Below are 72,089 nucleotides of genomic sequence, written 5' to 3'. Positions count from 1 at the left end.
TGACACAAAATATAAAAGTGATTACATGTAATGTGAATGGTTTGCTGAATCCGCATAAAAGTTGTGCATTTTTTAAGTTGGTTAACATCCCTCACCCCTGAAATCTTATTTCCACAAAAAACGCATTTCAGGACTGATACCCCCAAGATATCCCTACCCAAGAAATATTAGGTGGCATATTTCTCATCTGCTAATATAGCGGTTTGAGGGGTCGGGATTTTTCTGTCAAACACAATGGACTGGCAGGTTAAGGAATTCTTGCGAGATGGGAAAGGCAGATGGCTATTGGTGAAGGTAAAGTTTGAGGTAACTGTGTTCAATTTAGTTAATTACTACGGCCCCATAGATGATGGAATCCCAGCACTTGAGCAAATGTATGAAATAGCAGTGAATATAGAAGTTATATTGATTATGGGTGATGATTTTATTTACATTCAGAATCTGACACTCGATACCTTGAATAAAACAAAACGACAACTTAAGCCTAAAACTGCAAAGTTGATAAAAAGTATGACAATAGATTTTGCCTTAACAGATCCTTTGAGGCAATGGCACCCTAGCTTTTCCCAATTTACCTGTTACTCTTCGAGATACAGAATGGCATCCCAATTGGATTTTTGTTAGTAGACTATTAGCCAATGGTAAAACAGAGATATTGGCCAACTCTTTTTCTGATCACTCTGTGGTTTCTTTTACGTTAGTGTTAGGGATGAACCTGAAAAAAGAAATCAAGGTGGCTTGTTTAATAAGTCATTATTAGAAGATAGCACCTGGCTCACAGAAACTAGAATTTTTATCAGGGAGTTTTTCCAGTTTATTGCAAATACTGCCCCAATCTTTATGATTTGGGAGGCATTTAAGGCCACTTTCAGAGAGCAGAGATATCCTATGTCTAGGTTAATTATCGGAGTTACAGACTGCTGTTGAGAAAGCCAGACAAGATGCAAATTTAACAGCGACAGCGGAGTATACTATTAAGGTACAACAGTAGGAATTATTAAAAGCTAAGGAGCAATAGAAGTAATTTTTTTGTTTGAGGAGATTTCGGGAATTAAGGCATACCAACAAAAGCTTTAAGAAGGGAGCCAGCATACTGGTAGATTTCTGGCCTGGACTACAAAATGTCAGAAAGCTGCACAAATAATAAGTCATGTTAAAAATCCATCAACTGGTCAATTAGAGGAAGATAAACAGGAGATCTCAGGGGTTGTTCTCTCTCATTTAAGTTTTTTTACACAGAACAGGAGAGTCGAAATTGATATCTTGCTTTGAATCACTGGAGCTGCTATAGATATTTCGGAAGCCTATTGAGATGCTTAAAAGCTCCATAGAAATCTCAGAAACTCTGACAGTATTAAAAAGTATGTCAAACACCAAGGCCATTGGCTCAGATGGGATCCTGGTAGAAGTAAATAAGACATTTCAAGAAGAACTACTTCCTTTTTTTAACCAAGCGGTTTAATCAAATGTAGGACAGGATAGATATCCCCCAAAAGTTTTAAAGAGTCAGTGCTGGTAGTCTTCCTTAAAAAGTATATAGATCCTCGCAATCCTAATTCCTATCGCCCAATTGGTTTGTTAAATACAGATTATAAATTGTTTATAAAATTTGGGCAAGGAGAATTGCTCCATGTGCCCAACAGGAGGTTCATACAGATCAAAATGGCTTCCTTCCAGGATGGCTAATGGCCACTAATACATATTTTCTAATGCAAGCGATTGATTATTTTTTTGCTAATAAGATCAGAGGGGTAATTTTGATGATGGATGCCAAAAAGGCTTTTGATTTGGTAGATTGGCCCAATTTTTCATTTTGGATAAGTTTGATTTTCCACCTCAGCTGATACATATGCTAAAAGAATGATATAGTCAGGTGGAAGCCAAAATTATTATTAATGGAGCAGAAGCCGGGAGGGTAAATATTAATCGCGGAACTCGACAGGGATGTCCGTTATCCCCAATTTTGTTTTCCTAGTTTATTGAACACCTAGTTGCAAAAATTTGTAACAATTTACTGATTTTGCCTACCATGGAGGGAATGACAAAAATCAAGTTATATGCAGACTATATAATTTTATATCTCAAAGCTGGTGTTTCTAATATACTGAATACACTGGACAAAATTCAGAAATTTACGCAGGTAGCGGTATATAAAGTGAACCAAGCAAAAACAGAAATCCTCACCTTTAATTTGGAGTTCTCCGAGATTCCGGTCTGCCTACAACACTAATCATCACATCCAATTAGATATCTCAGTATCTTGTCACAAATGATTATGGTAAACTATTTTCATTGAATTATACTGTTACGCTTGCAAAAGTGAAAACATTACGAAATAAATGGACTCTGCTGCATCTATCACTGATAGGACGGATTTCAATGGTTAAAATGTCAGTGCTTCCATTGTTTTTGTTCTTTTAGTAATCTTCCCTTAAAAATTCCCAGTATGTATTTTAAAGAATTGGACTAAATTATCCGGAGGTTTGTATGGAATAATAAGCAGCCCCGGGTTAAGCTAGCCACACTACAACTAGATGTAGCACGGGAAGATTGGCACTCCCACATTTTGCAACACACTACCAGGCATCTCTGATCAACCTGTTATCACAACTAGTAGAGGAAAGCTCAGTTTTGGATAAAACTTTTTTAATACATATGCTGAAGGAAAGTCCCATAAGACTCACAACTTTTTCACGGTTAGCAGAGCTCCCCAAAAGGACCAGATATAAGGTGATACTGGCATTAGCAGCAAGAACTCAGCTCTTTTATAAATTGCAAAATATTCCAGCATACCATGCTTATACTCTTATTCAAGATTGGGCAGTAGGAGGTTTAATGTTGCCTAAAGGACTCTACCAATTATGGCAAGAATTAGGTTTTGTTCAGCTTGGGAATTTTTATAATTATGATACATTAATTACATGGAAAATAGTATGATTACAATCTCGCAATCTGAACACTGCTTTATCTATGAGTTTTTTTCAGGTGACAAATTATCTCAAAAACAATTATACCACGCTGAGCGAGGCTGCACGTCAAATCACCAGGCAGATGTTGAATAAAATAGTGGGTGTAGATTTTGGTAGTGGTTATTACATCAGAAAGCTCATAGTGAAGAGATTATTATGAAAGAGCTTCAGAAAATTAACTTTGAGACAGGGTGTACATTTAATAAGAAAGAGTAACTGCAGCTCAGTGAGATGTCAAACAAAGCACTGTGAGGTGCTAATTTTAAAAGAATAAATTTTCCATCTAGATGGTTGGCATATTACACCCCACTGAGATTGCATAAGATGTTTCCAATGAATCAGAACCAATGTTTTAGATGTAATAAACAGGATCAAGGGGGGTGGGTACACATATTTTATGAGTGTAGTAATCTACAGCAATTTTGAAAGGATGTTTTTATCATGATTTCTCACTCCTTATCTTTAACATTTGCCCCATCTTCTATGTTGATTTTATGTAGTTCATCAGGGGAGGTCAAATGTTTAACGAAATATCAGCAGTTGCAAGGTCACATGTCTTGCAAAATTGGAAAACAAATAAACAACCTAGTATAGACCATTGGGTTAATACAATGTGCAGGACTTACAGATTTGAGGAGGCCTATCCAAAATGTATAGGAGCTATTGTGAGATTTAGGGCTATCTGGAAACATTTCTCCACTCATTTTATGACTGAGTAAAGTATATTCCAAGTGCACTGTGTTTTTAGGGATTTATTCTTTGCACTTCACTAAAATATTTGCTGCTAGTTGCACATGCACTTTAAATAGTTTTTAATATCTATATGCTAGTCAGATGTTGCCATTGTAAAGGTTTTAGAATGTTAACTGCGCATCAATAGATTCTAATGAATATATGTATTGGTTTTCCTGGGGAACTACCAGGAGGAAGCAAAAGCCTATTCAATTACATGAATATGGTTTAGCGTGGGGTAGTGCTGAATATATTTCATATTTACTGTCTTATTCTCACTCTTCTCGAAATGGCTTTTTATCAACTGTACCATAATTGATGATAACCCTGATCTTTTCATGCAATATTATATAATGTATTTATGCTGCTTTCTATTTGATATCGGCTAATTTAATCTTTGTTATCCATCCTGTAATGTCCGGTTCCTTTTGCTTGTATTCCTGCTCTAATAAAAAAGAATGTTTTAAAGGAATGATGGGCTAATCCTAAATCGTAATTGGACAACTTGGGTATGCATGGGATCTGGATTTGAATTATTATTATTGGTAAGCTTATAGAGCGCAATGGTTACTCCAACTGGAGTGTCCCCGGGCTAGGACAAACTGAACCCCAACAGCCCTCCCCAGCTGCCACCAACGCAGATATCCAAACTAGATGGAACCCGACCACTACATTCCTCTCTGGGGAGAACGGAAAAGCCATGTGTTTAATTTCTTCCGGAACACAGACTCCGACTCAGTTGTCCTAAGATCCACTGGAAGCTCATTCCAGACCTTAGCTGCCAGGAAGCCAAAAGATCTTCCGCCCAGCCACGCCTTACTCACCCTGGAATGTATGAGAAAACGCTTTTAGAGCTATACAGGGACTTTGAAAAGTGCCTAGATGCTACATACAATCCATGAGAAACCAGACAAATATATATTATCGACCAAACAGGTGTTTAGGTGTTTGTGAAAGGAAGTGTTATTTGTTAATTTGTAAAGCTCCGTAGAAATTCTGATCCAGAGCTTAGCAGTGAGGTAAGAAAGAGATCATCCACCTAGACAAACTTGAAAAATAGAGGGAATTGTCAGTTAGATGCTGAGACTTTTAAAGTGTTTTCTTTGAGTCACTGAAAGCCACTGCAGATTAAGGACACAGCAAAGAACATAGGGGCAGATGTATCATCTGTTTAATTTGTCGCAAACGCTGCGATTCGCAAAAAAGCAGCGTTTGCTACAAAAAAATCGGCAAATGCGATGTATGATGAAAATGGCATTGCAAAATTAAGGAATTGCAAAATTTGCGATTCCTTAATTTTGCGCAAGCATTTAAGGAATAGCAAAAAGCAATTTCTTAAATGCTATGTAAGAAGCAATCAAGTTTTGCGATTTCTTTCACAAATGCACTTTTTGGCATTTGTAAAAGTGCCATGTGGCGCTCATACATGCCCTTATAGCTGTATGTGCGCCATATGCGCACACATGTAAATTTAAGGGGTGCAGCAGGGTGTCCTTATGACACCCTTGCACCCTTGAAATTATTCTCAATTTGCGATTCTCAAAATGCAAATCACAAATTGAGAATAACTTCCCATTCATTCCTATGGGCCTCCTGGCCCATAGAAATGAATGGGAAAATATTCCTTAATTGCGATTAGCAATTTGCTTATCGCAATTAAGGAATATTAAGAAATTGCAAAAAAATTGAGATTTTCTACATACATACCATTTTTTAATTCTCAATTAGCGATTCTCAAAAAATCGCTATTTGAGAATCGCAAACATGGATGTTGATACATCTGCCCCAAAGTCACTGTAAGTTAGATCAAAAGTGAGCCTAGCTGAAATGTTCAAGATCATTTGAAATTGGGAAATCAGCTTTCATATCTGCCTTTTAAACAAGAGCTTGTTGTTCAACAGTAGTCTGAGAATGTGGGCTACTGCAGAAAGAACTGAACTGGTGGAGCACACAATGAGTTTAGCCACCACCTGTCAAACGAAAGGAAGGAGCTACCACCCAGGACCAGAACCATTGTATTATGACTGCTGAGTTTGAAAGAATAATATTCCATCCAGTGAGTGAAAGCTGCAAGGAAATTACAGAACTGCCCCTGGGTAAAGGCTATGTCTGCATCCAGCCTTCCTCTAAGATGGGTTTCATCAGCACAGCAACAAGCAAGAATACAAAAGATCAGATGACAGAAGTGAAAAATGAGGTATAGATGTTGAAAAGAGTGGTACTTAAAACAAAAAGCAATTCAAGACCCACACAAGAAGGCCTTGAAAGCCGATTGGTGGGGGAGAGTGGACAACATTTGTGCTTACCTTTAGGGAAGAGTTCATCTAAGGAAGGGCACTTCCTCACATTCCCTCCTCCACCAAGCAAAGCAGCAGTGTGGGCTAGTAGGCAGTGCTGAAAGCGGAAGAAAGAGCCAGGAATAATAGAACCATGTAAACCCTCCAGTAACTCAGAGTCTTATGCAGACCCCCAGCCGGGATGACAAAGCTGGACAGCAGGTTGTGCTTGGTGTGCATGCCTACCTGAGCACAGTTTCAGATTTACATTATAGTCAAGATGCAGAGAAAATTCTGAATTGACAGCACTTTCTGAACTCTTAAATGAAAGGGGAGCACTGATTTGCAATAATAGTAAGGCTAGAGGGGCTCCTGTTAGCTTTCGTTAGAAGACGGAGCTACATTCTTGAATTAGGAAGAACTAACAATGGCAGCAGCGGTCGTGGCCACAATGGCAATGGAAATGGACACGTAATCCAGAGCTCCAACACCACAGGCCCTGTGGGCACAATTACCCTGGTATTTCATAGCCCCCAGGGGGATAGCCCGCTAGTTGCAGTGGTAGACAGACGGGGGTACGCAGAACTCAGAATACATGAGGATGCTCTCTGTCCATGGCGTGAGGTGGACAGAAAGGAAAGATGGCCCTTTCACGCATCAAGATGGTTGTGCCTGGCTTGGTGGTGGACTAATACAGGAGAACAGGCTCATGAGGCCTCGACCTGGGAGAAGAGCCAAGAGGTCACCTGGCATCCCACGTGCAGACAGGCAAGCACCAGCACAGACAAGGTATCCCCGATGAGAGAAGGGATTCCAGTTGTCTGACCAAGCAGATGGATTTGAGTGAGCCTTTCCTTGGTTGTCGCCAAGTCAGTATACGGAGATACCGAAGCACCCCATGTGGGGGGAAGAATAACTGAAACTGGGCCTGGATGGCCAGAGTGGCATGGTCTTGCTAGGAGGAGGGATTCTGGTGGCCCCAACAAGTTGACCCAGCCTGATCTGAGGGAGCAGTGCGCTCCAAAGGAGGGCGAGGTATGAGTGAGTGACCCACTTCTGGTTCAAATGCCAGAGGCACCACACCATAAGCGAGGAAAGACAGGGGAAGGACTCTCCAGACCCTCCCACACACCTCTACAAATTTTTCTTAGTCAGTGGACAGCTTTGGGTCAGCGTTCAGTCTGCTGGAGGTCTAAGGTAAACGTCATTAGACTGGGGTGACCATCCATTCCCCCCATGAGAGGTGAGGTGCCACTGACCTATATACATAGGGAAGTGTGGGGTGAAGAGAGACAATGGGCCAGAAAGCTAGATTAAATTGGTGAGTGGCAGATTGGGACCATTTTGCAACCTAAACACATCCCACATGGTAAAAGCTGCTTCTTTTAAGGAATTTTGGCTGGTTTAAATAAATACTTTTATAGCTATACCGTAGGACAACTATTTGCATAATTGCCCCTGAGCGTGAATCTGGCATCTCTCTCAGTATTTATTTATTTTTTAAGTTTTATACAGCATGGGAAAGGTCCAACAGGCTCAGCTCAATTATCGCGTATCTGATCAGTATCAGCAGTAAAAACGCAATGTGATACATAATCTACTATGTAATATTATAAAAGGATAATAAATGCAAAATAATATAGAGGCAGCTATTAAAGGTGAGGTGAAGATGAGTGGACAGTGAACTATAGCAGATTCAAAACATCGTCAAACACAGTACCCATTTATGCAAATCAAAGTAAAGAACGAAACGACTTTCATAATCGGAAATGAAATTGTAGTGTCATAGATCGGTATTTTACTAATGTCAAGGGAAAGGAGTTCACACCCTAGATGCACTTGAGGAAAGAGTTGTATAGTTGCAAGTGCAGAGGTTTTTTTTCTTCTTAAATCCTGGGGGCAGATTTATGAAGGACTTGCGCCGCCGGTGCGTCACTTTTTCCCATGTTAAAAATGACGCACCGGCGGCGCAAGGCCTTCATAAATCTGCCCCTTGTGTTTCAATGAAAAGGTTGTCTCTATGCTGAAGGGATTCCTGTCCTCCATACCTTGTCAATTTTTGGATGGTGCCTGAAAATCAGCCAAAATGAAGCTTAATTTACAACGCAAGCTTATCTATGATGGTCGTCACTTCAAAGAGGAGGCACTTCAAATAGATCAGAAATGGTGAAATGAGGCTTGTCTTTTTTGTGCCTTTGGCTAGCATGGTAGTAACATCAAAGGATGCTTAAATGGAGTCTAGCTGCAGTTTGGGAATACCTGTGGGCAGGCTGTTGCCAAAGTCTTGTCTTGACCAAATAAGGGATTAGATAACTAGGTTAATTCTGCTTTGGGTTCAAAGGTTTGAACCAACACTGAGGTCTAAATTGAAACTGTGTTCTGTTCTCTTTGTGTTAATATGGGCATCATCTTTTAAGCTTTTGCTCCTAACAAAATCATTGGAATTAGTGATGCAGTTATTAAAAGGTTACTGTTTAATACTGTAAGTGAGGTAAGTCATGTTTGAGTCGGCATAGGGAAGTTTGATGTGGACAGAACTCAGCTTTAAGCTGGCTAAGCTTTAGATGGTGATGTGATATCCAGACTAATGTCCTTATGAATTTTGACCATTAATTCAACATTAAGAGAGGATAATTTCAGGTAAAGATGGGAGTGAGCTACATAGAAATGATACTAAATGTTAGGACAAATTAGAGCAAAAGCTAATAGAAATTGAAGGGGGGAGGGTGACTAGAACCACGGTGCAGACCATGGTGGTTTGTAACAGCGTTAGGGAGACAGATGGCCATTTTTAGGTCTCGCCCAGCGACGCAGCGAAGCTGCACGCCAAGAGAGATCTATTGTTGTCAACTTTAGTTTGGAAGGGGGACAGGACATGTGCACGCGTATGGCAAGACAGGAGATGTGCATGCGTACAGCTTGGCTCGCAGCGTTATCACAACTCCTGCTTGCACCATACGCGTGCACATCTCACGGCGCCCGGACATGCCATGTGCACGCTCACGGCGTCTCTTTCAGACAGCCGATGTGCATGCTCATGGCGTGTCATTCACCGTGCGCCTTACAGACATGGGTCAGCTAAGAGAATGGGCGCCGACCATGCAGCCTACCAAGCCCTCACTCACCGGCTCAGACTGCAGGTTCCCTGGCCGTCTTTTGGTACGCCATGAGGCTCTCCTCACCACTCGGGAGCCCCGTCTTGCTTCTGGTGCCATGCAGTCTGCCTCACTCTTCACCCAATCCCTCTGATGGGGCAGGGACTTCAGCATGGAACCTGAAGGGTTCTCGACGTCCTCGCTGGCGGTTTCTCCCTGTTTTTTTTGGCAGGCCCGCCCACATCCCAACAAAAGCTGCCTGACTTCCGGTTTCGCCGCTATCTGCACCGGAGGCAGGGAGTGCGCCCCGCTATGTCGCCTCCATTGTTCAGCTTGTTAGGTGGGGGGTGTATGTCATGGTGGTATGTCTCGAGTGGTGTGTCTTCTCTCCTCCAAGGATTTCATTGGGTTGTTTGTTTGCAGAGTTGTGTGTCACCTGTGCACATCTGATGTTTAAAGTGGTTCCTCTTTGTGGCTTGGATATTTCACATCCCGAGGCTCTTTTTGTAACACACATCATTTCAGGGAAATCAGCCTCTGTATTATCTGAAGCATTCAGTGTGTCTATTTGAAACTGGTTACCCCTTGCAGAGCTGATGCACAGTGCTATCTGGGGTCAGTGTCATGGAGGCTGGAAGGGTTGAGCATAGTCAGTAGCACGATTTGAAGTTTCTGGCACAGCGTGTCCTTCTTAGCTTCCAGGGTTGCCAACTAGACATAATTTCCTCACTGTGTACTTGAGATTACATGTTCATGCCTCCACTGCGTCCATGTTAATAAACTGGGTTTCCTCATGATTGGCACTAATCGGCATGACAGGTCATAGTGCGATTACGTGGGATTGGGGAAGGTGCAGCTGTCTCCACCCTCAGCTCATGTGTTGTATGTTCGTAACTGCACCAGCTGAATTCTGAGACACCCGACAACTGGGTGTGCATGTCCGAGGCCCACTACTTAGCGTGACCTTCAGTTGCATGGGTGAACCTGCTTTTTGCATTCAACATACATCAGCTTTCTGGCTCTCCAGTGCGCCGTGGGATTTGTAGTGCACTGGGCGCTCCTGGACAAATAATTCTGTCTCTATTCGCCTAGTTTTCTTATCTGCAAAAAGTTAGAAGAACTAGGAAAGCTCATAGACCAGGTATTGAGGGGTACATATGGCAAGCACTGGCAAAGCCAATGGGTCTCACTTTTTGGCTTTGCCTATGCTTTTGCAGATGTTGTTAATTCCCTGATGTGAGCCGTGGAAGTATATAGGCCATTAAACTAGCATTTGCAATGCAGTATGTCTCGCTAGAGTTTAAGCTATTAGAATTGTAAATGACAATGCCTTTTATTTATGTTTTGGGTTTTAAAACTTAAATAAAAGGCCTTCTCAATTACAATACTAATAGCTTAAACTCTCACAAGTGCGAGACCTATTGCATTGCAATTGCTGTTAGGTATTAGTGCTAATTTTCCAGGTAAAATGAGAACCAACTAAGGACTGTGATATTTATTCACCTTCTTTGATGATGTTTAGGAGAGTGGCCGGTTCACAGTTTTGAAGATCACTGATGGAATGCTGAGACAGAATTCACCCTTTTCTAGGATGCAGAGAACATAATCTACTATTTGAAATATTGTAATCTTGTTGCTACATCCTGACCTAAGGCCTGGCTGATGTTAATTTAGCAGTAGGAGTTACAGCAACATTGTTACTTTTAAGCCACCAAGCATATAAAACGTGATGAAAGAAATGCTTGAAAATTGTCAAAACCACTGGCAATCACTCTGGGTAGCATTCCAAGCCATTCTTTTTCTTCCACAGTGCATATCACTACACATATCTACCTTATGCTAATCAGCATTAACTCTGTAGCTCATGGCTACAGTCCACCCTGATCTGCCAGAAGGGCACACAAAGAACCTCCGACCTGTATTAGCCTGATAGGCCTCATCAGTGATGTATAGCTTGGTTCCTGTGGCACAATGAGCAAAGGATCTACGTCTGAGCATAGCCTTGGCACTCAAGGTGTTAACCCAAACACACGAAAGGTGATGAAGTGTTACATCAAACACCCAAAAGGTGTTGATTGCAAATAGTCTAAACCCCTGGCAGTAGTTGTGGGTAGTATTTCACCCCTTCGAAGACCCCTTCTTCTGTTAATTTAGATCCAGGAGGGTTTGTCTTCTACTGGACAGCTCTTGAATTTAATACAGCAAATAGTATCATTTGAGATGGAGCTGTTCCATATGTCATTCAATTAGTCTCCAAAACCATGATTCATCCTCAAATATATGTTCTGAATAGCTGACCCTGTTTACAAGACGGAAATGAGTATAAAAACATATTCAGAAAACGCCCTATCCCTGAGCAACCTACTGGTATGGGTTCTTTGATATTTAGTATTTTATGAACAGTTATGTCTGTCTTTGAATTGGGCTCACTATGGAGAACAAAGTCAGTGAAGCAGCTCTTTTGTACATGCTGTTCTAACTGGAGACTGTGATATTGTATTAATTGCTATTGATCTAGTACCACTTTGTATAATTACTGGAATATTCAAATGACCTGATATGATAAGAGTCCATCGGGCAATGCCTGCCTTCATACTAAATATTTAATAGGCTTAATTAATCACATCAAAAGATGCTAAATGTAAACATTACATTCAAGGGCATAGATGCAAAGTTCATTATGCTTGATATATCTTTAGCCTCTGTTACTATGCCTCAGAGTATTCGCTTACATTCCATTGTCACTCAGCTTAAGTGTATTGCATGCAAGCATATGTATGGTTTTAATGTACCTTGAGAAGTAAATGCTTATTTTTTAATGTCTATTAATACTAGATTTTTATAAATCATATGCTGTTATGGAAAATTATCACTAAAGGCTAAAATGCAACACATATTGGGGAATACCTACAAGAGAATGGTGGAGTGCGCCGTTAAGCCAAAATTGCTAACACCGCGCTCTGCCATTCTGAAAATGCAGGAATGCGCTGTATTTTCAAGAATGCAACGCCCCCTTGCGTTTCTCCTATTGCTGGTGCTAAACTCTAGCTGCCTAGCTCTAACACACAAGGGTGCCTGTGTTGCAGGAAATGATTGTTCATGTCCAGGAAGGTGTCCCTTCCTGCACATAAACAATCATAAATGGCAATATGTAGTTTCTAAAGGCCACATGCATCATTGCACCCGTTTGCGATTCCTAAATTGCGAAAATTAAGGAATCGCAATTTAGAAATCGCAAACGGCAATGCATGAACAATTCGCATTCATTTTTGCGAATCGGTATTTTTCCTTAATTGTGATACACAATTTGCGAATCGCAATTAAGGAAAACCCTTCCCATTGATTCCTATGAGCCAAAAGGCCCATAGGAATGAATGGGAAGGCATTCACATTTGGCGAAATTTAAATTGCGATTCGCAAAATGTGAATTCAATTTCAAGGGTGCAGAGGGGGGTCCAAAGAACCCCTCCCTGCACCTCTGAAATGTAACATTAAATGCCAAGGGCATGTGTGTGTGTAAATTAAAACTTTCAAAAATGCAATTTCTACATATTTGAAAGTTTTTGGTAAATTAGCATGAAGTTCAACTTCATGCTAATTTACCACTTCCAAATTGCGAATTCGCAATTAAAAAATGATCATGAATTGCATTTAAGAAATCTGAAATTGCAATTTCTTAAATGCAATCGCAATTTTAGAAATCGCAACATGCGATTCCTAAAATTGCAAAATGCATGATGCATTCCAAATTAGTCAATTGCATTCGCAAACGGACGAAAATTGTGATTCGCACCGTTTGCGAATGCAATTGACTTTGATGCTTGTGGGCATAAGTGTGTTGCTTTATGCAGCACACATAAGACTTACAACTCATAATTTTCCACGGATTGTTGCTGTGCATGAACAATCACTAGTGGCGATTTGCTGTTTCTATGTGTGCATCAGAAAGCAGTACACATAGAAGCAGCAAAAACTATAAGAAATTAATAATTTCTCTTCGTATCGCCAGGTTAAGACCATGTTTTACCTGGTCTTATTTTTGGCGCAGCCTCCTATTTACGCACCCTTATAAATAGGGGGCAGTGCAAAAAAGCAATGAGTGTTGAGGCGGAACACCAATTGTCCGCCCCTTTTACGCTAAGTGCTACATGAAAGGGGGCCTTATTCACAAAGCGGCGTTAAGCCAGTTTAACCCCTTCGCTGCTAGGCCTTTTCCCCCACTGTGCTAAGCATTTTTTGTCTATTTGGGGTAGTTTGCGCTTAGGCCCCTGTAACCTTTTGACCACATAAGGTACCAATGCCAAATTTGTGTCCTTTTCTTCCAACATCACAGGGATTTTACAGGTGCCCAGGGTTTTTTGAGTTACCTGGAGGGGACCCAGAAATTAGCCAAAATACAGCTACATTTTTGTTTTGTTTTTGGGAAAAATGAGAAAATAGTGCTGCAGATGAAGGCGTCTGTATTGTTCCTTGCTAATGGTATCAACAAAGGGCTTGTGTTGCTGAAATCACCATCTTCTTAGCTTTCAGGGACTGAGAGACTTTTTTCAGAAAACCAAACATTTTTACACAGTTTGGCATTTTACTGGGACATAGCCGATTTTTGCAATTTTCTGTGCTTTCAACTTCCTTCCAGTTAATGGTAGAAATGGATATGAAGACAATAATGGATCTTGGGAAACTGCACATTTCAAACAAGTAGATACAATTCAGAATTAATCAAGGGGTCATTTGTGTAGCTCTTGCAAGGTTTTTTGTGGAAACTAACAGTTGAAAACAGGATAAATTGATAATGAATTGAAAAAAACAGCCATTTGTGCCAAGGTTTTCTATAAATTCTTCTAAGTATGACAGATCTTTTAAAGAAATATACTGTTACATCCGTTGGATCCTTCTGGTTGTGGGGATATATAGGACCAACTATCCGGCGAACCCAAAGTTAATAGCTGAGCAGAGTCTTGACATGGTTTTTTATTGTGTACCGGTTATATAGCAATTCATTTGGGAAAATATAAACACTGAAAAATCGGTATGAAAGACATCTATGTATTTCTGAAATGGGAACAAAAAATAGAGTTTAGAAACAGTAGCTATTTACACATCTCTGAAATATGGGTACACATACAAACAAGCGAATAATAGGACATTTTTCAAAGTGGCTTCTTTTTTACATATGGTCTTACATTTGGAAGGCATAAATGCATCGAAAGTCAGTAGGTAATAACAGTTGCTCTACAATTCTGTGTTGCCCTAAGTCTCCCAATAAAAATGGTGCCTCTCTTGTGAGGGTAGGTCTAGCACCCGCAACAGGAAACAGCCCAAAATGCAACGTGGAAACTCCACATTTTTACAGTGAAAACAGACCCTTTTTTTTGCAAAGTGCATAGCTGTGAATTTTGGACCCCAGCTGAGCCAGCACCTAGGGAAACCTAGTAAAACTACACATTTTTTAAAACTAGACACCCAGAGGAATCAAGGATGGGGTTACTTGAGTGGCTCTCACCAGGTTCTGTTACCCAGAATCCCTTGCAAACCTCAATTTTTGTAAAATAAAACACATTTTCCTCACATTTCTGTGATGGAATATTCTGGAATCTGTGTGGAGCCACAAAATTCCACCCACCTCACATTCTCCGAAGTCTCCCAATAAAAATGGTACCTCACTTGTTAGGGTAGACCTAGTGCCCGCAGCAGGAAATGGCCAAAACGCAATGTGGACACACCACATTTTTACAGTGAAAACTGACCCTTTTTTGCAAAGTGCCTAGCTGTAGATTTTGAACTCTTGCTCTGCCAGCACCTAGGGAAAGCTAGTAAACCTGTACATGTTTTAAAACTAGACACCCACGGGAATCCAAGATGCGTTGACTTGTCTGGCTCTCACTAGGTTCTGTTACCCAGAATCCTTTGCAAACCTCAAACTTTGTAAAAAAAAACACATTTCCCCCACATTTCTGTGATGGAAAGTTCCGATTTCTGCGTGGGTCAACAAACCTCCATCCATCCTGCATTCTCCAAGCTCTCCCGATAAAAATGGTCCCTCACTCGTGTGGGAGAGTCAAATTACTTATCATAAAACAACCTGGTTTTGCAGGGGGTTTTTTTGCCCCTGACTCAGCAGCCATCTAGGGAAACCTACTAAACCCACACATTTCTGAAAACTAGACACCCTGAGGAGTCCAGTGAGGTTTGGCTTGTGTGGATCCCCCAACATTTCTCTACCCTGCAAACCTCCAATTTTTCTCACATTTTTGTGTGGGAAAGTTGTAGGATCACTGGGCTGACACAAATTTTCTACCACCCAGCGTTCCCCCAGGTCTCCCAATAAAAATGGTACCTCAGTTGTGTGGGTAGACATAGTGGCCGCAACAGGAAATGGCACAAATTGTATAGTGGAAACTTCAAAATTACCTATCATAAAATGACCTGTTTTTTTGCAGGGGGCACCTGGTTTTTTGGCCCAGGGCTCGTGGCCACCTAGGGAATCTTACAAAACCCACACATTTCTAAAAGCTAGACACCCTGGGGAGTCCAGTGAGGTATGGCTTGCGCGGATCCCCAGTTTTACTACTCAGAATCCCCTGCAAACCTCAAATTTAGCCCGCACAAGTGAGGGACTATTTTTATGGGGAGACTTGTGGAAAAGCTGGGTGGTAGGAAATTTGTTGTTTCTTTCTGAAGCATGAAAATTATGGCACAGCAATGCAAGGAAAATGTGACAGTCACATATTGATGTTTGCAGGACATTGTGGGTAAGATAACTTGTTGGGATCCACGAGATAGAAATCACTATGTATTCCCCTGGTTGTTTAGTTTACGAGAATATCTTAGATGGAATGTACACCTTGGCAGAGAAAGACAGAAAAGACAAATATTATTGCTCAACCATCTATTCCTCAAGCACACACACATACTAGTTGGATTTGGCATAAGGATGAGTGATGATTCAGTATATAAAGTTTCATTAACAAGAGATTTCACAAAAACAAAATGCACTGTCAATAATTGAAAGGACATAAAACTGAACCATTGACTCACAGCTCATGACCTGTAAAGCCGCCTCATGGCCCCATCTGCTTTACAGGCCATTCACAAACCTTTCGTACATGATATACACAAGACTATTCACACCACCAGGCATGGAACCAACACATTCAACACATTACAACATTAACAAAAACAGACAAAGTAGACCCTGCTGGAGAAAGACAGGAAAGACAAATATTACTGCACAACCATCTATTCCTCAAGCACACATACATGCTGGTTGGATTTGGCATGAGCGTGAGTGATGGTTCAGTATATACAATTTTATTAACAAGAGATTTCACAAAAATGAAATGCGCTGTTAATAATTGAAAGGACAAGAAATGGAACCATTGACTCACTGCTTGTCAGCTGTGAATCCACGACAAGGCACCAACCTCTTTACAGGCCATTCATACACCTTTCGTACGTGTGAAACATACAAAAACAGTACCAATAGAACAGAGCCACCCACTAATCCCCCCGGGACTGGGTATCATAAGTAGTAGAAGCAAAATGTCCAGGAAGGAATCATTTCAATATAATTTCAATGTTATATGTGTCAGAAACGTGAACACTTAGTTTTAGTGACCATAGGGATTCAATAAAAACACTCCAATTGTATCAAAAATATACATTATTTTAATTTTCAATGAATAGGTAGCTTTTCTTTGAGATAAAAGTCTGGCAACAGAAATACTACCAAAATAATCACAGGAGGTACTATGGTAGTGCAAAGAACACCTTTTGCATATAATGTGGACAAACAATGGAACCACATACAAGTTAATTAACACAATGAAATTCACAAATTATATTCAAGTGAATTTACAGTTTTTAGCAAAAAAGGCGTTGTGCGTCGACGTTTCGGTCCTCGTTGGTCAAACCGATCCTTAGGACCATCTTCAGGACAGAATAGTTGCACAGGAATATCTTATACAAACATAATAGCAAAAGCATAAATCATACCCTAAGGTACAAGGAGTATTATGCAGTCAGCCCAACACAAAAAGACAACAAGGTGAAAGCAGCATGACCAGCTTCATGCAAAAGGTTAACTTAAACGAAAATCCAAAATCCAAAATCAAAAGCCCAAAAGACCATCACCGAGTGGATATACCATTAGTCAAATTACCAAAAGCGTGCCTAAACAGAATACTATTTATCTGAAACCTTATTCCAAGATTGTGCCACAGTATAGAATCCACAGTGAAATTACTCACATGTCCCTTTACTAGGACCAACTGATAATCTAGTGAAAAAAATATAACAGTAAGACAGTAATTAGCCAGAGGCGCTAAGTTGTAATCTAGGCGCCTCGTCCTCGTTAGAGTATTACTCATGTTCAGAACACGCCAGACTGGTCGCTATAAATGACAACAAAGAGGAACCCCGTTAGCGTGCTGTGCCTTACGACATAACACCACAGTTAACAAGACACCCAAATGTGAGGTTTGTCTGTAACTTACGTATCCAAAAGCCACCATACAACCTGCGGGTTTCGAAAATTACATACCAACATTAATGTCATATCGGGATGCAAAATACCGTGTGGAAACCCAAATAATACAGTGCATACTTACTTGAGCGGCAAAAACAACCGGCAGTACTCAGTCCGTGCTACTCCCGACGCAATCACTTACAATACAAAAACATTCACATTGCCAGCTGCATGCTTTGGTATCGCTTTTTTGCCCTAAGCTGGCAGGTTATGCCCAGACATGGGTTCCTTGCTCACTTTGCCACTGGATTCAAGCTAGCCTGACTGATGACAGCTGATTAGCCAGAAACCGGTCCCATGATGCTTGTTTCCGGTCCAGGGAAGACATGGCTTGGCAGTTCGTGCTGGACTGTTCCCATGAAGCAAGAGGTCAGACTGATTTGCATATGGCCATGTCAGACCTGGGGTGGTGGAGTAAGCTAAAGAATGATGATGGATTAAACCAAGATCAGTTGACTGGGGGTGAGTGTTTGATTTCTAAAACGCCCCATCCATCATTCCCTTTGGTATGGCCCATCACTTTACAACACTCACATTAGCAGACAGCGCCATTCAAAGGTCCATAACTTTCACAAGCCCATATGCCTGAGACACCGCCAATACCAGTTGATGCATTGCATGGACTGGCGTTTGGCTGCCAGTGGGTGTAGTGACCAGCAGCAAGTCACTACTCACACACTGCCAGCCAAGTACCAGTCCATGCACACTGGCAGCAAAGCGCCAGTTCACGTACACTGGCAGCCGAGCGCCAGTCCATTCACACCACCAGCCAAGCACCAGTTCACGCTCACCACCAGGCAAGTGCCAGTCTATGCACACCACCAGCCAAGTGCCAGTTCACGCACACTGCTAGCCAAGTGCCAGTCCATGCACACCCCCAGCCAAGCACCAGTCCATGCACACCACCAGGCAAGTGCCAGTCAACACATACCACCAACACATTTAGGATTTGTTTATACAAAAATGAAAACACAAACATATTGTAAATAGATACAAATCTACTAACACAAAATCTGAAACTAAATACATTGCACTAATGCCAACCTTGAAACTGAACAAAAAATATAAAACAATACAGACCAGGCAGTTCACTTTACCACTCATAGATGCAGCCAAAAATTATTTTGCGTGTGGTACATTCTAAAACAATCAGGCACACACAGCCCAGGGTTAGAAGGACACTTGGTGCAGTACATATGAGTCTCCTTCTGTGTACCTCTTCGCCAACAGACTCTACAACTCCTACTAGGAAAGCCTTTTGAGATTGTGGTAGGAATGTGTTCAGGAAAGTGGCCATCTTTCAATCTAGTTACATCCTCCACCATTCCAACTCTAGGAACACTTGCCTGTTCCACTACAACAAGGCTGCCTATTACAGACTCCTGAAACTTAGCATAAGTCATCTTTCACTCAGAAAAACAATCCTTAAATACAACAAAAGCATTAAAGGTTGCCTAGTGGAAAAGATGGATAGCCAACTTCTTAAACCAAATGTAAGCCTTACGGAGAGAAGTGTAAAGTTCCAACCTCTGATCTACTCTATCATCACCACCCATGAGCCTATTATAGTCTAAAATGCACACAGATTTGCACACTTCTGCCACCTGACCCCAAACAGTCACAGGTGAAGTGCTTTTATCATGGATGGTAGTCAGCATGTACACATCTCTCCTGTCTGCAAACTTCACATCTAGAAGTTCCTCAGTATGTAACGCACTGTACTGACCTCGCACAAGCTTTTGACAAACCAGTTATTTTGTGAAACCTTCACGGTTAGAGCGGATTGCGCCACAAACAACAGTAGCCACTTTGGCCAATTCCCTGAACAACTGCACACTAGTGTAGAAGTTATCTACATATAACTGGTGATCTTTGGTAAAAGGACCTCTACCAAGTTCGCACACAATTTTCTCATTCACTCCAAAAGTGGACGGACAACCAGGGGGTTCAATCCTGGAACCCTTACTAGTGTACACCCTGAAATTAGAGACATATTCAGTCCTATTGTCATACTGCATATACATTCCATAACATGCCCTCTTGCTAGGAATATATTGCCTAAAAACCAATCGGCCTTTTAACAAGACCAAAGACTCATCCACAGCTATTTCCTTCCCCGGAGCATAGATCTCAGAAAATTAATCTACAAAGTGATCAATGACAGGCCAAATCGTAAAAAGACGGTTACAATCGGGGTGATCTTATGGCAATGTTAAACCATTATCGACAAAATACAGCATCTGAAGCAGAAGCAAATAACGATCATGACTCAAGACTGCCGGAAATATAGTTGTTGTTATCAAGGGACTAGTAGACCAATATGAAAACATCAATGGCTTCCTTAGCAAGCCCATCAAAAAAAGTTATACCCAAGAACTTCTTCATCTCTACCAGATATGTGGGAGTCTACCGGGTAGCTCTAGAGTGGGGCCTAAGGCTGGCGCAGTTGTCGCACAAATACTGTTCAGCATACAAATTAGTCTGCTCAACAATCTCTGACAAAAATACATCGTCCATCATCCATAAACAGCAGAAAAAAATATATAGGCAAGAACTTTTCAGTATCCACTCTAAACCTAGAACACCAGTAATGTCTGGCAATGACGGCTGCGCCATGCCTGAACTTCCAATGGGAGGCCTTGCAGCCCCAGGCTGCAACCCAGATGCCTCTTGCTGCACTATCGGCACATCAATGTCCTCCTCTAAGAAAGGCACTAATCTGCACTAAGAGTGGCTTCATCATCCAATGATTCCTCGTGGACAGAAAACTCACCGTCAGAATCTTCCACTGCCTCCTATGCCTCACATGCAGAGTCAGTCTCTGAACAATGGCCAGATGAACCTCAAAAAGCATACCAACAGCCTGCTGAGCAGCAATCCGGCAGATAGCCATAATCCTTACAAAGAAAGGAGACTTCACAAACAAGTCAACAACAACCAACACTGTGCAAAATAAATAATAAACAAAGTGTGGCTTTATCAAAAAGATCTATGTACTCAAAAACAACATGACTCACTTGCCAAAGATAGCTACACTCACCAGCACCTACTCTGCATAGACACAGCAAAAAGCAACGATATGCCACTAGAAAGAAAAAGCAAATCCAATTCCTCGCAAGACAGCAAAACACATCCAGCACAAATGCATAATGATTTTGACACAAAAAAAAAAGAATCCAAACACACTTCTATTATTACACTATTTGCACAAAACACATTCATGCAGGGAAATTAAACACAATTAGTGCAAATAGTACAGAAAAAATTATCTTACCAAACACATGCAACTGCACAAACTGCACAACAACCATCAACCAAACCGCAACCTGGAACATCAGCCTAAAGAGCAAAAGCATTGAACTAGAATGAAAAGGAGAAACGAAACATTACAATCGCAATTCACAAGAAATAAAAGAATGTGCCAGTTGCAAAAGAAATAGATCCCTGGTGCCTAGTAGGATTTTCTGCCCCTCCCTTCCACCTGGTGGCAGAAAGCCCAAAAAGCGGTCAGATGGGACCCGGGGGGGGGGGGGGTGGGGGGGGGGGGGCAGAAAATACACAAATATAATTTAAACCCCTTGGAAGCAGCCCTTGGCCACGGGGTCACTTCTATTGGCAATTTTAAAAAATCCCTGGTGCCTAGTGGGGTTTCCCCCCCCCCACCCCCCCCCCCCCGGGCCAATCTGCCACCAGGGGTGCAGAAAAAACATCCAACAAATGTATTCCCCTTGAAAGCAAGCCTTGCCCAAAGGGTCGTTTCATACACTACAAAACACAATCCCTGGTGCTTAGTGGGGTTTTAGAAATTGGGCTGATCTGCCCCCAATGGGGGCAGAAAAACATTCACAAGTTATGACCCCCCTTTGAAAGCAACCCATTCCCAAGGGGTCGCTTCAATTAAAAAATAAATACAATCCATGGTGCCTAGTGGGGGTTTCTGCCCCCTTCCGCAGAAAGGCCAAAAAAAGGCCTATGGGCAGAAAAAGCATGCACAAAATTTGAGCCCCCTAAGGAAGCAACCCTTGCCCAAGGGGTCTCTTTCATTTGAAAACTAAATCCCTGGTGTCTAGTGGGGGCATTACTGCTGCACGATCGCAATGCTGTGTGCGATTGTCTAGCAGAAGTGCCCTGCAAAGAGACATCAGAGGAGAGGAAAAACTCTTTGGATGGAGGAACCACCCCCAGGAGCAAGGAAACCTACCTCCCTCCATCGGACGCCGGGAAGCAAATGGCTCCCAGTGCGTCCGGGGCTTCCTGATGACGTCGATACGCGCTGTGTGCGCTGACGTCATCGGATTCCCATGGGGGGCCGGGGAGGCAGGGGAAACCCCTCCAATGCCATCCCTCTTTGTGGGAAGTTTTTGGCTGCCCATGGGGGGACCGCCAACGCTTCCCCCATGAACACAAGCCCATCGTGCCTCATGACGGAACCACTCCGTCAGCATAGAGGGGGTTAAGTGACTTAATGCTGCCTTGTGAATAAGGCAAAAGGGCTTATTTCCTCCAGAATGTCACATAATGTGACATTCTGGTGGCAATAAGCTCTTGTAAATATGCCCCTTAGTGGCAACATCTTTACAATAGAATCTTTACAACAAGCTATTATACACCCATCAAGACTACTATTATTTTCTTCCCTACAAAGTTTTAAAAAAGGATGGAATGGGAGGAAAGATGGACAAATAGAGAAAGATCGAAAAGCAAACAGAGAACTGAGACGATCCAGTTTTTTAGAATATACTTCATTTTAACACTGAGGGTAATAAGTGATTTATTTAAATAGTGTGCTTTTGACAGCATTCCTTTACCGTGCCGTACTAGTGTGCTTTGAAGAGAACTAGGAGATGAAGAAAAAGTAACAATACATTCAGAGAACACAGTGACGTAACGAGTAATGGCGGAGTCACCCCTCAGAACTTGACAAGGCGCCACTGGGTCTCACTTATCTCACAAATCCGACCCGTGTGCTGAATTGGGGCCCTCATACATTCGAAGGCCACCCCAGGTAGAAAAGTAATTCTAAAACGGAAACAACAGTTTGTATTGGGAGAACCACGATTTAATTCTACCGTCAAACACAGCAGCATCCTTAAATCGTCGGCAGTACGATATTCTCACCCTTCATGGTGAACTGAGATATTTAGGTAGATTGGGGGTAAGTTCGGCCAGGCTTTCTTTATTTGTTGTATCTGTTTTATGCTTGTATATGTTGCACGTCTAGTAGGTAGCAGCAGTGTCTGATACTAGTACAACTTTACGTTGCTAGGGAATAAACATGCGTAAAGTTGTTGTGTTGATGTTTCAACACTGTCATGAGTGAGATTGCTGCCGGTGGTGCAGGACGCTGCTCTAAGATTTCCTTTGTCTGCAATGCATTAAGTGCCAGACATTACTAATGCGCAGTCTTCTGCTGGAGAGTAATTCGAAGTTTGGCAGTGATGCAGAAAGATAAAAATAACATCAGCTGCTGCCTCGCTCCAGCTACTTAATGCTTCGTGAAGATGTATTTTTCAGACAAGTAAAATACAATTTAATTTGTGGGACCCTCGCGGATCAGGTCCCTCTGGCTTGACTGGCTACAAAAATTGCACCGAAGGTGTGCAGGAGGTGATATGATTGTGTTAAAGTATGTGCCCCCCTTCCCTTGAAATCAGATCATGTTCCCAACCTTTCTTGGTCCTGCTAGTTTTACACAAAGGCTTGACAGATGTCTTTCACAGTTACTAGTCTACTATTCTCAAAGGGAATACCGAGGAACCCAAGACAAGCACACTTTTTAATATAAAAACAATTTAAATGTAGCCAATAACATTATTTACATATGGAAGTTAGTCTGATAGTGTAAATATGCTTCCTGCATCCTTAACAGGTTGGATTGTGAAAATGACTTTAAAATTACAAAATGAAATATGCTCATGTAATTTACTTTTACACTTTTCTTTTTGATACTCAATTTTATTGAGTTTCAACCGGATGAACACAGGAATCTATAACTTCATTTCCAGGCAATTCACCTTTTATTGTATATATTACAGCGCAGACCACCTCTTGTATCAAAGCCCATCCCTGTTGCCATTTAGCCCAACAGGCCCAACCACTTGCCCCATATCTTCTGTTTATTAGGGCAACCCCGGTTTCGCACACTGCTTGCTCTTGTGCAGTACACCAGTCCAATCCTTTGCGCTATTGGCAGATCGTGGGCGGACAGGAGTTTTTCCACCTACCAGCAATGTTCCTCTTTGTCACCATACTGGCTGTACCTAAGAAGTTCCTTCTGTGCCCTCCATCACCCCCAGGGTTAAAGATTGGGGGTAAGAGGAATCTCCCACCCCAGTACCTCAGTCAGCTCCTTAACCACTCGCCTCCATTACCTCGCTATGACCCTGCATGGCCATGTCATATGATAAGTCTGCTGGTCTGTGCATCGAGGGCAGTCGGGAGTCTGTAGGTGCCCTGCTCTGTGAAGTGTACTAAGAGTAAGATACGCACATTGAAGATAATAAAACTGGATTAAGCGCAGTCTCGCTGAGACATTGATTATTCGGGGGCCATAAGGGCGTCCAGCGAATCCTCATCCGTTAGGGGGCCCAGCCATTCCTCCCATCGGGACGACAGGAGGTCTAGGGTATTGGGTGAGTTATTTACTAAGGATCTGTAAACCTGGGAGACTCCTTCTTTCCCCAAGGTTCCCATTAGAAGTTTAGCTTCAACAGGGCTAAACTCTGGTAGTGTGGTGCCTACTGGGATGATTGGGACAAGAGCATGGCAAAGTTGTAGGTAAAAGTGCATATGGTTGAGGAGTAAATATCTTGTAAATCTTGAAAGGTCCATTCTTGCCCACCCTTCCACACATCTCCCAGTTGGGAGATGCAAATGAGATCCCATTTTTGAAACCCATCTAGGACCGCAACATCTCCCACCCAAGTACCTTGCCACAGTGGGTTCTGGAGTGTAAGCTTGGCTTCCAAAAGAGTGTACTGTAATGCTCTCCACCAGGCCAGAAGAGCCATTCTGGTGACCATTGGAATAGTGTGAGGGATGGGTGACCCATAAAGCATCACTTGAACCCATGGGAACCCCAACTCATTAAGTTCTAGTTGATATGCCGGGTCCAACCACCCCCGGTAAACCACTCAATGATTATCAGAAGCTGCACTGCAATATAGTACAGCTAGAGATTTGTAGTGCCTAACCCACCATCGCATGGTGCCCCCTGACAGCGGGTCAGTGCCACTCATGGTTTAGAGTGCCCCCAGAGGAACGACATCAGCAGTGTCTTCATGGATCGAAACCATTGGTACAGGAGATGAAACAGGAAGTTTTACATCACATACAGGAAGCATAGGAGTATCATAATTTTTTACATTGCATTTTTCCCCATCAGATTTAGCGGCAAGTTTTGCCATGTTCGCAGATCCTCTTTGGTCTTCTTCACTAAAGGAGTCAGATTGAGGGACCAGGTCAACTCTGAATGGCGCACTACCCAGATCCCCAGATTAAGAAAGCTAAAACGCTCGCTTGGGATGTTGGATTACAAGTCAATGCATTCTCTTGAACTTTGAAGGGGTACCACTAATGATTTGGCAAGGTTGAGTCTTAGGCCTGATGCTTCCACCAAGAACAGGAGTACATCGTCTGTGTATAGCTCGATGCGATCACTGTGGGAAATGTTCAAAGGCCAGCCCTGGATCTGGACATCAAACCTGACTAGGCGGATTAAGGGTTCAATCACTAGGGTGAAGAGTAGGGGGGACAAGGGACAGCTCTGCCTCGTCCCTCGCCAAATTGAAAACTCCTGTGAGAGGGTCCCATTGATCAGTACCCGGGCCGATGGGTTAGAGTATAGCACTTTCACTAGCTCTCTAAAGTACAGTCCAATACCCGCTTGAAGCAGCACCTCACCAAGGTCCACCGTATCAAAAGCCTTACTCGAAATCTATCAAGAGGAGTGCCAGATATGGAGACAAGAGATGTCGATGGCCTACTGCCACATGCAGTCACCTGAGGTAATGCCTTGTGCTACGACCGGGCATATATCAGGGCAGCAAGCACCTGCCTGAGGCGGGCAGCAAGTATCGTGTCATATATAATTTGACTTCCTTATTAATGAGGGAAATCGGTCTGCAATCCCAACACGAAGCGGACGGTGGGTTTGCTTTAGGCATGACTACAATTGTGGCCATAGCCGTAAATGTGGGTCACAGAAAAGTGTACATAGTAGGGTGTAGAGAGGGAGTGCCTTTTACGTAACACCTCTCTCATGGACAACTGTTTTGCATAGTATGCTATGTGAAGTGACTGGCTCTCCTTTGAGACCTCCCTCTCAAATGACAGGTGTGCATAATACGGTGTGTGGATCAATTGGCTTCTCCTTTCAGACCTCTTTCTAAGATGGCGGGTATGCATAGTAGGGTGTATGGGTAATGACTAGCCTCTTCTTTGAAATCTCTCTCTCAGATGACAGGTGTTCATAGTAGGTTTTGTGGATGGACTGGCCTCTCTTTTGAGACTTTTCGCTCAGATCACAGGTGTGCATAGTATGATGTATGGTGAGAGACAGGCCACTCCTTTGACACTTCTCTCTCAAATGACGGGTGAGCATAATAGTGAGTAGGGAGGAACTGGTCTCTCCTTTGAGACCTCTCTGTCAGAGGATAGGTATGTGTTGTAGGGTGTACGGGAAGTAAATGGTCTCTCCTTTGAGACCTCTCTTTCAGATGATGGGTGTGCGTAGTAGCGTGTGTGGATGGACTGCCCTCTCCTTTGAGATCTCTCTCTCAGATGACAGGTGTGCGTAGTATGGTGTTTGGATGGACTGGCTCCCCTTTCAGATAATCGATGAGCATAGTAGGGTGTTTGGATGGACTGGCCTCTCCTTCGAGATCTCTTTCTCAAATCATAGGTGTGCCTAGTAGTGAGTGGAGAGGGACTAGCATCTTCATTCACACCTCTCTCTCAAATGACACATGTGTGTAGTATGGTATGTGGATAGAGCAGCCTCTCCTTTGAGAACTCTCTCTAAGATGGCGGGAATGCATAGTATGGTCTGTGAGGAACTATTGGCCTCTCCTTTCAGATCTCTCTCTCAGATGACGGATGTGCGTAGTAGGGTAATGGATGGACTGGCCTCTCCTTTCAGATAACTGGTGTGCATAGTAGGGTGTGTGGATGGACTGGCCTCTCCTAGGAGACCCTCTCTCTCAAATGACTGGTTTGCCTAGTAGTGAGTGGGGAGAGACAGACATCTGCTTCCACACCTCTCTCTCATAGGACGAGTGCATAGTAGAGTATGTGGATGGTCTGGCCTCTCCTTTGAGACTTCTCTTTCAGATGAAAGGTGTTCATAGTAGGTTGTGAACAACTACAATTGATAGTGGCACAAACAGACCATGGGAGCAGAAAAAACACACAAATTGCAATAGTGAGAAACTAATATACCTAGTCACCTGCCAATTAAGATATGCGGGAATGACAACTAGCAAGGCAAAAAACCCATATAATGGAACATAAAAGCACAATTAGATGCAGGAAACAAGCTACAAAACTACCCAATCATTACCTGGCGGGTGACCTAACATGGACAGTACTTGTTCCACCCACTATTTTCCAGTCTGTGTCAGACATTACCAGATTCCTATTCCTCAGGGAACAGAAGTGGGTTTACAGACTGCGCAGTGATAGAGATTATTTGTATGATAACATCTCCTGCTCCACCATCATGACTGGCTTACCCAAGGGTGACTTGAAAATCTTTCACCATCACTCCTAGATCTATTTGGGTAAACAATGACAAAGAGCAGAGAGATAACATATGATGAACCAAATCACGAGCCATGAACCCTTTAATACTTTTCCATTATCCTTTCCTAGGTTAGACAAACGTAGCAGGATTACCTTACTATACAAGTATTTCCCAATTAAAAAAACAAGTCTTCACATCATATCACAGACTGTCTATATCCCGTCCCCTAAAAACAGTAAGGCCCCTTGACCACTGTTTTTCCACGACTGAATGAGGCAACAGAACAGCAAAACTCAAAGCCAGTCGGCAATAAAGAGACTGCACATACACTAATGCAATCTCTTTCCCACCTCATTATAAGTAAGGCTTCCTGTTTTCCATTTTTACAGATTTTTAAAGATAAATATAGACATAAAACAATGTGTTTTCAATCTGCATTTGTTTTTAAAAGTGGATAAATGCAGAACATTTTGCTTCTTTTAAGTGAATCTCCATGCTTTCTTTTATGAATGATAATCCAGCAACTGAGCAGATGGACAGCATAGGAAATTTAAAAACAGGATGAATTTCCTTTAAATGACAGCATTTGTCAACATACATTTATCGTATAATGCTAGTATTCACCAGTAGATGTATTGTTATGTAATATTTGGCAGCTTAAATAGATAAAATACGACAGACCTCAAATTATAAGTGCGCGTCTATCAGTTAAATAGATACTGAAATATACAGTTTTACAACTTCATTTATATGTAGACACAAAATAAATATGGATAAATACAGACAGAAATGGCCTAAAAATAAATTACATAAAACTGGGAGCCCTAATTATAAGTACAAGTATGCAGTAAATTGCCACAACATTTTTACAAGAGTTTATCTCCTCCAAGTCCTTCTTGTTTTACAATACTTGTGTTGTCCTAAGAAGTGCGCCCTGGAGGCTTTCCATAATGCATTGCACATTACAATATATTAACAAACACATTGGACTACATTTTGCATGAGTATGTGATATTGCATTATAACGCGGTACACTTCTGGGCCGTACGATCGACCGAGGTCCAAGAGATACACACACGGGTATCAACTCAGTTAGGTCGGGAAGCAGTACTAATACTGCACCTTGCCGAGACTTCATTCCCCTCCCGGTATGGCCACAATAAGTCCGACCACCCACAAAACAGGTAATGAGGTTTTCTGTTTGTTAGCTAGTTGGGACTCACTCCATATTTAAATGGGTGCGTTATGAATTCCTCAAATATCTTCCATGTCTGCTCCTAACAAACAATACAGGTCTCTGGAACTAGCTCTGGGCCCACCAGGTATGGGTTTAAGCAAACCTTCCCTTTCCTCCCTACTCCCCACTTACACGCTTTATGCAACCAACTGGAATGGGGGGTATTTGTCTGAATCCTGGAATTCGCTGCCGTTATGAAATACAGCTGGCTCCCCTCATCCTTGCCATCTCTTGCTGCCTCATACATCTACCTGATTTGCCCCCAGATTGAGGGACCTATTTTTTGATACGTGATTTATATTTTATTCAAGTTACTGACATAACACGCTCTACACTAAACAAGAGCAGTGTTTCATAAATGCCTTTTACACCCCTAACAGCATCACTACTATATGTTGGATTAAACACACTCAGCAGCTAACTATCTAACATTACCAATAGGTAAAGGTCTATAGCTTGTTTCCATAAAACTATCAGAAAAATACCTTATGAATTAGACCTCTCTGTAGACAGTAACCACTAGTACAGAGACTAAATGTACACTAATGTATCTCAAAACATATATTTCTTTTTATTCTTCAAAACAGATTATTATTATATCAAATTTTCAAATTTTCTTTATCTAAATTTTTACATTCTCTATACTTTTTTTCTAAATATATAAAGAAGTTCATTCATTGCACATAATCAATATGACAAAAACACATAAATGGATTGATAGATGAATACGATAGACGTAGAGATGATGGGGGCAATGCGGTAGATGTAGACTACGCGCGTTTCGGCATTGCTGCCAGGTGGCGGTCTATTGCACTACAACTGAACAGAACATATGATATAACATTATAAAGTGGTTACATGAGACATATTTCATACATGAAAGACTAGAATGTTTTTTGTTCATCTATAAATGGATATAAATCAATTTGATATATGCCAGATTACATTCCTCTATATACATAAAATATAAATATATAACAAAAAGCCCAAGCAAAATATACCCCTCTGATATCAAACAATGTGCAAATTTGTATATTACAGACACAAAACAATGAAGCATATATATAATAAAAAATACATCAAAATCTCTCTATACATAATAAAAATAACCGGCAACCTCATTCTTCTGTTGGATAGACTGTGCATATATATATATGATAATTATATTCTGGTTATGTCCCCAGAATCGAACCATATGTGGATCATCATAATTAAATAGGCATGCCCTGCTTAAAAGTGGAACATCATCTGCACACTTGCATAGGACACCCATTCACGTAGTCGAAGTTACTTACTTGTATGTTTTATTTTGGATTCTTATAAATAGCGTAGGGTACAGTGGCCTCCATACACACATAGAATATAAGCGCTAGAAGACAAAAACAGATGGTATAAATATCGCCAAGTATGCCCACAATAATATATGTCACATCATAGATATAAGGGATGTATAAGGGCTGCAAAGTCTAATTGCCTCCAAGTGAGTATTTAGGGCAATGACATCATTCTCTAAATGGAGAACCAATATAAGCTGTTGTCAGAATGGTTCAAAGTTATAGTTGAACATATAGCTGTAACATAGAGGGTGAAAGCTAAACCTGAGGAAGGTAGGAAAACCTACCGGATGATAGAGAGATGGATTCAACAAATTCCCTTCAGTTCTAGTCGTTATAGATGGACAAAAAACGCCTCACTAGTATTCACTCTCACTCTCTATACTTGCTAATTAAGAAGATGATTACTAACCACAATGTATTTAAAAGGAATATCAAACGTTACAAAGCATGCTCGGAAATCATAATCCTGTTACTTGCAAGCCTGGACCAATACTTCATTATGCGCTATAGCTCACTTTCTTCATTCCGATGGGCAAATGTAGCCTATTTAGGTCCCACCTTAAAGCTGAGGGTGCACAGACATAATGTCAAGTTTTTTTTATTTTGACCTACATAAATATTGAGTTTTAAATATCGTAGGAACAGAATATCGACATCAAGAATATCAGTGACCAGAATATCGACCTGAAAAGAAGAAATATTGTTTTTGTTAATATCGAAGTTAGTAATATCGAAGTTTATGTTAGTGTTATGTATTTCAGTATGTATTTTATATGTATGTTTCACATGTTTTGTTATGTTTTATATATATTTTTAAATATATATAATAAATGTTTAGAAGTTAGTAATTTTTTTTAAAGTCAGTTTTGTGTTTTAGTACCGCGGCGGGTTGTGGGTTTATAGGGAAATAGGGTGGGAAGTAATTTAATTATAGTGAATGAAATCATCATTTTTAGTAATTATTAATTATTTTAATTACATTTAGCATTTTAGTTCCGTAGCGGGTTGTGGGTTTATAGGGGTATAGGGTGGGAAGTAATTTAATTGTAATTAAGTAATGATTCATTTTTATTTATTGGGATTGATTATTCTTTTTTTGTTAATTATTAATTGGTAATAATTTTTTATTAATACCGATATTTTTGATTGGAGCAGGTTGTGTGTTCATAGGGGATTGGGTGGGAAGTAAATTAATTACAATAAATTAATTAATATTTTTAATTTTTTGGTATTGATAATTAATTCATTGTTTATTGTTAATTGGTAATTATTTTTATCAATTGAATAATTGATAAATATATTAATTGTGTTCATTTAGTTTAGGAGCGGATTGTGTTTTTATGGGGGACAGGGTAGGAAGTAATTTATTATAATTATGTAATTATGAATTAATATTTATTGGTATTGATAATTAATTTATTGTTAATTAATTATTAATTAGTAATGAATGTTTATTAATGATTTTTTATTGACATTGATAAATAGTTTATTGTTAATTAAATATGAATTGGTAATTAATGTTTATTATTTGATTAATTGATCATTATGTTAATTGTGTTAATTTTTGTTCAAAGCGGGTTGAGGGTTAATTGGGGAATAGGACACCCATCTCCTGAGGCGGAAGTCGGGATAAACGCTCTACAAAATTTTTTAAAATTGATTGTAATACTGTGTTTTTACTTACCTATTCTCTTCACCCTGAGCACTTCTCCTTCATAATCACGTGCTGGGCAACCCCGCGCAACGGATCTTAGCGCTGTCGCGGGTTACAAACTTCTTGCCGCCATTACCCCAGAGTCCACAGGCCACGCCCACGCCCACGGCTGCGAGGCCACGCCCCCCCCACCGAAGCTATCTAAGCCGCGCTGACTACAAGCGCGAGTCGGAGGACACCCATCTCCTGAGGCGGAAGCCGGGAGAAATGCTCTACGAAACTTTTTAAAATTGATTGTAATACTGTGTTTTTACTTACCTATTCTCTTCACCCTGAGCACTTCTCCTTCATAATCACGTGCAGGGCATCCCCTGTGCAGCGGATCTTAGCGTTTCCGCGGGTTACAAACTTCTTGCCGCCATTACTCCAGATCCCACAGGCCATGCCCACGTCCACGAGGCCACGCCCCCCCTCACCTATAACAATGTGCATCTCCCGGACGTGCAGCGGATGAGCGCAGCGGGCGCGCCGTCAGCGCGCCAAAGGCAAGCCCGTCTGCGCCCGTCCGCCCCTGGACGGGTCTAGGGACTAGGTAGAATGGCAAAAATCTTAGCTACTCCTCCATGGAACTTTGCTCTTTACAACAATCTCGCATCCCTAGCCTGGACCCTGCCACACGATCCTGCCTAACGGCCAATAACATCTGCTTCCTCCAGCCAGGCCAGGCCTCCACTGACAAAATGGCCCTTGACTCTCACTATACTAGGAAAATCTTGATATACAAAGACCTCACGCTCCGCTGTCTATATCTGAACATGCAGTCTATGGTAAAACACCAACTGGACATCTTTCTACTTCTTAATTCAGACAGACCGGATATGTTACTTATCACCGAAACCTGGCTTACCCAAGACTCCCTACCAGATGTCCTTGCCGCTCTCCCGGCAGATTATTACATACTGTCAGTGAATAGAGAATCTGGAAAGCAAGGGGATGGTGTTGCAGCCATCATTCACAAATATTATAAGTTTATTACATTAACTTCCCTAGACTTACCGGATACAGAAAACCTTTTAATTAAAACTGACACAGACAAAGGAACCATGGTGTTGCCATTGATCTATCGCCCCCCCCAAGGTAATGCCCACCTTCCCGGCCTCCCTGAGCTAGCAAATGGCTGGCTTAGTTGTCAATTATGACAAGATAATGCTGATCGGGGATTTAAACTATTGGTTTAATGACCCAGCGGCAGGGCCCCAGGCCATCAAACTCTCTGAGCTCCTCCTCCATTTGGATTTCTCTCAATCAGTCCTGACCCCCACCCACGAAAAAGGACACATCCTGGACCAAATCTGGTCCCATAACATCCATTTGTCTATCCCGACTGCAACCCCCTGCATTTGGTCTGATCATTATTTAATCCAGTTCTCTTGCACTCTACACGGCCATTCAAAGACCTCTATCCCACTGGGAGGGGTAGTAAGGAAATGGAGATCGCGCAACAATCAAGATTTCTTGTCCTCCCTGTCAAACTCAATCCCAGCGCCTACTCACGATATTAATCTCTTGGAAAAAAATCTCTGACTGGCTCTTGATAGCCTGTAATGAGCATGTACCGCTATCCAAATTCTCCCTTGCCCGCCGCATGGATGCTCATAGGTGGTTTACGGCAGACTTAAAGAGACGAAAATTGGAACTGCGTCAATATGAGAGGAAATGGAGACAGGGGTACTCTGATGTGGACAGAGTGTCATACACGACTGCCCGTAGGAACTATAAGTACTCCATTCTTACCACTAAGGCAGCATTTTTCTCTGAGAAATCTTGAACGCACACAATAAATCAAGAGAAATCTTTAGGTTGGTGAACAATCTCTGCAACGATGAAAGAACTCCCCCCCCCCCCCCCCCAAGCTCCGGCGCAAGAACTCTGTAATCAGCTCAACATTTTCTTCATGGATAAAATAGCTACCATAAAAGAAAGTATCCCGGAAAGGCCGAGTACGGCAGCTATTGAGGACATCTGCAGAAACACATCAGAATTCGAGGTTTTCCCCCGATTGACCAGCCTAGGTTACTGGAACTGATGAATCGAGTAAAGTCTGGTTCACCTAATGATTGCTGCCCCCCTCACGTCCTAAGGGACGTTCAGCACTCACGCTAGGCATACTCCCCCTTTTGAATGAGTCCCTAGCACAGAGAAGGGTCCCCACCGCGTTTAAAAATGCAACGTTGGTCCCGCTAATTAAAAAACCGGGGGCCGAACCGGCTAATCTTTCTAATTACTTGCCCATATCCCTTCTCCCTTTTGGAGCAAAGATCTTGGAAGCCCATGTGGCAAGCTGCATATCCTATTTCATCGAAACATCGGATTATCTGGAGCCCAACCAAGCCGGCTTCCGCCAGGCGCACTCAACCTAAGCCGTGATTCTCGCAGTGCTGGACACTATGAGGTCCAACGCCGACAGGGGTATTCATCAAGCCTTGGTGCTCCTGGACCTGTCTGCAGCGTTCGACACGGTGGGCCATACCATCTTATTACACCGTGTCGAACAGGCTGGTCTGCAAAGCTCGGCTCTCGGTTGGGTAAAATCATTCCTGAGCAATCGGACCCAGGCAGTTAAACTTGGGAACTTCACAGCACCCAAATTGATTACCACATGGTTCATCATTGTCCCCCCTCCTGTTCAATCTATATCTCAAACCCCTTTTACATTCTCTAAAGAACAGGAGGGTAACGATCTACAACTATGCTGACGACCTGCAGCTAATTTTCCCACTGAACTCTACTGATTCTGCCGTGGAATTCCAGGCAACCATGCTGCACATTCAACGGTGGATGGAGTAGAACCACCTAAAACTTAATCCAGGGAAGACCGAGCTATTACTCCCGGGCAAAAGTGCGATCAGCTGGGGCCCCCACTACTGGCCGTCTACAATGGGATCTCCTCCCTCCCCCTCTCTTTCGGTGAAAATCCTCGGGATCACCATTAACTCTGATCTATCTCTGAAAGGCCAGGTGGGAGCTGTGATTTCTTCCAGCTTCCATCACCTGCACAAAATCAGAAAAATCGCTCATTTACTTACTCACTCTGCGCTTATTCAAGTGGTACTCGCCCTGGTCTTGTCCCGACTAGACTTTTCTAATTCTGTCTACCTAGGCCTCCCCTTGTTCTTGTCCAAACGCCTGCAAATTGTGCAAAACCAAACTGCCAGATTGATCTTCAAGCACCGCGGAGGGAGCTCGGCAAAACCACTGCTGACTACTCTCCACTGGTTACCTATAGCCCAACGGTTAATATTTAAAGTAGGATGTCGGGCCTTTAAGGCTCTTCACGGGAAAAGCCCCATGTTCATCAATAACCTAATCGTCAAGCATGAGCCTTCCCGCAATCTTCGTTCTGCCCATCTGTCCCTTCTTACCCTGCCCTCCTTCAAACTGAAGCGCCAGGGCGGATGTCGATTTGCTTTTCTTGCCCCAAAGGTGTGGAACTCTTTCCCTCTGTCGCTCAGGAATTGCACTAATCTTATGGAGTTTCGGGGAGCCCTGAAGACCTGGCTATTCAAGCAAGCTTCGGGATAGGTCAACTGCTTCTCACTCTTTCCTCACTGCTAGCGCCATGAAACCCCTGGGTGCCCGTGCGCTTAACAAGTTCAGAATAACATAACATAACATAACATAGGGTGGGAAGTAATTTAATGTTATTAAAGTAATTATTAATTTTATTTTTTTGGTATTCATACATAATTTATTGCTAATTTATTACTATTTCATTATTTATTTGAAAAAATAATTAATTGAAAAGTATGTTATTTTTAACCCCACGCTATCCAACACTTTCCCTACTGTTGCACTCTCTGGAGTTGGAATAGCAATTATAACCTCTACGCTATCCAACACTTTCCCTACTGTTGCAATATTTGGAGTGGGAATAGTAATTTTAACTTCTTTGCTATCCAACACTTTCCCTACTATTGCATTCTCTGGAGTGGGAATAGTAACTTTTACCCCTACGCTATCAAACACTTTCCCTACTTTTGCACTCTTTGGAGTAGGAATAGTAATTTTTACCCTTACGCTATCCAACACTTTCCTTACTATTGTACTCTCTGGAGTGGGAATAGTATTTCTTACCTCTATGATATCAAACACCTTTGCTCCTGTGTAACTCACTGGTGTTGGAATGGTAATTGTTAACCCTATGCTATCCAACACTTTCCCTACTGTTGCACTCTCTGGAGTGGGAATAGTAATTTTTACCCCTACGCTATCCAAAACTTTCCCTACTGTTGCACTCTCTGGAGTTGGAACAGTAATTTTATTCCCTCAGCTATCCGATTTATTTGTATTCTTTTGGTTAATGTTGTGTATACTTTATTTTAAAAAGTTGAGAAATATTGTAGTTTTTAATTTGTTATATCTATTTTTTATATTTTCATTTATATTATTTGTGTATGTTTATACATGTATTTATAATTTATAAAATGTTTTAAACAATTTATAAGTAATTAAAATAAATATTTACGAATAATATTAGGTAAGTATATATATTATATTTTATATGTATATGTTTAATTTATTTTAACATTATATGTATTGGTTATGATTTCTAAACATTTTGAAATATGTTTAACTATGTTTCTTTTAATTATATGTATTATTTACTTTAATTACATTCTTTTCTTAACATTTAAAAAAGCGCTATTTTTAACAGCAATACTTTAGACATCATTATGTTTGGGGGTTGATATTTTTGTACTTACTGTGATGTTGATAGGATGTCGATATTCTTGACTTTGATATTTTTGTCACAATATTTTTGTACCTCGATATTGTGTTACTCGATATTTTGTCAGTGATTCAAAGCTGAGGCCGTTAACGCTTTAATAGGAAGACCTCTCAACACAACCTTGACGTTGTTCTGGGTTTTTTCCTTAATAAATGGGGGACAAAAGCCAGACATACAAGCTACGAATACAAGTGTGTGCCTTTTGTCCACAAAACAATTCTCCACAGAGAGCATTGGTTATCAATATTACACCATTGGAGTTTCTGCTGCCTTCTGGTGGAAAATCTACCAAGCAGATCTGTTTCTTATTTTTCTAACTTGGTTACGTACCCAGATTAGTCACATGAGAACACATATTCCCCTCACCACCCACCTTTCCTTACAGGGTGGTGATTTTTCCTGAGCCCCATGCCTGGTTAAGGTGAGGCTTGTTTGTCTGACATTTACGGGTTAGCCTTATTCAGCATTCTGTTGTCTTCAAATTCTATCAATAAATATAAATGAAGTTAATCAGGATGTTTTGTTGCATGCCTTTTTGTTGTCAAATAAATTGTGACTTAATTATTGTGTTCTCATAGTGGGGCTATTTTAAATGTTCATGTGTTTACCTAACTATTTTGTGCAACTGTCAGTAACACTTTCTTTGCACACCTCCCTAATGATCATAGTGAATCCATCCTCCCTGACCCAAGATGGGCTTGGGATCACTGTATGGTTTTGTATGAAAATCCGTGCAAAGAGTAATAAGGCTGAAACATGTCGACCATTGATTGACACTCACCTTAGGTATACTGTCCTCCTCCGAGTGCCCTGCTTTTTAATTCTGGCCCAGGGACGTGCATTTAAAGAGTAATTACTCACCTTGGAGCTAGTTTTACTTTCACTTCTTTTTCTGTGCTGCATCCTCCCCAGAGCATGAGCTCCTCACTGTGATATTTAGTATACCTCTCTCCAAAATTAAAACATTCCTGAGCTCCTTCCTCTCAGAGAGGGGGTTGTAGCCCATGCCGTGACTAGGCATCATGGCACGAAGAGAATCCCAATGATGAAGCATGCCACCTTCTGGTGGATAAGGGATTTCGTCCTTTAAAAGGGAAACCCCCATAGCTAGGTCACACACTGAGACAGTTTTCTTGGCCTTATACACCGGAGGGCTTTTGTTTGTGAGTTATATGTAGGTTGGGGAGCAAACACTTGCAGTACTTTAAACCTCCTCAGACCCACAAATACCTATCTTTGTGATATATATACTCCACTGAGACCCCTTTATGGTGTGATGGGTGTGCATAGTATGGTAATTTATTTAGCGCTACTCCTTGTCTTTGTATGTGGCCTGCCCCAGGGGTTTTCTCCCCACAAACCGAGATTGCGCCCACTATTTTGTAAGGGATGAGTGCGTATCTCATCAAGCCATGCCATTTCGAGCCACTGTGCTCTTCTCACATCTGCTGGCTTTTCTCAACACCATGTAACCAACCACTGGTGACCACTATCTCTCATGGACTAATAGCAACTGTTTGAAATCAGAAGGGGAGCGCATTCCATGTACTTTTACTTCATACCAGAAAGTTTGGTTACCTCAGCACTCTTCTCATCTAATCCCAGCTGATCTCTGGAGCCTCTCCATTTATATCAATTCTATGTGTGTGATGTCACCCCATGCTTCAATGTTTCCGCATCATTTCAAGAGCATTTCTTTGTAAAGTTCAGATCTTTGGGGTGCTACTTTTATTTTTAATTACAAAGTCATCTTTGTCTAAAGCTGCAAACAGTGTCAAGCCCACTACTATTTACAAACTTTTTTCTCACTCACAATTCTCCTTTACTCAGTGCTTATATTGACTGTTTTCAGTGTATTATCCAGACTGCTTTCCTTAAATGTCTGTCTACGTGATTGTACGCAGACAGTAGTATCCTGGCATTTTTCCTGTTTGCAGTCCATTTTATCTTGTATGGGGAAAACAAGAAACCTGGTACCTCGGACTACGTTATACTATCAGACTCAGACTCTACTTACAACGATATGGATGATGCTACCTCTCAGAAACCTGACTTTCACCCAGGTACCATTCGGAAAACATCTTCACTAGGTAAAATGCTGCTGGGGTCAAATAAGAGGCCAAAATAGGGTCCCCCTTCTCCAGTGAAATCTATCCTGGCTTCTATGTATGTGATGCTTGAGGAAATTTGAGCATGCATTAAACCCCTTCGTGGAGGAGACTACCAAGACTTTGCAACATTTAGATGACAAATGGTCCTCTCTGGAGCCAGGAGTTCCAATGGTAAAGCAGAAAACAGATAGCCTTCAACTTACAGCTTCACATATTTCCTATCTAGAGTCAGAGATCTCTCTACTTAAAAAGCGCACAAATATAGACCCCAGTAGCCCCCGCATTGTGGGGGCCGGAGCTCCAGGGGCCCACCACAGCAGAGGACCCTGGCCTGAGAGCTCCTGACTGAATCCAAGGGAGGCCCCTCCATATAATTTTTGGCGGCCACCTCAAATTGTGTTACACTAGACCTCCACATATATGGTCTTCCTAAAAACACGGAGAGTTTTTCATCCGACCCTCTATTTTCAATCCTTTCTTCCAGAACTTCTCGACATGTCTATGAGCACCCCTCTTAACATACAAAGGGCGCACTGTCTTGGACCCAGAGTTTCTGCAAAATGAAGAGCAGTTACAAGTGAGGTCTGCTGTTAAATCTAAAAAGCAAATTATCTGGGATGGTCACAGACGATTTTTCTCCAAAGAAGTTGCTAAAGTCACAGCGGATCGCTGAATATAATTCCTAAATATGCGTCCTCAACTGATAGCTATGAACATCGATTTGGTTAATACATCCATGCTTGTTTAAGGAGGCTTACAAAGAAAGACTGCTACTTAAGAGGAGCCTGCCACACTTAAGAAAATTCTTCAGCAACATGGAGGAGAAGACATGGAAATTTCAAGAATTACTTAATTATTAACTTTTTGCCTTGCATGTTTTTAGGTCTCGCTGAAGACAACGCGCATGTGTTGCTTCTGCGAGAGTATAGAAGGCAAAACAAACTCTTGAACAAGCACGGATTACGTGCAGTTCATGTGATGCACTCGTGTGAAACGCACGTGCACAAACCCATCAGCCACGCACCGCAATGGAATGCTGCCTCCCAAGCTGCTCCCCCGCCCCCGCCATCAGACTTCATTGCAAAGCACTCCCGCCCTGCCCCGCCACAGCAATGCCAAGAGCTTGTTTTGTTCCTAAGTGATATATGTCTTTCTAGTTATTACATGTGGTATTCACTTAAGACTGAATAACCCCTCCAGTGACTTGTACTTTAGCCTATAGTGCCTGACTGTACATCTAATCTTTCACCTCATAGCCGTAACATTATATGACACAGGTTTAGCTGTCCAGTCAACATTGCTTTGTATAACCCCAATTACCTGTATACTGTACCCTACACATCTTGTCTACGTCAATTATGCCCCTACCCTTTCACTGCAAACGTGAACTTGTTTATCTTCGTTTATACCCCATAATCCGATCTGTACCCTAACTTTACACCACATAAATTTGTTTGCACCCAAAACCCTCCAAAGTGTAAACACGCCTGCACCCACCCACACCGTACATGACCTTGAGTGATGTATTAGCTTTCAACAGTAATGTGTATATATCGTTATTTATATACGGCTTTGAATGGCAAATGTGACCCCTTTAGAGGTGCTCTTTGTCTCAAATTTTAGTGCGTCTCTTGAGAAGAAAAGTGTGATATAATGGGCCGTTTATTGTGTGTTCTTCCTTAGGCATGCCAATAGTGTTATAATTCTCCTGCTGCACGTGCGGCCCAGACACATCAGTATAAGTTTACTAATGGCTTTTAAAGAACTTTCCAAGCAGGGGCCACCCGCAGATGTCAATGACAAGGCGGTCAGGCAATCGACGACTTCCCTTGTTCCACCGTCTGCTGAAAATCGCATATCAGGCTGACACATTGACATCTTCTTTCTGTGAAACTGGCCTTTGTTGAGATGGTAATTCGGGTATATCCCTGGTCCCACGTGCGTCTCCTCCAAGCACCCAGCCCCCAGCCATATCTCATGTCTCTCCTAATATCTCATCTGTGTCTGCTTCCCTTTATCTGGCCAGGTCTCCCGCCCATTTTAAGAGGACCGCCGAGCAGGCTCAGAGCTCTTTTGAAGGTTTGCTTTCTCTGGAGGGAGGTGAGAGAGAGGAGGCCGCTTTTAATCCTCTTAACAGTTCAAACTTTTCCCTCAACTTCATCCTGCCTCTCCTTGAATATTCATCCCTTTATCGCTTCAAATGGCCCCCTTCTGCCTCTTTGTTTGCGCCCTGGGGGGCTCTGCATATCACACAATATTTTGTGTTTACAAAGCTTTCTCTGAGAGGGGATAGAGGTGGGGGCTTTTGGGACTAGCACCCCCTGCCTCTTCTCTGCATATGTGTCTCCCCCTGCTGTGCCTTTGTCACTGACACCACCGAGGAAAGCGCGGCTGTTGGGTAGGTGTGACTGTTTACCTTTTCTCGGTACCTCGGGCTGCAATGCCATAAAGATTATAGGGCCAAATGCTGAGTGGAATGCACGTGACGCGTACAATATGATCTTAAACGGCAAGTACAGCGCTAGCCCCTCAAAACTGGTGGCCCTAAAACCTAACAATCTGTACCACTGTTCTCAATCTTGCTAATCCAAACCTGTTTCGACATTTGGCATTTAAATTTAATTAAACAACACTGCCCTTAGTTGGCCCCCCAAAAATGATCACAACATATAGTTCATATCCTGGCGTCTCACACCAAAATACAAGCCAAAGAATGCGTTCAGTTTGTGATGAGATGTTAGTTGCAGGAACTAGTGGCGCCAACATTCATTGGTTGTAAGAGCCTGGACAATGAACAGGGATTATATAGCGTTGCAAACGTCCCGGGTTTACCACCACATCTGTGCACGTCCTATTCGCTTGCCCCTCACCCTATTTCCATCTGTACAGATTCACAATCTTGGCTTCCCTGTCCCATTTGGTCTCATCATCTCCGTCCGCCCCCCGTTCTTTCTAATCACTCTGCTAGTTCGACCCCCTCACTTTCCACTTCTGATCATCTCTCTCCCACCCCACCAGTCCCCCACAGTCAGCTCTCCAATTGCACGACTGTCAAACTCCCACTTCAATCTTTTTCTCACCGTCACATTCTACCCACTTCCCTCATGGTTGCATGGAATGCATGCATAGTGCTTACTACCCCTAACAAGCCCCTAAAGTGAACCGCAGCCCCCCTCGCCTCACAGTGCAGCTATCCCACCCTGCTGGTGCCACCTTCCTCTACATAAGCCCGGTATTTGTAAACCTCACCCTCACAACCCTCTCACCCTCCTTCACCCTCACACCCCTAACCCCCTCAACCCTCACACATTCTCACCCTCACTCACCCACTCACCCACCCTCTCACCCTCACATATCCTCTCACCCTCACACACCTTCTCACCCTCACACACCCTTACATCCCCTCACCCTCCCTCACACCCTCCTCTTCACACCACCTCACCCTCACACCACCTCACCCTCACACCACCTCACCCTCACACCCCCTCACCCTCACACCCCCTCACCCTCACACACACCCTCATTCACCCTCTCACCCACACTCACCCACCCTCTCATCCTCACCCACCCTTTCACCCTCACACACCCTCACCCTCACTCACCATCTCACCCTCACACACCCTCTCACCCTCAAACCCCCTCTCACCCTCAAACACCCCCTCACCCTCACATACCCTCACCCTCACTTTCCCTCACCCTCCCTCACACCCTCACCCTCACACCCCTTCACAACCCCTCACCCTCACACACTCCCTCACCCACACCCCTCACCCTCACTCACCCTCTCACCCACTCTCTCACCCTCCCCCACACCCTCACCCCCACACCCCCTCACCCTCACACCCCTCACCCTCACCCACCCCTTCACCCTCAAACACCCTCACCCTCACACACCTCTCACCCTCACCCTCACCCTCACACACACCCTCACTCACCCTCTCACCCACCCTCCCCCACCCTCCCCCACACCCTCACCCTCACACCCCCTCACCCTCACACACCCCCTTACCCGTACACCCACTCACTCTCTCACACCCTCACACATGCTCACCCTCACACACCCTCACCCTCACACACCCTCACCCTCTCACACACCCTCTCCCTCTCACACACCCTCACCCTCTCACACAACCTCACCACTCTACCACACTCACTCTATCGCACTCACTCTACCGCACTCACACTGCTACCCTACCACCCTCACTCTACCGCCCTCACTCTACCACTCTATGGCCCTCACTCTACCACACTCACTCTACCACTCTACGGCCCTCACTCTAACACTCTACTGCCCTCACTCTACCACTCTACCGCCCTCACTCTACCACTCTACCACTCTAACGCCCTCACTATACCACTCTACCGCCCTCACTATACCACCCTCACTCTACCACTCTACTGCCCTCACTCTACCGCCCTCACTCTACCACTCTACTGCCCTCACTCTACCGTCCTCACGCCCTCACTCTACCGCCCTCACTCTACCGCCCTCACTCAACCACTCTACAGCCGCCGCTCTAACACCCTGACTCTACCACTCTACCGCCTTCACTCTACCACTCTATCGCCCTCACTCTACCACTCTATCGCCCTCCCTCTACCACTCTACTGCCCTCACTCTACCACCCTCACTCTACCACTCTACCGCCCTCACTCTACTGCCCTCACTCTACCACTCTACCGCCCTCACTCTACCGCCCTCACTCTACCATTCTACCGCCCTCACTCTACCACTCTAATGCCCTCACACCCTCACTCTACCACCCTCACTCTACCACTCTACAGCCCTCACTCTACCACTCTACCACCCTCACTATACCACCATCACTCTACCACTCTACTGCCCTCACTCTACCGCCCTCACTCTACCACTCTACTGCCCTCACTCTACCGCCCTCACTCTACCGCCCTCATGCCCTCACTCTAACACGCAAACTCTACCACCCTCACTCAACCACTCTACCGCCCTCACTCTACCACGCTACCGCCCTCACTCTACCACTCTACCACCCTCATTCTATCACCCTCACTCACTCTACTGCCCTCACTCACTCTTCTGCCCTCACTCACTCTTCTGCCCTCACTCACTCTTCTGCCCTCACTCACTCCACCGCCCACACTCACTCTACCCCCCTCACTCACTCTACCGCCCTCACTCACTCTACCGCCCTCACTCACTCTATCTATCTATCACCCTCCCTCACTCTATATATCTATCACCCTCCCTCACTCTATCTATCTATCTATCTATCTATCTATCTATCTATCTATCTATCTATCTATCTATCTATCTATCTATCTATCTATCTATCTATCTATCTATCTATCTATCTATCTATCTATCTATCTATCTATCTATCTATCTACCTACCTCTATCTATATATCGCCCTTCCTCTATCTATCTATCCCCTCCCTCTATCTATCTATCTATCTATCTATCTATCTATCTATCTATCTATCTATCTATCTATCTATCTATCTATCTATCTATCTATCTATCTATCTATCTATCTATCTATCTATCTATCTATCTACCTACCTCTATCTATCTATCGCCCTCCCTCTATCTATCTATCACCCTCCCTCTATCTATCTATCTATCGCCCTCCCTCTATCTATTGCCCTCACTCTATCGCCCTCCATCCCTCTATCTATCGCCCCCTCTCTCTTCCACCTGCCTCTTTCTCTAACTCTCTGTTCTCTTCTCCTGTGCCGATCTGCTGTTCTCTTCTACCCGCCTCCTTTTTAACTCTGTTATCTTCTCCTGTGCTGATCTGCTGCTCTCTTCCACCGCACCTCCTTCTTTAACTCCCTGTTGTCTTCTCCTGTGATGATTTGCTGCTCTCTTCCACCCCACCTCCTTCTTTAAATCCATGTTCTCTTCACCTGTGCTGATCTGCGGCTCTCTTTCACCGCTCCTCCTTCTTTAACTCTGTTCTTTTCTCCTGTGCTGATCTGGTGTTCTCTTCCACACCTCCTTTTTAACTCCCTGTTCTCTTCTCCTCTGTTGATTTGCTGCTCTCTTCCACCCCACCTCCTTCTTTAACTCCCTGTTCTCTTCTCCTGTGCTGATCTGCTCCTCTCTTCTACCCGCCTCCTTCTTTAACTCCCTGTTCTGTTCTCCAGTTCTGATCTGCTGATCTCTTCCACCCGCCCCTTTCTCTACCTCCCTGTTCTATTCTCCTGTGCTGATCTGCTCTTCTCTTCCACCCGCCTCATTCTCTAATTCCTTGTTGCCTTCTCCTGTGCCAATCTGCTGCTCTCTTTTACCCCACCTCCTTCTTTACCTCCCTGTTCTCTTCTGCTGCGCTGATCTGCTCCTCTCTTCCACTCCACCTCCTTCTTTAACTCCCTGGTCTCTTCTCCTGTGCTGATCTGCTGCTCTCTTCCACCCCACCTCCTTCTTTAACTCCCTGTTCTCTTCTCTTCTCCTGATCTGATGCTCTCTACCACCCCCTCCTTCTTTAACTCCCTGTTTTCTTCGCCTGTGCTAATCTGCTGTTCTCTTCCATCCGACTCTTTCTCTAACTCCCTGTTCTCCTCTCCTGTGCCGATCTGCTGTTCTCTTCTACCGCCTCCTTTTTAACTCCCTGTTATCTTCTCCTGTGCTGATCTGCTGCTCTCTTCCACCCACCTCCTTCTTTAACTCCCTGTTCTCTTCTGCTGTGCTGATCTGCTGCTCTCTTCCACCCACCTCCTTATTTAACTCCCTGTTCTCTTCTTTTCTCCCTCTTCTGATCTGCTGCTCTCTTCCACCCCACCTCCACCTTTAACTCCCTGTTCTCTTCTCTTCTCCTGTGCTGATCTGCTACTCTCTTCCACCGCCTCCTTCTATAACTCCCTGTTCTGTTCTCCTGTGCTGATCTGGTGCTCTCTTCCACCCGCCCAATTTTTTAACTCACTGTTCTCTTCTCCTGTGCTGATCTGCTCTTCTCTTCCACCGCATCATTCTCTAACTCCTTGTTGCCTTCTCCGGTGCTGATCAGCTGTTCTTTTCCACCGCCTCCTTCTGTAACTCCCGGTTCTCTTCTCCTGTGCCAATCTGTTGTTCTCTTCCACCCACCTCCTTCTATAACTCCCTGTTCTCTTCTCCTGTGCTGATCTGCTGCTCTCATCTACCCACCTCCTTCGTTAACTCCCTGTTCTCTTCTCTCAGGCTGATCTGCTGTTCTCCTCCACCACACCTCCTTCTCTACCTCCCTGTTCTCTTCTCCCATCCTCTTTTGCTGCTCTCTTCCACTCTGCCTCCTTCTCTAACTCCCTGTTCTCTTCACCTGTACTGAACTGCTGCTCTCTTCCACCCCACCTCCTTCTTTAACTCCCTGTTCTCTTCTCCTGTGCTGATCTGCTGCTCTCTTCCACCCACCTCCTTCTTTAACTCCCTGTTCTCTTCTGCTGTGCTGATCTGCTGCTCTCTTCCACCCGCCTCCTTCTTTAACTCCCTGTTCTCTTCTTTTCTCCCTCTTCTGATCTGCTGCCTCTTCCACCCCACCTCCTCCTTTAACTCCCTGTTCTCTTCTCTTCACCTGTGCTGATCTGCTACTCTCTTCCACCGCCTCCTTCTATAACTCCCTGTTCTGTTCTCCTGTGCTGATCTGCTCTTCTCTTCCACTCGCCTCATTCTCTAACTCCTTGTTGCCTTCTCCGGTGCTGATCTGCTGTTCTTTTTCACTGCCTCCTTCTGTAACTCCCTGTTCTCTTCTCCTGTGCTGATCTGCTGCTCTCTTCCACACGCCTCCTTCTTTAACTCCCTGTTCTCTTCTGCTGTGCTGATCTGCAGCGCTCTTCCACATACATCCTTCTCTAACCGCGCACACATACATACAACCACGCACACACACACATACGACCACACACACACAACCACACAAACAAACAGAACCACACAAACACACACAACCATACCACACACACAATCTCACACACAACCACATACACAACACACACAACCAAACTCAACCACACACATAATCACACATACAACCACACACACAACCACACACAACCACACCCAACCATACAACCACACACATCACCACACACACAACCACATATACACACAACCACACACACACAACCACACACAACCACACACACAATCACACACATAACCACACACACAACCACACACACAACACATACAATCACAACCACACACAGCTACACCCACACACCCACACACAACCACACCCACACCCACACACAAAACCACACACACAACCACACCCACACAACCACACACCCACACACACACAATCACAACCAACCACACACACAACCACACACAACCACACCCAACCACCCACCCAACCACACATACAACCACACACACAACCTCCCACACACACATACAACCACACACAACCCCACACATACAACTACACACACACAACCCTGAACACACACAACCACAAACACACAACCACGCACATCTATCTATCTATCGCCCTCACTCTATCCATCTATCTATCTATCTATCTATCTATCTATCTATCTATCTATCTATCTATCTATCTATCTATCTATCTATCTATCTATCTATCTGTCACCCTCACTCTATCTATCTGTCTATCTATCTATCTGCCCATTGCCCACACTCTATCTATCTGTCAATCTATCGCCCACACTCTATCTGTCTGTCTATCTATCGCCCACACTCTATCTATCTGTCTATCAATCGCCCACACTCTATCTATCTATCTATCTATCTATCTATCTATCTATCTATCTATCTATCTATCTATCTATCTATCTATCTATCTATCTATCTATCTATCGCCCTCACTCTGTCTATCTATCTCCCTCACTCTGTCTTTCTATCTATCTATCGCTTTCACTCTATCTATCTATCTATCTATCTATCTATCTATCTATCTATCTATCTATCTATCTATCTATCTATCTATCTATCTATCTATCTATCTATCTATCTATCTATCTATCTATCTATCTATCTATATATCTATCTATCTATCTATCTATCTATCTATCTATCTATCTATCTAGCTATCGCCCTCACTCTGTCTATCTATCTATCTATCTATTGCCCTCACTCTGTCTATCTATCTATCGCCCTCACTCTATCTATCTATCGCCCTCACTCTATCTATCTATCTATCTATCTATCTATCTATCTATCTATCTATCTATCTATCTATCTATCTATCTATCTATCTATCTATCGCCCTCACTCTATCTATCTATCTATCTATCTATCTATCTATCTATCTATCTATCTATCTATCTATCTATCTATCTATCTATCTATCTATCTATCTATCTATCGCCGTCACTCCATCTATCCATGGCACTACCACAACATCACTCAGGGGCACCACAACATCACTCAGGGGCACCATAACATCACTATGAGCTACCACAGCATCAATGAATGCCACAGCATCACTTGTCGCCACCATAACATCACTCAGCGCCACCACAGCATCAATCTGTGCAACCATTAAACAACATTTGGTTCAAATATGTTCTCTCAATGCTTCAAGCTTTATTACAAATGTCACAAAAAGATGTTAATATTTCACTTCTGTTCTTGGATTTTCGTCACAATAAAATGCACTGAACATAATCTTCACAAAAGTTATTTACAAAAGTTTAAGCTATTGCCATTATAAATTACAATACTTTTTATTTAAGTATTAATTATTTTAAAAAAATCAAAGCCATTGTTATTTGTAATATCAATACATCAAAGTCACGTAAATACAAAACATGTTGCATTAGAAATGCTATAGGTGTCACATTAGCAAAAGTTAACAGTATTGGCATTGTAAATGAAAAAGATATTCATTTCGCTATTTTTAAAACCAACACATAAATAAAAAATTTGTAATTTACAATACCAATAGCTCAAATTTTCCTAATGCGAGATCTTTTGCATTGCAAATGCTTGTTGTTTAAAATTGTTGGGCTAAATGGTTTCTTTCATGGCTTATTGTTACAAAGCTTTTCAATATAACAAAGTTAAACTTTTATAACATCTCTTTTTTATGATACAGGTATCTGTTTCACGTCTTGTTCCATTATGGTCTCATTCTTATTTGATATCTTCACTTATGTCAAGGTTGCTCTGCTGTCCTCTGGAGTTCAAGTGTTGTCGCCTTCGTTTTTCAGAGTTGCTACCATCCCTTTCGCCTTATTTGTATTCTAGGTATGTTCATCAGTCATCATTCATATGGCTTGTACAGTCTCTGTTTTCTGTTTCATTATTTCCTTTGTCGTGTTATTCTCTGTTTTTCTACTCAGTCCTCTTTTCTTCCTTATGCCTCATCTTACTATCATTTTCTCCTTTCTTCTTCTGACTTAAACACAAATTCAATGTTTTCAAATGTTTGATTCTTTGTTTTACAAATGTTGTCACTGTAGACATATCAACGATACATGCTTTTGTTTAACATTCCTAGCTATCACATGGAATATCAAGGGTTTAGGTAATGATATTAAAAGACAGCCAGCTAAATTCAAAACAGATGTCATCAAAGTTTTGCATATTACAGTCTTAAATCAAAAACATGACTCTGATGGTAGATGGATTGTTGATAAACTTCTTGTCGATAACACACCCATAACAATTTTAGATGTTTATGGGCCAGTTTCTATTGATAATACATTCTGGATCACAATTTCTGAAAAATAGCTTCAATGTGATGATGATTATTCTATATTTGGTGGTGACTGCAATCAAATTCCTGATTCCGTATTGGATAGAAATTCCGCAGTCAAATTTGTACACGCTAAAATGCATTCTCAATTTAAATCCACCCCCACCCCAAACCTTGAGTTGAAATTTGAAAATGATGGCACCTGTATCTTCAGGAATACACTTTCTATTCTGCCTCAGCCCATACTCAATCTCAAATAGATTACCTTTTCTTAAATAAATTATTGGCTCAACACACCCTTCACTCTAATATAAGATCAATTTTTGATATCAGATTAGTATACACTGTTCGTGATGTTATACCCTTCTCATCACATGCAGGTAGTTGGCGTTTTAACAATTCATTACTTTTAGACAATAAGGCCCTCATTGCAATGTCGGTTGGACAGGCAGACCTCAGGTCAGCAGTTCTGACCACATTATTTGGATGTGACGGCACATGGTGCAGCCAGAAAAAACCTTTTTCAATGGGAGCTTGTGTGGCGTGTGGAAACCACCCGCAGTACAAGCTCTCATTGAAAAATGGAAGTATGTAAACATTCCTGCACACCTCATGGTGCCTGCCACATGGTGCAGGGATGTTGAGGGGAGCCTAAATGCGGAAGCAGTGGAGGGACAGGGGCCCCCAATCTCACTTTCTGACAGCCTTTCCATCTCAGAAAGGTCGACAAGGAATGGCTGTTGGAAACTGACTTCATAATCCAGACGGCAGAAACAAGATCCGTAAGGGATTATGAGTTTTTTCCAACTGGAGCCTGTCGGAACCACGTTGGATTTCCTAGCCAGTTTAAACTCCAACCATCGTCATCCTAATGCGGCGGTCGGACTTTAGACCTACCATGTTGGTCAGAAAGCCTCTGACTGGCATTGTAAGGAGGCCCTATATTTACCTCCCAATTTGAAGCCTTTACTTCTGAATTTTTTGCTCTAAATACTACACCTGACACCTCTTTTGTCATGATTTGGGATTCTTTAATGCAGCCTCACAAGGCATTATAATTCATTTTGTTTCCCAAAAGAAAAAACGTATGAAAACCCAATCAAACCAATCAAAAAACTGGAGTACCCTTACTGTTATTAAAAAAATTAAGTTTCCTTGCAACACCTCATACACCCAAACTCATGTTTAACAGATTAACTACTAATAACCGCTTCTATCTATTTATTAAAGAGTAGTGTGCGATATTATGGGAGTTCAAATAAAATGGGAACATTAAATGCAAATTATTTGAAAATGTTAAAAGACAAAACCAAAATATAATCCTTGAAAAACAATACAGGGGCCAATCTTTTTAAAGACATGTATATTTTAAATATATTTTTGTTAACTTTTATACAAATCTCGACTCCCCAGAGACACAACCCCTGCAATCAGATTTGGCCAACTACCTTCAATCCATTGCATCTCCTCAATCCCAGCATATTGATTTTGACTCACTGGATGAGGATGTTTCATTATCAGAAATCACCCATGCAATCTCTATGCTATGAAGAGGGAAAGCCCTCATACCTTATGGTTTTAACATTGCATTTTGTAGTCATTTCCCAAAACTCCTCCTCCCCAACCTTCTACCTTTGTTTAATTATTTCATCACTAATGCCACCTCTCAGGTTTTCTTTCCAGGATGCCATAATTTGTTAAATTCCCAAAAATAATAAAGGTCTCATGCAATGTAAGAATCATCGCCCCATTTCATCAGTTAATACTGACTACAAAACTTTCACAAAAGTGTTAGCATTGCACATTGACCCTATTCTGCCTCATCTTAGATCCCGAACAATCTGGTTTTGTTAAAGGCTGATTGGCCTCTGACAATCCTTGTGTCTTTTTTAAATATTTTAAACAAGGCTTTAACGTTGGATTATCCTATTGTTGCTATTCTTTGGATGCAGAAAAAGCTTTTGAGAGGATAAGTTGAGATTTAAGTTTCATGCATTAAAATGGATTGGTTTCCCACATACACAGTTTGAATTACTCTCCTTCTCATACACAGGTCCTAAGGCTGCAATTTTTCTTAACGGTATGCTCTTTGATTATTCTCTTTTGTTTCAAGGTGTACGCCAAGGTTTTCTGTCATCCCATCTTTATTTATTATTGCTCTTGAACCCTTTTTAACCAAGATTTGACAGGCACACTCATTTCTGGTGTTCAAATTGGGACACAGCATATTAAAATGTCAGTGTATGCAGCTGACATCCTCTTATATTGCTACAATCCTACCACTTCCCTTCCTGCTTAATACTGATACATCCGAAGTATTACCCTCAAATGTCTTGTGTAATAGACAACACTTTGAAGGGGAAACAAAACCTAGGCAAGTGTACACAACAGAGCAACAATTATATTATGCAAGTCAATGTGCAATGCTAACAAATCTTAGGCATGACACTTATGTATTTTGATATAGAAAATATTTTCAATTTGTATTCCATTTATCAAAAGTTATATCTTAGTGAATAATGTATATTATTAAAACCATCAATACATCATCAAACATTGTGCAGCATTATTGCGTCCAGAAAAAGTATTTTACCCGTGCATATGTGGACGTTACACAGTGTGAAAAAAGGGTGAGATCCAGAACAATCACAATGAATGAGAAGGCTGGCGGTAGGTTAAACACACTATAAGCGTTTTGGCTGGAGTGCCTTCATCAGGGGACCGTCAAAACATTCACTGCATGGAACTCATGATGGAAAAGAGAAAGAATATGTATGCACATTATCTTTTAGTTTGCCCGTAATTCGTTATCAAATAATGACGTCTATAAAAAGATTATCCTAATTATATAAGTTCAGTATGGTGGGATCGATAGAGGTGCTTACTAATAGTATACCATACTAAAGCATGTATGGTGTGAAATAAAGATTAGAGTACTTATTCAGAATAACCCCAAAAGTGTCCTTACACCAAAAAAAACATGAATTAAAAGATAAAAGAAAGAATTAGATAAATAATAACTTTGTAATACTTTCTGTGTTGGATTTAAGGCTTATAAAAATGTCCTTGTTCATGCACTATAAATGAACATTTAGGGGCAGATGTAGGTAAAAGTGAAATACCGATTTCTTAATACCGAATGTTACCGATTCGGTATCAAGAAATCGGAATTTCCGATGTAGGTACAAATTTAGTAATTTTTACCGAATCGGTAATATTCAGAAAAAATAAATACCGAATCCTCAATTACTGATCGCTGTTACCGAATCTGAATTTCCGAATCGGTAAATACTGAATCGGTAATTCAAAATTCCTGCATTTGAGGAATCAGCCAATCCTGTGCATCCTATTTACTCCCAACAAGGAAGTGCCCACACCCAAGCAGCTGCACTGAACCAGAAGCTGTTGGAGATGCCGGCAGCAGGGAAAGACAAACAGGAGCAACTTTACTACCCGACAACAAACACCAGAATGGCCAGTCAGGACAGGGAAACTGATGGTGCAAAAAGGAAAAGAAAAATGAATTTTAGTGAGAGGGAGCTGGAGATTTTAATTGAGGAGGTGGCAAAGGAACACACCAAGCTTTTTGGCAAACAATCACTACAAGTGCCAGAGTCACAAAAGAGAAAAATAAGGATTGGAATCCAGGACCTCATCAATGCCATAGGTGTGACCCACTGTGACGTAAATTACCTTAAAAAGAGGTGGTATGACCTCAGGAGTATGGCGAAGAAGAGGATGGTAGACAGGAAAAAGCAAGCAAACCTGACAGGTGAAGGAAGAAATAGAGCCCCTGCACCGACTGCCCTGGAACTGCTTATGGAGTCCACCATTGAGGCTGGGAGTGTCAGCGGCATTGGGGATGCAGACAGCTCTGCCAGAGCTGCAACCAAACAAGGTAAGACGCATGCACACCAAGCTGCGATCCCCCCTCCCTAACCCCATTCCCCAATGAGGCAGTGTGAATCCCACTCCAGTACAGGTTTTACTTAATACCAGCAATGCATTACGGGAGATGTAGTCAGTGTAACACCTATCATAACAGTCAGCTCCCTGAACCCAAAGGCATGTGACGCACATCAGGGTAAAGCAAGCAGAGGACAGTCAGATTCATTGGCAGACATAAAATGTATTTGTATGCAAATGCTGCCAGACAAGTGAACTAATATACAATCTGTCTCCACAGGCGGGACATTGCGCACAGCTGCACCAGGCAAGGCAGGAAAGGCACCCTGGAGAGATAGAGCGGAGGAGGAGGATGTCATTACGCCTGCGGGGCACACCACACCACCACCACCATCAACACCACCACCATCAACACCACCAACACTACCATCAATACCGGCATCACAACAGGCATCACCAGCAGCGTCACCAACGCCATCACCTCCAAGACCCAGGAGGCATGCAGTTTCCAGCCTCCAACAGATGGAGTTGTCCAACGAGGAGTGCAAGGGGGAAGAAAAGCCAACGGTGCCAGACGATGGCAATAATGCTGGTACACCGTCCCCCACAGAGCGACCAGACACAGATGCCAGACGCTGCAGGGCTAGGGCACACAGTCCACCTTCGCAGGGCAAGGAGAGTGTCTATGCAGGTCTGGAGGTGAACATTTTAAAGGTGCAGCGCCTGCAAGGTAAGGCAATTTTAATGTATTTAATTATTTATGTTTGGTCTTTGTAGAGCGCACTGCAACCCTGCGGGCATCCTGGTGCTGAGACATAGTAAAGAACCGGGAAAGGAAATGGCTAAATATAAGAAAGGCGGACTACAGAGAAAAATCATATCACTGAAAAGAACCAAGATTTTCGGACTTTAGGCAAGAGCCAGGTCTTAACATTCTTACGGAACAGCGTCAAGCGAATAGCAATCCGATCAGTTCAGCGGCAGATGGGGCACATGACAGCACACTTGCAGTGCATAGATAAGGGCATCCGCACAATAAACATAACACTGTCTGAGGGAATGAGGGACATGGCTGAGGGCATGAGGGACATGTCCGACTCAGTGAGGCTGCTGTGCAGCAAGATGGACGATGACAAAATGGCAAGGCACAGGGAGAGGCACAAAATGGAAAACTACACCAAGGCGGTGAACCACCTCTCCACTGCCACTTCTCTGCTCTGCAGGCGCTCAGTGGCCATGCAGGAAGAGATGGCACACTGCAGCCATGATGTGGCAAGGGGGCTGGTGACAGTCACCACTGCACTTGAAGTGCAGAATAATCAGACTGCCAATACTGGTGCAGTTGATGTGGCGGACAGTGAGGAGACAAATAGTTCCAGTCGTGAAACTCCCCCATTACAGAGTCCAGGAGGCGCAGCGGACGGAAAAGTGGTGGCATAGGCCAGATTTTCAGTGAGGAGTGGACAGTGTCCACAGAGGAAGCATCCATGGTGTGCATGGGCGCAGGAGGTAATGCCAGACACACTTGTGTTTGATACATGGGTGAATTAACCCATGACGGCTTTGTAGGCTGTTTGGAATTGGGACTGCTATGTTAAGCCCTTCATGATGTGGCATAGTGACATGCTATTAAACTACCTCACTCACACACAATTACTGGATGTGTCTCCTTACTTACTGTTAGGATTTCAAGGCACGGGCGCAATAGAAGACCTTGACATGTGTTCTTATCCTCAGGTGACCCTTGTGTCCTTTTGCACATGATCCCTACTACATGATTCCCATTGCATGCAGATATTTTCAGACGCTCCCTTGTACACGAAAAGAGGCACGTTGGAACGTAGCCATTGCTTGGCTTACTGTTCCGGTACCACGCCCCCTTCCTACTTCCTGGTTACGAGAGGCTCCTTCCCACGGCAGTCGCTTCGTAATATCGTAGTTCTCCGCCTCTTCCAAGTTACCTCCAGTCCGTAGAGCGTCTCTCTGTGCCGGCTGGGAACCTTTAGCCCCGCACTTTAATCTCTAAGCCATTTGGAGGGCGTTGCTCCCCTGCCGGGGATGTAAGCCCTTTATTCTCTTTACCAAGTGCTTGGAGTATGCTCTTCCGGGCGGTTATTCCTGAACTTCTCTTTGCCTTTATGGAGCATGGCTCTCAGACAAACAGTCTGGGTTATCTTTTCTTTTTCCCTGCTGAGAGAGAGCGGGAAAATAGCTTCCCGGGCCGGGTGTCTCTCCTCTTGAGAGTGTAGCTGCTCCACTCTTTGTCCCCCGAGAGAGCCGGCCAGTGCACCTCAAGTCCTTCCCTTTTTATAATTCTTGTGTGTATGGTGAGTGTGTGTGTCTTTTCATGAGTCCTGCTCCTTAGACCTGGCATCAAATTTCTCAGGCCATATTCTTCAGCAAGGACTCAACTCAAGACAACCTGTGGACTCCACTGGGGTAAGTGACCTTTGTGGTATAAAAGCGCATGCCAATGTATTGAAAGGTCGCCCTTTGGATAAGTGTCTAGTATATTAGTGCATGTCCTGTTTTCTTACAGCCTGGACTACACCAACCATACCTGCACCTGCCCTGTTACCTAACCCCTCGTATGGGGAGAGTAGTGGACACTCCTTGGGTTTTTCCCCCATACTTTTAGGGGACAGTTGTCAGGAGTGTGTTCACTGTCGCATTCTTGGCTCTGTTTTCTGGAGGTGTTTGGGATTCCTCTTTGTTCCCGTGGAAACTGGCCAGTGTCCTTTGAACCCTGACACTTACCTAGAAATAGTTCCATGTAATCTCAGTCAGTCTTTGTCTCCCATCTGGTGCTGGTGCCGCTCCTGCTGCGCTGGGCTCTGGCTGTGGACAATCATCGTCATCGTCCTCAGAGTCGGTCAAATCGACTGCTATCCCCTTTTTTAGTTGCCAGGTTATTCAGCAGCAAAGCACACAAGATGATGGATGGAATGTTGCTCAATGGCAAAACATTCACCCCAGTCACAGATCTGGGTTTAATCCATCGTTATTTTGCTCACCAAACCATCTTGTGTATTTTGCAGGGTGTTCAGCATAGCACATGTAGCGATGATCTTGCAGCGGATGATGGGTCAGTACTGACGGGCGCCTCCGCTTTTCTGGAGGCAGCAGAACCTGCTCATCAACAGTCCAAACGTCCACTCCACCACGTTGCGTGTTGATTTGTGCGCAGCATTATATCGTCTCTCATTTGGGGTTGATGGGTTCAGGTAAGGGGTGAGGATGAATGCGCTATCACCTAGGCGAGAAAGAAAATGCCATTAGTAACAAACACCAACACATTCATCAGCAGTATACATCAGGGTGTGTCACTGTGATTTACCTAGCAGGTATCCTTCTCCAAATTCTCCCCCAGCTAGACGTGTGTATATCCCACTGTTGCGGAATATGAAGGAGTCATGGGTGCTCCCAGGAAATTTTGCCACGATGTCGGTGATGATGTTGGCCACATCCCAGATGAGATGCACATTGATGGAGTGGGTGGGTTTTCTGTTACGGTCGATGTACTCGTTTGCTGCAAGTGAGCAGATGGGTATGTGTGTTCCATCAATGCACCCTATAACATGCAGGAACTGTGCCTTTTGGTAGAAGTCTGTTTTTGTTTTCATCCGTTCGGCCTGTGTGGTGGGGAAGCTTATGTAGGGATTGGTGTCAGTACAACGCGATGTATTACAACGCGTTCCGTTACAACGCGTTTTTTACATCGCAAATACCATTACAATGCATGCCATTACAACGCATGGCATTACATAGCAGATACTTTTACAACGCATGGCATTACATCGTAAGTATAGGTAAGTATATCTTTTTTAAAAAAAATGTAATAAAGTTAATTAAATTAATTTAAAATAATAAAAATAATATAACATTTTTAAAACAGTAATTAATTTAATTATAGTAATTTAATTAATATTAAAATTGATATTAATTTAATATATTTAAAATAATATAATTAATGATATATAAAAAATTTATAAATAGAAAATAATATAATGTAATTAATGACAATAAATATAATTATAATTTAATTAAGTTATAAATAATACATAATATAATTATATTTAATAAAATTAAAAGAATTTAATTAATTAAACATTTTTAAATAATATAATTTAATTATAATCGTTTATTAATACAATTAAATTAATAATTGTAAATATAGTTATTATTTTAATTAAATTAAATAAAATTAATTTAATTAATTTAATTTATATAAAGTCGTAATACCCCTGTACCCCAAAAAACAAACCCAGCCCTAAAACCTAAAAACACCCCTGTACCCCAAAACCCAAACCCTGCCCTAAAACCTAAAAACACCCCTGTACCCCAAAACCCAAACCCTGCCCTAAAACCTAAAAACACCCCTGTACCCCAAAACCCAAACCCTGCCCTAAAACCTAAAAACACCCCTGTACCCCAAAACCCAAACACTGCCCTAAAACCTAAAAACACCCCTATACCCCAAAACCCAAACCCTGCCCTAAAACCTAAAAACACCCCTGTACCCCAAAACCCAAACCCTGCCCTAAAACCTAAAAACACCCCTGTACCCCAAAACCCAAACCCTGCCCTAAAACCTAAAAACACCCCTGTACCCCAAAACCCAAACCCTGCCCTAAAACCTAAAAACACCCCTGTACCCCAAAACCCAAACCCTGCCCTAAAACCTAAAAACACCCCTGTACCCCAAAACCCAAACCCTGCCCTAAAACCTAAAAACACCCCTGTACCCCAAAACCCAAACCCAGCCCTAAAACCTAAAAACACCCCTGTACCCCAAAACCCAAACCCTGCCCTAAAACCTAAAAACACCCCTGTACCCCAAAACCCAAACCCTGCCCTAAAACCTAAAAACACCCCTGTACCCCAAAACCCAAACCCTGCCCTAAAACCTAAAAACACCCCTGTACCCCAAAACCCAAACACTGCCCTAAAACCTAAAAACACCCCTGTACCCCAAAACCCAAACACTGCCCTAAAACCTAAAAACACCCCTGTACCCCAAAAACCTAAAACCTAAAAATACCCAAACACCCCAAAACATATACATCAGTAGCCCAAAACATATACTCCTATACTCATACTTATTTTAAAAAATACTTAAATTAATATATTTAATTTATAATATTTAAAAACGAAATAAATATTTTTAAATAATTAATAATAATTAAATCAATTATAAAATATTAAATAAAATTTAAAAAAAATTAAATACTTACCAATACTTACGATGTAATGCCATGCGTTGTAATAGCATCTGCTATGTAATGCCATGCGTTGTAATGGCATGCATTGTAATGGTATTTGCGATGTAAAAATCGCGTTGTAACGGAACGCGTTGTAAAAGATGCGTTGTAGCGGTAACACACCCTTATGTAGTGATGCATGTAGTGATGCATCCTTTGCATCATGGCATCCAGGAAATTGTTGAAGAACCGAGACAGGCAGCTCTGCGACACTCCACCTACGGCGGCTATCACCCCCTGGTAACTTCCTGATGCCAATAGGTGGAGGCTACAGAGCACCTGGACATGTGGTGGTATAGCTGCGCCCTTGGTGTAGTATGCTCCAGGAGTAGGTGCAGGTCCCGTATCAGGCCCAGGATAGTTTGGGGGGTGTAGCCTGTACCTTTCATGAATTTCTGCTACAGTGAGTTGAAATATTGTGATGCGCTGTCTGTATATGAGCTCCTCCCTTCTCCAGATCCTCAATCCTGCTGCCTATAGTCGTAGCAACCTTGCAATAACGTAGAGGGACGCCATTGTGTGGAGACTGTTGCATTTTGGGGCTGTTTAAATGCTGTGCACATGATTACCTCCTGCTTTGAGTCAGTGGTAATTACTGAGTCTCAAAAACCGAATTTCATCGAATCGGTATTTAGGGTTTTCGGTATCTCCGATTCGGTAATAAGGAATCAGTAAATGGTTTTCGTTATTTTACTGATTCCTTATTACCGAATCCATTCGGTATTACGTACATTTCAATTGGCTAAATACCGGTCGGTAACGCTGAAATTTACAGAATTTCACTGTTATGAACCGGTATTTCGCCGCCTACATCGGGCCAATAGTGATGATGCAAAGCAGTTGGTATCCCATGCTAGACCGGAATCTAAATTACCATTGTGATAAAGTAGAGATGATCAAGTTACCTAACACTATGTGGTAGATGACCACAATGAATAATGTCTCCCTAGTAGTTAAGGTCTGATGAAAAAGCGTCCTGTCTATAATGGAGCTTAAATAGAGAAAAGGACCATGAATTAAAGAAATTTTTAAGAACTATCCAATGGGATACAATGATCACCATGGTGGCCTGTATTGCTTTTATTTTATATTATGGGGTCTTCATAGGAAGAATATTTTCGATGCTGTACACTGGTATGGAGATTGATGTAAAGTCTGCATGTAATTATTCCAATATAGGTTTGCAATATGGGTATACTGCTAAAAACAAAAACAGGAAAGATATCAGATGATATTACAACAAGGGTTTGTACAATAAGAGCTCGGTATATATCTGTATATAGGGACCAGGCAACATAGAATGTTCTAAACTATTTCTTGTTTACCCATCAGTATAGGAGATGTTAGGCATATAATCCCACATGCACCTCAATGCTAATTAGATAGTGCTAATTAGTATTCGGAGAGCAATAGTTCTTGCCAGTTTTAAGGTCGAACAAAGAGGGCAATCCTTGAACCATGCATTGTTACTTTGTCTTGCATAAGGAAAATATGAAGTTTATAGAATTATCCTTTCATTTTGGGGGTTTGACTTGAGCGTGAGTATCACTCATCCCATAATACATTCATGAGCCAAGTATTATTGCAATGAGTCCGCGTGACCAAAGTCGGTGCATACTGCTCATTAACAATATGCCATGCAATTATACCCTATTTGGAATGAAAGAAATATGAAATTATCCTTCAATGTTGGTGTTTGCTAGAGTGCAAAAACATGCCATGATACATGCAACAGCTGGTCATGGTGAAGGTGTACAAAGGTGGTTAGGATCGGGGCATAATACTCACGAATTCAGTACTCACCAGTCACGTAATAGTTTGAAAGTGACGCTGCCTCTCGCCGGACCCGCTTCGCGGGTCCCGCTTCGCGGCCAGGAGCGGCTGTGAGGCTCTCAGGTGTGCTGCTTGCCAGACCGGCAGGGCTGCGAGCCAGAGGCGGGGGACTCCAAGTACCAGGAGCCCCCGCGCGCCCGTGGTCACCTGGGCTGCTCTCCCTGCCGGCTCCGCCCCCACCTGGACGAGTAAAGAGGCGCCCTTTTCACCAACCGGCGGATTTCCCTGCTAAAACCCACGGACTACGGACCTGCTGTCAACGCGACCGAGGAGGGAGCTGTGGGCAGTCGTTGCTGCCTGTTCTGCCTGCTTGTTGCCTGCTCCTGACGCTGCCTCTCGCCGGACCCGCTTCGCGGGTCCCGCTTCGCGGCCAGGAGCGGCTGTGAGGCTCTCAGGTGTGCTGCTTGCCAGACCGGCAGGGCTGCGAGCCAGAGGCGGGGGACTCCAAGTACCAGGAGCCCCCGCGCGCCCGTGGTCACCTGGGCTGCTCTCCCTGCCGGCTCCGCCCCCACCTGGACGAGTAAAGAGGCGCCCTTTTCACCAACCGGCGGATTTCCCTGCTAAAACCCACGGACTACGGACCTGCTGTCAACGCGACCGAGGAGGGAGCTGTGGGCAGTCGTTGCTGCCTGTTCTGCCTGCTTGTTGCCTGCTCCTGACGCTGCCTCTCGCCGGACCCGCTTCGCGGGCCCCGCTTCGCGGCCAGGAGCGGCTGTGAGGCTCTCAGGTGTGCTGCTTGCCAGACCGGCAGGGCTGCGAGCCAGAGGCGGGGGACTCCAAGTACCAGGAGCCCCCGCGCGCCCGTGGTCACCTGGGCTGCTCTCCCTGCCGGCTCCGCCCCCACCTGGACGAGTAAAGAGGCGCCCTTTTCACCAACCGGCGGATTTCCCTGCTAAAACCCACGGACTACGGACCTGCTGTCAACGCGACCGAGGAGGGAGCTGTGGGCAGTCGTTGCTGCCTGTTCTGCCTGCTTGTTGCCTGCTCCTGACGCTGCCTCTCGCCGGACCCGCTTCGCGGGTCCCGCTTCGCGGCCAGGAGCGGCTGTGAGGCTCTCAGGTGTGCTGCTTGCCAGACCGGCAGGGCTGCGAGCCAGAGGCGGGGGACTCCAAGTACCAGGAGCCCCCGCGCGCCCGTGGTCACCTGGGCTGCTCTCCCTGCCGGCTCCGCCCCCACCTGGACGAGTAAAGAGGCGCCCTTTTCACCAACCGGCGGATTTCCCTGCTAAAACCCACGGACTACGGACCTGCTGTCAACGCGACCGAGGAGGGAGCTGTGGGCAGTCGTTGCTGCCTGTTCTGCCTGCTTGTTGCCTGCTCCTGACGCTGCCTCTCGCCGGACCCGCTTCGCGGGTCCCGCTTCGCGGCCAGGAGCGGCTGTGAGGCTCTCAGGTGTGCTGCTTGCCAGACCGGCAGGGCTGCGAGCCAGAGGCGGGGGACTCCAAGTACCAGGAGCCCCCGCGCGCCCGTGGTCACCTGGGCTGCTCTCCCTGCCGGCTCCGCCCCCACCTGGACGAGTAAAGAGGCGCCCTTTTCACCAACCGGCGGATTTCCCTGCTAAAACCCACGGACTACGGACCTGCTGTCAACGCGACCGAGGAGGGAGCTGTGGGCAGTCGTTGCTGCCTGTTCTGCCTGCTTGTTGCCTGCTCCTGACGCTGCCTCTCGCCGGACCCGCTTCGCGGGTCCCGCTTCGCGGCCAGGAGCGGCTGTGAGGCTCTCAGGTGTGCTGCTTGCCAGACCGGCAGGGCTGCGAGCCAGAGGCGGGGGACTCCAAGTACCAGGAGCCCCCGCGCGCCCGTGGTCACCTGGGCTGCTCTCCCTGCCGGCTCCGCCCCCACCTGGACGAGTAAAGAGGCGCCCTTTTCACCAACCGGCGGATTTCCCTGCTAAAACCCACGGACTACGGACCTGCTGTCAACGCGACCGAGGAGGGAGCTGTGGGCAGTCGTTGCTGCCTGTTCTGCCTGCTTGTTGCCTGCTCCTGACGCTGCCTCTCGCCGGACCCGCTTCGCGGGTCCCGCTTCGCGGCCAGGAGCGGCTGTGAGGCTCTCAGGTGTGCTGCTTGCCAGACCGGCAGGGCTGCGAGCCAGAGGCGGGGGACTCCAAGTACCAGGAGCCCCCGCGCGCCCGTGGTCACCTGGGCTGCTCTCCCTGCCGGCTCCACCCCCAGAGCCCAATTTGCCATCTACAAAAGAGTTGTGTTATCCCCGCTGCGCGGGAGCGCGCGGGAGAGCGCCGGGAGAAGCCCGGGACAAGGGCGGGACCGTCTGTGGCCGTCCGGGGCCGGAGGAGGCTGGGCCGGGCCAACCCCCTAACATCTTATATTCTACGTAACGGCATAGACAAGGTATTATTATTGACTCATAGACACAATTGTAAGAACTTTTGATATACTGTGCCATTGTACACTGTTGCTCAATCCCCAACTTATAGCATCCCTCCATTCCCCTCCTTGCTGCCAGACGGGGGTCAGTGGGGCCTTCGCATGCACCCATTGAATCGCCCAGGCACAAGGTCGAATAAGGGGGGTAAACGAGGTTGGGTTGGGTCCAGTTCACTTGAATATTTGTCCTATATTCTCGCGAACGCGTATTCAGAGGCTCAAATACCCGCCCTTACAAAATGGCCCTTAGATCTGGAAAGCAGCGTCTAGTGCACATTCAAACTTCGAAGGGGGTAGTCTCAGGCCCCTTAGATGCCTTTATTACTAGAGCAACCGGTATACTGGAAAAAGAAATAGAACTGGTTGAACATAGATTGTCTCTGGACCTAGTTACTGGTAAACGCTCTTCAATAGGTGATTTGGCTCGTGTCAAAAGCCCCCTAACTAATGCAGCATTTAATTGCATTTCAACATCAGACACCGACATAATTGTCCACGAAGAAGGGATTGAAGCCCCTACATCTAGGCTACACGAAAACATGGACGTGACCTCCAAAAGTAATGTGACCAGCATAGAAGAAAATAGCCAATCTTCTGCGCTTGAAACCTCCCAAATAAATGCCACCACTTTGCCTTGCACTCCTGCCCCACCAATAGAAACCATCAAACAGGCACCACGGAAAAGAAAACACGTATCCAGCCCCGAGGGAGGAAAGACACAGAAACAACCTAAAATAGATTCCGAGAATAGCCCCTCCCACTCCCAGTCCATCCAAATACCACAGATAGTGTACTGTCCATCATTGGCCCACTCAGGATCCTCTAACCCTTGTCCAACCTGCTTTAGCAGCGATGACATCCTGCTGGCAAAAATGGAAACAATAGTTAAAAATTTATTGCTTCCGGTGGTAGAAAATATAAGGATATTGTCCGCTAAAATAGATGTCCTAGAAGCGGCAAGTAATATTAACATGGACCTCTTACAAAATATATCTGGCACTAAGCCAAGAGGCCAAGTCTCTAAAGGGGGTCCTACCCAAAGTACCGGGACAACCACAATAAAACCCGCAGTGATGTCATCCACTAACACTAATACTAACAAGAAATCTCTAACAGGGCCAAAAACAACTCCCATTACTAGAGCCACCAATAAAGACACATCGAAGATTAAACCTGCAGCGGTGGCCAACAACGCTCATGGGGCAAAATATAAAGCTAATACCGCCCCAAAGCAATCAATAAACAACACAGCATGCGCCCCTGTGTCAAATAGGGATAATAAAACACCACACCTAGATAAGAACAAGAGGTTAGATAATAGAAACTTACATAAATCCCAGAGAGTCAACCTACCCCCAGAAGCGGCTCAGTACACTATTGTGTTAACAGGAGTGGCTCCACTCAAAGAGGGCACTAGAGAATCCCAGGTGGATTTGAGGAACAAGGTTACGTTCTGGCTGAATAAACATCGCCCACTCCCCCCGTCGTCCCCCACCGAAATCTTATATGTAAGGAGAGTAGATTGGGTTGGAAATGAAGAAAAAGATCTAGAAGGGGATTGCATCTTAATTTCTTTTAGAGATCCGTGGGTAGTGGATAGAATCCAACGGAAAGCTAGATTTGCCCGTTTGGGAGATGTCCAGACATTACATCTTGGCTACTTTTATCCCCATAGAAATCAAAGAAGCCGAACGGGATATAACCCATGGAAAGTCAAAGGGGGAAGACCCATAGAGCCTGTAATATATCACCCCCCATATTACCCCCCCCTCTACAACCATTTTGAGGCACTGTCTGACCTAGAATGGGTTGACTGACTATGTGCACCTAACCAGCCACCCAAACTAGCACTGGTGAAAGACGAGGGAGTCCATACCTCATCTATTCCCACCCCAGAACTGGTAGATGAGCACCAGTCAACTCACGAAACTAGCGGGTCAGTAAAGGGTTTTTTCGGGGTTAAAGGCACTACCCCGAATGTAGAAGAAATAGGACTAACAAATACCCATCTATCGAGCTCACAATCCCCGTTCTCTACTGGCAATAACCTTACAGAGATAGATCTGATATGTTCACATTTGGTGTCCTGGAATATCGCTGGAGTTAAAACACGGCTGGTATCTGACGACTGGTCGGAGTTTATAAGTAGCTATGAGGTAGTGATACTACAGGAAACATGGGCTACAGCCCCGTTTTACATGGCTGGCTATATTAACTTTTTTAAACCAGCAGTAAAAGGTGTAAAGGGGCGGGCGTCTGGGGGTTTAACCACATGGGTTAAACAGGCCTGGGGGTTTACAGCTTCTGAAATGTATGTGGACAACCCTGATATTCTGGTTGTAAGGCTGAGCAAAACAGGGGGGCAGGACATGCTCATCATTAACATATATTCCAGAGGTCTCCCAGGTGGCAGATGCCCCAATTTGATTGGCGAACTTGATACGCTGTTAATGGGCTGGGATAAAGCCTCCTTCATTATGTTAGCTGGTGATATTAATTGCACGATTGAGCCTTTGTATCAGCCAGAGGATAATTGGGGGTACGAAGAAGATGTTACGTGGAAAATTCCTGAACTTTCAAACAAGACCATAGTCAAAGCAACGGAGGCGGCCTTGAACTGGACTTCCTTCTGCCTCACTTGGGGTTTAAGGGCTGTGAACGGTCGCACAAAATCAGATTTTGGAGCAAACCCTACCTTTGATAATGGTGTAAGAAAGAGTCGCATAGATTACATCTTTATAAAAATGGAACATTGGAATGTTATAAGTGACATGGAAATCATAACACGACCTGAGAGTGACCATAACCCCCTGTCCTTGAAATTCTTAACATGTGATCAGACAAAAGCAATGGAACCCGATCCCAGGGGGCAAGGGGTGATAACGGTATCAAATGACCGGAGGAGAGTGAAGTGGTCACTAATTTCAAACGATGTAATGATTCAGACCAACATTGAAAAGGTAGTGACATGTGCTCTAATTAACATGAAGTCTATTGATGTTGAAAAGGGTCAGGAAGCTTTACAAAAACTGATGGGTATTCATGATAACTGTTTTTCTGAACTTAAATTTATCCTATCAAAGCCATGTAACCATAACACCGGACACCTGAACCCCCCAAGAAGTAAGTGGTATAATAGAGCATGTAGAGATGCACACACCAACCTCATAGAAAAAGTAAAAAATAGAGATATCTGTGCTGTTAAAGAGGCTAGGAAAACGTATAAAAAAGTTCAATGGGAGGCAAAAAAGGAATGGGAAGACGAGTTTTGGGCAGATCTTCTGGAAGCTAGTAAATCAAACGACCACGTCAAATTTTGGGACATCGTCAAAAGTGGTAAAGATGGCGAGTTTCGTACCCCATCTAACCATGTTTGCCCGGAAGACTGGATCAAACATTACTCTACCCAATTCTGTACAGTGGTCCATGACTCCCCGTCCAGACTGTCTATGCTGCCGGTAATAACACCAGGCAATCTGACCCTGTCCTTCACCGAAGCTGAAACAGAATATGCATTGGGGCTAACAAAGAGGGGGAAGGCACCTGGGTTGGACCAAATCCCGGCGGACCTCTTCAAAGCGAATACGGGTCTGTGGGTACCTTACCTAACTTACATAGCTAACAGCATTGCACGAGGTGCCCATATCCCCAAGACCTGGAAAGGGGCGGAGATTCTCCCCATACACAAAAAGGGCGATAGGACAAACCCAGGGAACTATCGCCCGATCAGCCTTATTGATTGTTTTCAAAAGGTTTTTTCACGTATGATTTTGGTGAGGGTCCATGGTTGGATGGATATGGAAGGTATACTATCCCCTTTACAGGCAGGTTTTAGACCTGGCACGAGTACTATAGACCAGGTCTTGAGGTTTTGTATGATTTTCTGGAAATTCGTTATACTTGGTGGAGGGACCATCTTTGCTGCATTTATAGATTTAAAATCAGCATTTGATTTGGTGCCGAGAGGAAAATTGTGGCAGGTTTTAAGAGATCTAGGAATGCCAGGGGAACTAGTGGACATCATCATCAGACTACATGAAAATAATTTCGCTAGGGTCAGATGGGGGGCACAAGGCCAAGTTACGGACTCTTTTCCAGTCTCCCGAGGAGTCCGTCAGGGGTGCGTTCTCGCACCCACCCTATTCCTATTATTCATAGACCAGGTAGTGAAATTTTTTGGGTCCATTAACACTGATGCTCCGTCTCTGGCTGGGACAAAATTCCCACTGCTGATCTTTGCGGACGACACCCTCCTCTTATCTAAAACGAGGGGGGGTCTGCAGAAGGCATTGAACCACTTCGAGGAATACTGTAACCGCAATGACCTTCAGATAAATGTGGGGAAAACAAAATTTATGGTTTTTTCCAGAAAAAAATCTATACGTAGTAGTGTACAACTTAATGGGGTAAACCTAGAACAGGTTGACACGATGACGTATCTGGGGGTCACTCTGGATTGCCGATTGTCCTGGAAACCACAAATTGAGACTCAGCATCTAAAACTGTCCCAACTCACCGGTTGTCTTTTGCGGGAGCAAAAGAAATCGATCACTAAAAGGGTTGCCCCGGCTTTACAAATTTACGATGTCAAAATTAACGCTGCGACATTGTACGGGGCAGAGTTATGGGGTTTTATGGACCTTTCAAGTCTGTACAAAATACAGTGCAGATTCCTTCGCAGTTTGGTGGGACTCCCCCAATCAACACCACTGATCCCTCTTTGTCATGACATGGGTTGCCGTCCAATAACAGATATGGCACGTTACAGAGTAGTGTCTACCTGGAGGCGTCTGTGGACCACGGAGGAGTTGTCACTTTTTGCAAAGGAGGTATCCGAGGTAAAGGATATAGGTGGCTCAGAGAGAATCCCATGGCTACAGATGGTGAAAAAGACCCTGGTTGACATGGGCCTTAGCCACCTGTGGTTCTCGCCAGACATTAGTAATTTTCCCACTAAAAAAGAATTTAAGAGTCTATTCTGGGCTTCCATTCGCCATTCCCTGGTCCAGGCATCCGGTTCAGAAAATCTGACAGGGCGATTTTTAAAATTTAAACTGGATCCAGTTCGGGAGTCATATTGGGATCTTATTTCAAAGCCCCTGGGAAAAAAACTGTATCACCAATTTCGGGTGGGCACTTTACCCCTAAATTCCTTCACAGCAACATGGAATAACAAAACTAGTAATCTATGTAGCCATTGCTCTGGGTGTAAGGAATCAGAGGGACACTTTTTGTTTGCTTGCCCGCGATATAGTGAACCCCGTTCAAAGTGGCTAAAACCCATTTTTAAACGTATAAACTGCAATAAATCTTTAGATGCAATATGGGTTTTAAAAACAAACACAACTGATTTCATAGTGATATGCCTGGCCAAATATCTGGGTTGGGCTTGGGTAATCAGATCAAGATGGAATCTTACCGCTATTTGACAGAGTGTAAGCTGTATAGTGCCCACCACTAAAACCTGCTAAAACCTGTTAAACCTATTTTAGAGCTTTTTCTTAACTGTTATGAAATGATATTATATTTGGAATATTTAATGTCTTGACTATTGTCGTTGATGGTTTAATAACTTTTTAAACTTTAGACCCAAGTTTGATGTACATTGTTGTTTTTATATGTATGTATGTTTTGCTAAGTTGTCTTTTATGATTTATTTTATCGAAATAAAGACATTAAAACCTGACTCAGCAATCATTTGATGCAGACCCGTACATCCACTAGCTCAGGGTATGGAGCTCTAATGCTAAGACAAACGGTCAAATTATGAAATCTGATGACTCATGTGCGCCATAAATGTATATAACGCAGAGTGGCAAGTACTTACAACTTCGGTAATCACTGGTCACATAGTTATTGAAAAGTGACCCAGAAATAGTTCAATGCAGATCAGTTCATCCACGTTGCTCAGAGTATAGGGCTCTAGTGGCGAGACAAATAAGCAGAGTATAAAATCTGGCAAGTCGTAAGCACTAAATAAATAACACAGAATGAAGACTGTGCTTACTTGTATGGCATCTGGTTGGAGGTCCGCATCACGTAATTTGCCCATGAGAATAGGAAAAACATGTTCACTTTCAATTTAAAGTCTTTCTCACGACGTGCGTGCCTATTACTTCTGTGTTTGTCATTGCATCATGTAGTAGACACAAAAGGTGGACTTATGTTAAAGCGCTGCGATTTGCTTCATTAGTGTTCGTTGTTTAAACAGGTTGCACACATGAAAGACGGGCTGGTGTATTAGTGCCATCTTTAAATGGTGTTAAAGCGGAGAAGGTTTATTTACAGCTCTTTGGTAGCATCGAATATTCCATGATGAACTGGTCCAGGGTGTAAATTCTGAGAAGGGCCTTAAATTGTTTCTTAGAGTTAGATTGCAAGTCATCTTAAAGGGAAAAGTGGATACATTGTGCCACTGGTTATCATCCTTCCTTCAGTTAATTTCTGGCTTATTATTTACTCAAGGTGTGTGTGTGTCTCCAATATATGAATATATATATAAATATATAAAAATATTTGACCAATAGCCTTGTATATCTTCTTTACCCCAGTTGCTGATCCATCCCTTAACTAGCGCCGAGACGCCCACGGGTATTCGCCGCGCTCTACAAATGTCAATAAATAAATAAATAAATAAATATGTTAAATATATACACTGCCCCCGTGATGCTTTATATCGTAAATAATCCAAGCCTACAAGGAGTAATTACTGATGTTGTCTAATTACCTGATCCCATGGGATTTCCTGATTTAAGCCCTGTTTAAAGGTATCCAATACAAAGATCCAATAGACTTCCCACCGTTTTCTGATGGCTTCAGAATCTAAGCCCAATTTGCATTGAATTCAGTGTAGTACATTTCAATGTAGTGCTGTACCATGGGTGCTGTAGCTTTTTTGTGTGCGTTTGGCTGATCTGTGTTCTGTTACGCGTGTATTTAAATTACGTGCGGTCTCAACCACACACCCCATGCCACATGGGCAGATCAATTGATATACAATATCTTTTGTTTGCAATTGGTCATCCCCATATATATATATATATATATATATATATATATATATATATGTATGTATGTATGTATGTATGTATATATATATATATATATATATATATATATATATATATATTACCTACTGGCGATAGCCAGTAGGTATATATAGTTAGGATTTTTTTCCTATGGGATTTTTGAAAATTCTATGTCGAATAACTTTGGCTTATGAGGACAGAATTGGCTGAAATTTTCAGGAAAATGGAACATTTTGTTTCTGAGCAGCCCCTGAAAATTTGGGGGGTTTTCGTCAAGGGGGGGCCGAGAAAAAAGGGGGGTCCCAAAACGTGTTTTTCCCATGCAATTTTCCATAGGGCGGTTGGCCTCACTTTTAGCCTGAACGGCTGAATGGATTTACACCAAACTTGGCAAAATTGTAGGGACTGGTAGCCCGATGTGCCTTTGCTATGTCTCAAGATATAGGCTCCAGTGGTTTTTACGAAAATTAACTTTGAAAAATATAAATTGGGCTACATTGGGCTATATATATGTTGGAGCCCAAATGTAGCCCAATGTAGCCCAATGTAGCCCAATGTAGCCCAAAGATGGCCACCAGAGACAAAAAACCAAATGTAGCCCAAATATCAGCCAGATGTAGCCCAACTATAGCCCAATGACAGATTGTCCCAGAGTGTTCTAAAGAACAACTAGAGTGCTAACAGTCCTACTTATTACAAAGGTATGGCACACCTGAAGCCATCTTGATTGGAATAAAGTGGTAACTCTTAAAACATTTAATTTAAAAAGGAACAAAATGAGGGGGTTCATTTTGCCATAGAAAGTATGATTAGCGAATATATGACGAAATCCCGCATACCATCAGTCCGCAAAAAAAATCCCGCATGTACTATTAGGCCGCAAATTAAAATAACGAAAACTTTTAGAACGAATATGCCTTTAGCATACACTAAACAACTAAACTACCCTAAACCCTAAAACACTACCCCCAGCATGACCCTACACTACACAAACAGTACAACACTACCCTAAACCCTAAAACACTACCCCCAGCATGACCCTACACTACACAAACACTACAACACTACCCTAAAACACTACCCCCAGCATGACCCTACACTACACAAACACTACAACACTACCCTAAACCCTAAAACACTACCCCCAGCATGACCCTACACTACACAAACACTACAACACTACCCTAAACCCTAAAACACTACCCCCAGCATGACCCTACACTACGCAAACACTACAACACTACCCAAAACCCTAAAACACTACACCCCAGCATGACCCTACACTACGCAAACACTACAACACTACCCTAAACCCTAAAACACTACCCCCAGCATGACCCTACACTACGCAAACACTACAACACAACCCTAAACCCTAAAACACTACCCCCAGCATGACCCTACACTACGCAAACACTACAACACAACCCTAAACCCTAAAACACTACCCCCAGCATGACCCTACACTACGCAAACACTACAACACTAACCTAAATCCTAAAACACTACCCCCAGCATGACCCTACACTACGCAAACACTACAACACTACCCAAAACCCTACAACACTACACCCCAGCATGACCCTACACTACACAAACACTACAACACTACCCTAAACCCTAAAACACTACCCCCAGCATGACCCTACACTACGCAAACACTACAACACTACCCAAAACCCTAAAACACTACACCCCAGCATGACCCTACACTACGCAAACACTACAACACTACCCTAAACCCTAAAACACTACCCCCAGCATGATCCTACACTACGCAAACACTACAACACTACCCTAAACCCTAAAACACTACCCCCAGCATGACCCTACACTACGCAAACACTACAACACTACCCTAAACCCTAAAACACTACCCCCAGCATGACCCTACACTACGCAAACACTACAACACTACCCTAAACCCTAAAACACTACCCCCAGCATGACCCTACACTACGCAAACACTACAACACTACCCAAAACCCTAACACTACCCCCCAGCATGACCCTACACTACGCAAACACTACAACACTACCCAAAACCCTAAAACACTACCCCCAGCATGACCCTACACTACGCAAACACTACAACACTACCCTAAACCCTAAAACACTACCCCCAGCATGACCCTACACTACGCAAACACTACAACACTACCCAAAACCCTAAAACACTACACCCCAGCATGACCCTACACTACGCAAACACTACAACACTACCCTAAACCCTAAAACACTACCCCCAGCATGACCCTACACTACGCAAACACTACAACACTACCCTAAACCCTAAAACACTACCCCCAGCATGACCCTACACTACGCAAACACTACAACACTACCCTAAACCCTAAAACACTACCCTCAGCATGACCCTACACTACGCAAACACTACAACACTACCCAAAACCCTAAAACACTACCCTCAGCATGACCCTACACTACGCAAACACTACAACACTACCCAAAACCCTAAAACACTACCCCCAGCATGACCCTACACTACGCAAACACTACAACACTACCCAAAACCCTAAAACACTACCCCCCAGCATGACCCTACACTACGCAAACACTACAACAC

Source organism: Lissotriton vulgaris, chromosome 10, assembly GCF_964263255.1.
Source record: "Lissotriton vulgaris chromosome 10, aLisVul1.2, whole genome shotgun sequence".
NCBI lineage: Eukaryota > Metazoa > Chordata > Amphibia > Caudata > Salamandridae > Lissotriton > Lissotriton vulgaris.
This window is presented reverse-complemented; position numbering follows the sequence as displayed.